The sequence below is a fragment of the Candoia aspera genome, chromosome 17 (genome assembly GCF_035149785.1).
Source record: "Candoia aspera isolate rCanAsp1 chromosome 17, rCanAsp1.hap2, whole genome shotgun sequence".
Lineage (NCBI taxonomy): Eukaryota > Metazoa > Chordata > Lepidosauria > Squamata > Boidae > Candoia > Candoia aspera.
Window position 1 is genome coordinate 3,169,677 of NC_086169.1, and position 69,413 is coordinate 3,239,089.

General features: G+C 52.5%; 2 protein-coding genes across 2 annotated transcripts; both read left to right on the forward strand.

Annotated features, from left to right (window-relative positions):
- Window positions 1–4,158: 4,158 nt before the first annotated feature.
- Window positions 4,159–46,856, forward strand: LOC134506838 (uncharacterized). Its single transcript, XM_063317201.1, has 12 exons — window positions 4,159–4,186; window positions 4,312–4,371; window positions 7,066–7,192; window positions 8,139–8,253; window positions 8,943–9,036; window positions 9,094–9,238; window positions 9,422–9,600; window positions 15,643–16,093; window positions 41,961–42,250; window positions 44,818–44,883; window positions 45,359–45,436; window positions 45,780–46,856. Exons 1-12 carry the CDS (start codon window positions 4,159–4,161, stop codon window positions 45,896–45,898), a joined length of 1,752 nt encoding a protein of 583 aa, XP_063173271.1. The 3' UTR covers window positions 45,899–46,856.
- A 9,901-nt stretch (window positions 46,857–56,757) lies between these two features.
- EFNA1 (ephrin A1) lies at window positions 56,758–67,117 on the forward strand. Its single transcript, XM_063316856.1, has 5 exons — window positions 56,758–56,928; window positions 62,987–63,282; window positions 64,227–64,292; window positions 65,367–65,417; window positions 65,590–67,117. The coding sequence occupies exons 1-5, from the start codon at window positions 56,828–56,830 to the stop codon at window positions 65,703–65,705; spliced, it is 630 nt and encodes a 209-aa protein (XP_063172926.1). The 5' UTR covers window positions 56,758–56,827; the 3' UTR covers window positions 65,706–67,117.
- Window positions 67,118–69,413: the final 2,296 nt, after the last annotated feature.

The following is a 69,413-nucleotide window of genomic DNA, read 5'->3' on the forward strand; positions in this document are numbered from 1 at the left end:
GGGTTTGTTAAGGCCACCCAATCCCCAAAAGACTCTGGGCTGTGTATAATAGTTCCAAAACCCCAATATAGGTAGTGCTCGCTTAATGACCACAACTGGGATCTGAATTTCAGTTGCTAAATGAAGTGGTCATTAAGCGAATCCAACCTGATTTTACGACCTTTTTTGTGGCAGCTGTTAAGCAAACCATAAGGTTGTTAAGCAAATCACGCGGTTCCCCGTTGATTTTGCTTGCCAGAAGCCGGCCGGGAAGGTCGAAAATGGCGATCGCGTGACTGCAGGACGCTGCGATGGTCATAAATGCAAGCTGGTTGCCAAGTGCCCAGATTGTGATCATGTGACCGGGGGGACGCTGCGAGGGTCGTAAGTGTGAGGACCGGTCACAAGTTGTTTTTTCCAGCATTGTCATAAGTCTGAACCATCCCTAAACACATGGTTGTTAAACGAGGACTACCTGTTGACTTTTATGATGTGCCAGGCTTTGCACATCTGTGCCTCTTTCTTTTGTGCAAAGGAAATCTGGCCAACAGGCTGGCGAAGGAGATGTTGAATTTCTACTGGCCAGGCCGTTTGGCCCACAGTTGCACCCCCATTGCACACGCGGAGAGAAAGAAAGGTGCGTGGGTGTGCATATATCTTGTATTGCAAGCACAGAAAAAAGAAGGGTTTGATCACACCCGATGCCCTTCATTCTCTTAGCCGAGCTTCCGAGTCAAATGACGCAGCACAAAAGGAAAAGCAGAAGGGGAAGGGTGGAGGAAAAAAAAAAAAAGAGAAAGATTTCAGCACTATCCTGTAAGAGAATTAGTAAATCTTCGAATAATCGAGCAGAGCGGGCTTTTATTTCTTTGCCACAAAGGGACGACGGGCAGCTGTTTCTTTGTAATGCAACCTATATTGTTCTACGGTATGCTGTTAAATTTTCGGGGAAGCAGGTGGTAGGTCTCATCCGATTCCCAAAGGGTCCCCAGCACACAAAAAAAAAGACCGCTGAGATTTTCGGAATAAGAACAGAAGTGATAGCATCGTAGAATGGAGGCATTGGGAGGGAGCTGGGAGGTCATCTAGTCCTACCCCAACCAAAAACCATCCCTTGTGTTGAAGCACCTCCAGGAAGGTGGGTTCACCCCCGGCCAAACCAGCCTGTTTTCCTACCTAGGACAGGCCTCCGGTACCCACCCGAAATCGACGAGCGTCTTGCCATTTCAACCCCCACGTTTTCCCCCTTGCCCTGTGTTCAGGGGCAGCTCTGGACAATCCGGCCCCCGCCTCCCTGCTGTCTCCCAACCCCCAAGACACAAAACTTTTTTCTTCCGGCCCCCTTCCCCACCGCCTCCCTGTAACACGGCACCCAGAACGGGATGCCGTATTTTAAGGCGGGGTCCGGCCGGTGCAGGATAGAGGGGAATAAAGATTTCTCCTGATCCCAGACCGAGGGAGGAATCCGACCCTGAGCGAAGTGAGCCACTTGCTACCCTGCTGGGGAATCCTTCAAGGTGGGGGACAGTGGGTCTCCAGCTGCCGGGCAGAATTTGAAGATAGACTGCCCCCGTCCCTGGAGGCTCCTTGAGGCTCCTCCCAGCGGACGGAAGGGCTGTAGGCCCTCTCCCTGCCGGACATTCTCCCAACCCTTCTGCATCCTGGATTCGCAGCGTCCCGCCTTGTCCTCCATCCCGTGCCGCCGTCATCGGCAAGGACGGCTTTGTGTGCGGAGCGCAGCCCTGAACCCAGCGGGGCCGTATTTCAGCATTACGGGAGAGCGTGCGCCACTTGGTTCGTCTCCTCCTCTCTCGGCCCCCTCTTTCCCCCCCAGCCCTGTTATTTATTGCCTCATTTTCTCCTTGGCACCACTGGCTGCCAAGGGAGGGAACCGGTCCCCCCCTTCCCCGCCCGGCAGTTGCTAAAATTGCTAGATGGCAGAGGGGTGGCGGGGGGAGCCCAAGGTGTCGGGGGGAGAACGTGGCGCAAGGCAAGAGGTAGCGCAGACGATTATTTTTTAGAAGACGACAGCCGGGCGCGTGCAAAGACGACATATTTTTATGCTCGGATGTGGGGGACGGAGCCTGATGATGGAGCCTCCCCCTGGCTGGGAGAATCGGAGGGGTGTTTTGGGGGGTGGGGGGGGACACAAAAGAAAAAGCTTTTAATCCTGACTGCTGTTGGATGCAAAGGACCCAGGCCTTCTCCATCTTCCTTTTCTTCTCCTTTGTCCGATGTTTTTGCACAACATTCTGAAGCAGAGCCAGGAAGATTCACCCAGCTTCGGTCCGTTTGCACCCGCGCAATGCTGGATTAGTTTTAACTGATTTTATTACCTGGTTGGGTGATGAAATGTCTGCAAGCAAAGCACCAAGCACAGAGAGCACCAAGGACTTCATGGTTTTAACTATACTGTACAGGTAGTCCTCACTTAACAACCATTCATTTAGTGACTGTTCAGACTTAGGACGGTGCTGAAAAACTGGTCCCCATCAGAGCATCATAAGTGCCAAAAAGTATTACTTACACCTCCTTCTCTGTTATGGTGTGTGGGAAAGACCTTGGGAGACGGGGCAAAGAGATGCTGCCAAGGGAACGGTCAGATAAGAGAGGGCTGAGCCCGCAGCTGCAGAATGGGAGGAGAAAGAGGCTCGGAAGGGACCCTCCCTGGTTTCTCGGGCTGTGAAGGAGACGGGGGGAGGATTGGACTTTCAGACTTGCAAGATTGATGTCAGCCTTACCAGGTAGGCCAGATAGGAAACACAACCAGATGAGCTAATTCTACTTTATCATAAAGCTACATTAACAGAATCTGGCAAGTCTGAAAGTACAAACTCCCCCGTCTCCTTTACAGCCCAAGAAACCAGGGAGGGTCCCTTCTGAGCTTCGTCCTCCACCCATTATGCAGCTGTGGGCTAAGCCGCCTCTTATCCGACCATTCCCAAGGCCGCATCTCTTTGCCCCCTCTCTCAAGGCCTTTCCCACATGCCATTACAGTCTCCAACCCGGAATCAAATACTTCCTCTGGATTTTTCCTTCTTTGCTTGCATTCCTTGAAACGATAGATCAGCACCCCTGCTACCCTGGAATTAGGTTGTAATTAATTGTGACAGTCTGAGGATATTGACCCGCACACGCCTGATTCACATCACTGAATGCGCTCAGACTAGATTTACAAACTGGACTGAGAGTTAAATGTGGACTAGGACGCTGGGAGGCATATCTGATCAGTGTTAGGCAGCGGATCGTTTTAGTTGTCCGGGGTTGAGCTAAGCAGGGTTGGACTTGGTTAGGAACTGGAGGGGAGCTCACCTGAAAATTTTAGGCTAGACTAGGAAGTTGGAAAAAGGTCCTGAAATAAGAGAATGGGAACCCACTTCGATTTTGTTCCCAGGAAAACTGTAGGATGGATTCCTAAAGTCACCAAAGTTAAGGGGAGACCGGAGAGGTATGTACAGGCTTAACGACTGCCCTGTTTAGTGTCCATTCGAAGTTACGACAACGCTGAAAAATTAACCTTACGACCAGTCCTCACATTTACGACTGTCGCAGTGTCGCACGGTCATTTGTACATTTCACAACCGCTTCTGATAAGCAGAGTTGATGAAGAAGCTGGAGGTAAAATCGCAAGTCACGGCCGCGTGATGTCTCGCGTAATGACCTGCGGTGATCCGCTTAACGACCGCAGCAGAAATGAGGTTGTAAGCCCGTCATGGTCACCTGATGTTTTGCTTCACGACCATGTCTTTCAGTGAATGGTTACTTAGCTGGTTGCGTGGTTCTGAATCCCAGATCAATAGTGGACAGTTGCCAAGCGTTGAACAAGCTGGCAAGCCTGGGAGAGCAGCTGCACCCAGCGATTCATTCCGGTGCAGGACCAAAGTCTTGACTTTTCAACCCTTCCTTCCTTCTTCCACCCCACCGTTGCAGGCAGTGAGGGTTGGACGGTCCTCAGTGCATTCGTTGTAGCCGTGTGTTCCTGCTGCTACATCTCACCTTGGGCAAGAGGGCAAACAGACTGAGCGAAATAATACGGCTTGGTTGGTTCGCACAGCACGCCTCCCAAGGCTGGGTGAAAGGGCTTTGCACAACACACCCACCTTGGTTAATTTGAGCCTTGAGTTTTTTTTAAGGCTCGGGTGGTCGGGGAACCCCAGTCCTTTCCCGGAAAAATGGATGATGCCGGTGGCTGAGAATTCTCGCTTTGGTACGAGCTGCCTTTCTGTTCTATTAATTAAAGAATTTTCAGAGCTAATAAATAACAATGTCCAGCAAGGAGGGGAGGGGCCCGAGGGAAACATCAGTCAGCCCGTTGGTGCCCGCGGGCTCCAGGTTGCCTGCTCCCCAGCGACGTGGAGCTGTTGAACCGAATTAAATCCTCATTTGTCCAAGGTTAGTTTGCATCCCAGCCGCCTCCTGAGAATTTTCCAACCTCCTCCGAGAACGGATGGAGTGGGGAACCTAGTTTGCAATCCCTCCTGCCTGGATTTGCTATCTCAGCAGCTCACAAGATTGCTCCTGGCTGGGAGGGCGTTCGCCGGTCTTGGCGCGCCGGCTGTCTCGCCAGCTCGCTCCCTGCAGGGCCCGTGGTTTCACTGGCGTGGCTTCTCCATCTCTCTTCACACTTTGCTTGGCATGTCCTTGGATGCCTGTTCCTTGCTGCCTCACTTGGCCCTCGGTGGGTCAGCTGGCTTGCAACGGGTTAAGCTGGCACACTGGGGACAGAACAGGGACTGAGTGTTGCTCATTTCCCCCCAGAATACCAGGTAGGACCAACATCAAGGGGAAGGCCTTCCCTGTCTTGCGGCCTTGCAAAATCGCCGGGATGTTATTCCCACCAGTGACGGCCTGGCCGAGACAGGGGCATGGGCGATCCAACGCTTCTGGGAAAGATTTGAAGGATGCATCGATTCGGGATCCTTAATCCCCAGGGGAACGTTATTCTCTGTGCCCCGCTGATGTTCTTCGACCGAAGGGGCTCCCCGCTAATGGTTTTCCTCTAAGGGGCTCCAGGCTGTGAAAGTGACACTCTGACATATTTTAACACACACACCCCGCACAACAATCCTGCAAATTTACTTCCTTGCAAGGTAACACCGGGCCAGAAAAAAACAGAAAGGAGACTTTTGTGGGGGCTGCGTGGGACCTGATGTATAGATTGTGTTGTGTGGCATTGCATTGCATTGCGCTGCAAGGCCTCCCCCCCCACAGAGGGTTGGGTCTGGCCAGCTGGGGCACTAAGGTGTAAGGAAAGTAGAGGGAAACGCGGGTGGAATTGGAAATAACCGGACAGCATTCAAATGTAGATCCAAAGAATTCCCCTGTATTGAAATCCAGAGCAGAGGGGAGTCCCCAGCAGAAAGGATGCTAATCCTTTGCCCCCATCCAGAGCTGGTTTCCATAATCCTTTTTGAGTTGGGAGTCTGGAAGATGGGGAGGGGGGGAGGGGGAGGGAAGGCCCCCATAAGAATTCCCTGGCCCCTCTCTCTTCCAAAGCCACCCCCCCCCCCCCGCCTTCCTCTTATAGGCTGGACCAGCATGTGAATAATACAGAACAGTGATTCTCAACCTTGGTTATTTTACGATGTGTGGACTTCAACTCCCAGAATTCCCCAGCCAGCAAGGCTGGCTGGGGAATTCTGGGAGTTGAAGTCCACACATCTTCATGATGCCCTTGAGGATACTTCAAGATGCCAGGCGCTCTGAGATGCCCTTTCTTGCCCAATTCCATTCCACCCTTCCAGCCCCACTGAGAGACTGCCGTACCCCTCCCCTTAATTTTTCTTTTTAGGGGGATGCAGGGAGAAGGCCGACAATCTTAAAAGACATTCCACTTTGTTCGTACCTTCCTTGTCCAGCGAATCCTTTTTGGATCTGTGAGCCTGGATGCTTGGAGAGTGAGGCTGGCGGCAGATAATGAAGGCTATTGTCAGATTTGGGTAAGGGCCAGGGAGGAGATCCATGTGGGGGGAAATGGGCTCTTTTGAGGGCTCTTTTTGAGGTTGCTCTGGGACCAAAGCGCAGATCCCATATCGTTAACCTGTGAATATGGCTGGAGATTGACATCCCTCCTTGCTTCCTTGCTTTCTCTCTCTCTCTCTCTTCTTCCCTCCCTCCCTTCCATCCACCATGCCTCTCTCCTTCCTCCTTCCTTCCTCCTTCCTCCCATCCCTCTATCCTTCCTTCCCTGTCTCCTTCCTTTATTCCTTCTTTCCTTCCATCCATCCCTCTCTCCTTCCTTCCATCCATCCATCTCTCCTTCCTTCCTCCTCCCTCCTTCCACCCATCCCTCTCTCCTTCCTTCCCTCCTTCCTTCGTTCCTTCCTTCCATCCATCCCTCCTTCCTTCCTTTCCTCTCTCCTTCCTTCCACCCATCCCTCTCTCCTTCCTTCCCTCCCTCTTTCCTTCTACCCATTCCTCTCTCCTTCCTTCCCTCCTTCCTTCGTTCCTTCCATCCATCCATCCCTCCTTCCTTCCTTTCCTCTCTCCTTCCTTCCACCCATCCCTCTCTCCTTCCTTCCCTCCCTCTTTCCTTCTACCCATCCCTCTCTCTTTCCTTCCTTCCTTCCTTCTCCACCCAGCACCAAGCAATCTGTGAATTATCTTCCTCCCCTCTCTCCTTCCTTCCATTTTGTGGTATTTGCGGGGAGGAGAGGTTTGCCAACCAGAGTTCAGGCTTCAGGGAGAAGGGAATGAGGTCAAAGTTGGTGCTGAGGACACTTGAACACCTCCAATCAGAGGCAGTCAAGGTGACACTTACAAACTTAAGAACAGCTGCCACCATTAGGGGGCAGCAGAGAGAGGGGGAAGTGCTACATCTTTGCTGCCCCCTAATGGCCCAATAGGGTATTGGACTCCAGATCTGCAAACCTTGCTTCAGGTTGGAGTCAGTCTGAAACCAGGCTGGTTTTACAAAGGGAGGGTGTTCAGATCAGAGATGGAAGCTGAGCTGGGAGGATCTAGTTGTGGGGAGAAGCCAAGTCAAAATCTGGGCACTCAGTGGAGCCATAGGATGCGCTCCATCCCGAGCTGGATCAGGACATGAAGATCTCTTGAAGCTTTTGCTCCACCCGTTTTTTGAATCAGGACCAGGGAAAGCCCAGCCGGTTGATAGCTTTGCACCTGAAGCCCAGGGACAGGGCCCAGATCTTAGCCGGCCTGGCGTAGCTTTCCCTGGATCTCTGGGGGAATTCGCGGAGCACGGCGTAGCGGTGTAGCGGCAAGACGTTGAACAGAGCCGACGAACCAGAAGGGCCTCATTCAATTTTAACGAGTTAAAAAGGGAAACCGGAAATAGAACAATGGGGAAAACCTTGGGGAATTAAGGGGTAAATTATTTGATTGGATCTTCCCCTTCTGCTTGATGTCGTTGGAGGGTAGAAGAGAAAGCCTATCTTCTTTGCCAGGAGAAGGAAAATTCCTTTTCAGGGTCTGCTGATCCTGCACTATAGTCATTTGGCGCTGCTTCCTCGGCCGCTAGTCCCGTGCACATTCAGACGGAGTTTGAGGATCCTGACAGGGTGGCCGGAATGTCGGTTTATCCGCCGTTGGTTGAGATTAAAAGAAACCACCTTCGCTTTGATCTGGGGGCCCTGTGGCGCTTGTGACTATCTCGTAGGAGCAGACAGGCCCTTTGCGCATGGACAGCGGGCCTCTGCCCTTCTCTCCCACCCTCGCCCGATTGTGTATTTTCGCCAGCCAGGCTTTGAAAATAACTCCTGCGTGTGCAGGGAACCCCAGCTGCCAACTAATTGGAAATGGAGCAGGAGTTTGGGGACCCCCATAAATGACTTGGGGCTCTAGGTTCTGCCTGCCAGGATTAGTCCCACCTCCTCCTGCCAGGGCAAAGAGATTTGGGCGTTGCCCAGGGCCCGCAAAATGCAGGTTCCCAGCCCTGTCCTGCTCCTGAATCCCCAGTTATAGTACAGCCTATCCTGGGTTGGTCAGCGTGTCCAGAGTCTTTTGGGAAGCGAGTGGCTGATCCGTGGCCTGCAGAAATGTATATATTTTTTGCAAATTATTCTCCAGGGGCCAAATAATCCCTATGGGGCTTTGCATGCCTACAAGCTGCCCCTGGTTCTATTCAGGCCTCTTCTTGTGGTCTGCTGGCCTCCACGCAATTTGTGCTGCCCCCAGCTACCCCTTCCCCCCTCCTTCAGCTGGGATGAGGGTCAGGGTGGCGGGAGCCCTTATGGTGCCCAGCCGCCCTCATGCCGGGGCCTCTGTGCCACCCCGGCGGTGCAGTGCTCCCGCCTGCATCTTCTCACACCCACTGTATGTTTATTTATTTAATGAATAATTTATACCACTCCGCTTGACAATCTCCATTATCACGCCCCACTCCCCTCTTCACCGAGGCTTGCTCCAGCTGCAGAGTTTCGCCCCCCACCCCCCCACTCCCAGGCAATGATTTATTGAACACTGTCTATGCACTGCACGACGAACTGTCACAGGAAGCCATGGTTAAATATTAAGCAGACCGGGAGGAGGCAAATCACACAGTAGGTTCTCCCCGTTCACCGCCCCCCCCTGCAAACATGCACCCTCTAGATCTACCTGCAAAGGAGAGGTTTCATACCAGCAGATTTTTTTTTTCCTTCTCCGCCTGCCCAGCTCGCGAGAAATTTGAGAAGAAGGGGAGGGCAGGTGAATCGGTTGACATTGTAGTTGCTGACTAGTTGCGGTTAGATTGGCTCGGCCAGCGCTCGGTCTCCTGGGCCGCCCTGCGAGGAAGAATATGCCAGTGAAGCATTTAGGCTATTTTCACATTTCTCATCTTTATCTCTGTAGCTCAGCTCCCCTTTTACATCATTACAGCTGGAGGCTCACCCGGCAAAGGAAATTAGAGGGTTAGAGCTCAGGTGCTTCCTTGATATCCCCATTTCGCAGGCCAGGAAAACTGAGGCTGGGGGATCTTTCACAGAGGCGGAATCCGTTAAGGCCGGGCCTTTGACTTTCTTTAGACAACATGTCCTCAAGTGCTTCTGAATGGCATGTGGTCGCCCGGCACCCGTCTCCCAATCCACAACAGGGGCTCTGGGGTGGCTCGCTTCCAACGTGAGTGTGGCATCGGTTGGCAGGCCTTTTTTCTCCCTCTCCCTGGCGTTCTCCCAGTTGCTAGCATGTGGGAACGCAGCCGCCTGCCATCAGCTCAGGAAAATGAGTCAGAGCTGAAAAGCGACAAAGAGCCACCCCCTCACGCTCCACCAAGCCAGATCCGAGCGGCCACGTTTGATCCCGATGGGTCGGGAAAAGGGTGGTGAGCTTGGATGGGTCCGGGTCCTGGCAAAGGGAGACTTTGGGACTAACTGGCATGGGGGGACATTCTTCACCCTGCTGGCTGGTAACCGGGTTGGAAGGGTGCAGATAAAACCTCAGCAACCTTACATACGTGTACTTGTGTCACGAGCATGCAATTTTCCACGTTGTCTTTATTCTGCAGGTGCCACATTGGGCCTTGGGATCCCTGCCTGTGTGGCACCAACCGTAGCGTATGTGGCGGTGTGCGTTGCGGGGAAGTGCGCTTGCGTCTTCTCCATCCGCAAACGCGCACTCTGCAAGGGGAGTTATTTCTGTGCCACCAGGCGTGCAAGAGTGGGGTTTTCCCCCTCCTGCGCACGGGTGACAGCGAATGGCAGAAGGTGGTGACTGGCACACTGTGACAGACAGAAAGACAGCACATTTCTCAGTTTCCTGCCACGAAACAACAGCCGGATAACCCGTTCCTTGCTCCGTCTTTCACCATTCCACACACACAACAGCGTGCGCGCGCGCACGCACACACACACACACACCCTTCTTTGGCTGGCTGCCAAGAACTCATCTCTCACTGGCACTGCCCGTTCTCGCTTTCGGCACTGGCTGTGCTGTCAGCCCGCCATGGTTCCTGACGGCTGCGCTGTGGGCGGGAGACGGGGGGGTTGGTTTAGCAAGCAGCGGGACTCAATCTTGTCACTGGGGGAAAGCCAACGGGAGGATGCCAAGCAGTGCTGCTGGAACGGCCTCCGTCACATGGCTTTGGCAAACTTGGCAGCCCCACAAACAAACGGGACGGCAGGCGATTGGCGCTGCACGTCCGTTCTGTGGACGCCCTTGAGAGGAACGAGCGTAGCGTTCTCCAGCGGACCCTTTTACCTGCGCAGTCATGCTCTCAAGCAACAGACTCTAAGTCCTGCAGGCAGCCATGTGTTTCTTCTGCGACTGATTTATTACATTTCTTTTCCGCCGCAATTGTACAACATCCCTTGTTCCCCCACCATCCAGACCATGCCAATATTGTCCCCCGCCAAACGGGGCAGATCTGAATACGATATTTTTGCCGTGTTCCCCTTTCCTACAACGTTCACTTCATTCCGACGGCAAAAGGAACGACACCCCGTTTTCACCTTCGCTGCGCCACCACACGCATCTTTCGTCACATTTCCCTTCCTCGTTTTTTCCATGTGGGGAAAACTGATCAGGGTCTTCTGTGGATTTTTCAAATCCTGGGTAACACATGTGCTATCGGTAGCTTTTGAAGTGGTAGAATCTCTTAACTCTTTCGGCGCTGCAGAGTTTGTGAAAACCTCCCACCGGGTTTTGGGGAAATAAATCTCTGGCTGGTTTAATCACCAGGGCTTCTTGCAAGTGGTTCCCCAATATTTTCAGTTTTGTAGGGAATTCAGTCTTCCAAGTGATTCAAGTCCTTTGACAGCTCCGATCTTGCGACCGTCTGGTTCAATTCAGGTGTAGCTGGTTTGGCCTATGGTGTATCACAGCAGCAACAGAAACTTTTGAAATGGGCAGATTTTCCTAAAACAGAGGCAGATATTGCATCTTCGACAGTCAATCCGTCCTGAATCATTTGGATAGTCCCTCAATAAGAGATGGTGGAATTTTTGTTTGGGTCACTGTCTGAATAGCTCTTCTGGGTTTCCAACATTCGTCCTTCTTCGTGTTTTCTGAAGACGGAGTCGTGCCAAAGATTGTGGAGCGTCTGGCCTCGCTGCCTTGGCGACCCTCCTTGGTTTGGGGCAGTCTACCTTGAAGAGAAACTAGAACAGAAGACCCCCCCTATGGTGGGGGGAGGCTGTGCTGCCTGTAGGAGGTTGGAGAGAAGGAGGGGTCTTGTGATCCAGTGAAACTCAAATTATCATACTCCAGGGCAAGGGAAGCATCTGACTCAGCCTGTCTCCATCCAGGGTGCTCCAGATGTGCTAGACAGTGGCAATTAGGGGAGAGATGAATTAAGGAAGAGGGGGGCCCACCGCCCCCACCCCCATTTCCTTGCCACTTCCCCCACCCCCCAAGAAGAAGAGCTGGTTTTAACTCCTCACGCAAGGACTCCGGCATGCGGCAGGTTAATGGCGCAGCTGTTTCCCACGTCCTGCACCACCAAATCATCTAGGGCTTCCTCCCCCACATCTCCCTCCCTCCCTCCCTCTCTCATCCTCGCCCCCCACGCCCCCCCCCTCCGCTCCAACCATCAGCCCTTCAGAGCCTGTTTTTTTTCCCCCCGTGTTGCATTTTCTCCACTTCACTTCCCCATGATGAATAATTAATAGACGCTTTTTTTGGCAGTTCGGCGTTCTTTTCCCAGCCACCTCCCTTTTCACAAGTTGTCTCCCTTCTCTTCCTCCTCCTCCCCCCCCACCCCTGTTACGGGCTGGTATTGGAATAACTTCCTTTTCTCCCCCCCCCCCCCCATGGGCAGAGACAGGCTCGCCTTCCATTCCTGTGGATCGCCAGAGATGAACCCCTCTATCCACACTGCTGGTTGCAAAACACCAGAATGGGCCAGGGGGGCTTCTGCAAACCATGTTTGGCTTGCCCCTTCGCGAGCAGAGCCCCCCTTGGCACCCCGGGCATTGCCATCTTGTGTTATTCCAAGCCCCCCCTGCCCCACCCCAAAGTCCTTAGTCCTCAACTCTTAGATCAGCCATCAAGTTGGGCCCTGAAATTTCCTGCTTCCTGCCAACTTGCATGATTACATTTACGGACGAGGTAGCACACCGGGGTTTGTTCAACGCACTTAACTTGGTTAGGGAATTAACCCGTTTCCTGGGTGGGCAGGAAAGATCCACTCGTCAGCTAACCCAAACAGGCCCGATTTGAGCGATGTGCTAAGCCACGGAAAGGTGACTCCGCTTAGCATGTGTGAATGGAGCCACTGGGCCTTAAACCCGCTTTGTTGGGGTTGTGCATCCGGAATTGGAAGCAGCCCGTGTGAGGCCATGTGAAGGTGCTGGGCTGGCATCAGGAAGATTTTGGTTCAATCTGCCCCCCAGGCATGGAAACTCCCTGGGGGACTACAGGCCAATCAGCTTTGCCTACCTGGCAGGGTTGCTGTTGGGGGAAAACATCACAAGAAAACCTTACATATGCCACCTTGAACTTTGGGCTGAAAGGCAGGATCTATACCAGATCAGTAAACAATAAACCCCTTTTTTACGTCCCTCATTAAACCTTCAGAACACAATTCCCGCTGAAAATGGCCAGCCTGTTTTTCTGTCCCCCAAAATGGACACACCACCGGACTCTTGCAGAAAAAAACCATTTTCGCTCCCAAGTTCTGGTCTTGCTCGTCGACCCCGCCTTCCACAAAACTCGGCTTGTGCCTTCCTTTATCCCCTTTTCCTCTCTCCATGCCACCCCTGCGGTTCCCCGTTTCGGACTGTAAGCTCCTTGGGGCGGCACCCTGTCCGTGGGAAAACGAGACTGTGTTCGCGTGTCCAAATTGTTGTGCAAATGGGGAATGTGGTCCGACTAACCAGGATGGTTTTGTTCAAGCTGGGGAAGCCCAGAGGAGCACATGAGGGTAGGGAAAAGGAATACCAGGTGTAGTATATGTAAATGTATATGCGGGCATATATGGGTGTGTGATTTCCTTTTCCTGTTACCTTGAACTTGGCAAGACATACCTGTTGAAAGCACCAGGGACTCGAATTGCGAATTGCGCAAGCAGGGGTTTGGCTCCAGGGAGAAGGGGGGGGCGGGGAAGGGAGGGGGGTAAGCAGCACCCAGGGCCTGGCATTGCTTCTGTTACTCATCCTTTGGCAGGCAGGATCAAGTTGTCAGCAGAGGATCTGCAGAAAAACATGGAGTGGAAAGAGGGATTTGAAGGCAATAACAGAAGCGGGGCAGCTGGAGGATGGGAAGCTGGCTTTGGGGGGAGCAGATACTCTCCTCCTCCTCTTCCTCTTCCTTTCAGGCTAGGGAGGGAGGGAGGGAGGAAAAGAGATGGAGGGAGGGAGGGAGGGAGGGAGGGAAAGATGGATAGATGGATAGTCAGACAGGGAACTTATTTATTTATTGTGTGACAGGGAAGGAAAGAAAAAAAGAAAGAATAGGTAGGGGAGGAAGGAAGGAAGGAAAGAAAAGATAGAGATGAGGAAGGGAGGGAGGGAGGGAGGGAGGGAGGGATAGACGGGAGGGAGGAAGGAAGGAAAAGATAGACAGACAGACAGACGAGGGAGGGAGGGAGGAAAAATAGACAGGGAGGGAGCGAGATAGAAGACCAGAGGAAGGAAGGAAGGAAGGAAGGAAATAAATCCCAAATATAATTGGCCAGAGGTTTGGAGACGGCTAATCAGTGCAATGCAAGTTAGACATAAAAGTAGCCCTATAATAATATTTTAATTGAGATCAGCCAGTTGTCTGTCTTAATAAAGGCCTCGCCTCACCCTGGGTTCCAGGCAGAAAAAAAAGGGGAGGCTGTGGGCGCCCCTTCTCCCCTTTCTGAACGGAAGGGAAACTTTACTCTGGAGGTTGCAGGAAAGGAGCCGCCGTCTTACTTTCTCTCCCGTTTGCGCAACAGCAAGGAAAGACAAAAATCTAATAAGGAAATAGCTGTTAATTTAAGCAAGGAAGGTTTGTGCCAGCAGCCACAGTCCAAGGGCAAAGCTGGCAGTGGGGCGGGGGGGGGGGGGTTGGGCAGGGCGCAGTGCTGGGTCATTGTGGGTGAAAAAGGGGGGGGGTGAATAAAGGAAGGAATGAATGAATGAATGGGCCGGATATTGCCTGCTAAAAGGAGATGGGGAGGTGGAAGCAAACAACTGGTTGTGAGTTGTGTGAATGCAACAGCAGAGAAGTAGGAGGGGAGGACGGTCCTATTAACAGTGTTGGGTTTTGTTTAAATATAAGGAAAAACACCCTTAGGAAGAAGTCTCCCTCGCTAAGATGAGGCTTCACAAAGGTGGAGTGGGTTTTCCTGCACTTGGCAGTGGGTGGGGCTAGATGACCTTTAGGGTTCATTCCCGCTCCACCGTTCTGTGATTCTGTCAGCAGGGAGGCACATCGCAGATCGGGGCCTTGCCCACACACAAGTCTAGCCAGGACATGAGTTGCTGGCTTTGAGCTCGGCTGGCTACGGGACCCCCAGCAATTCCGGTCCAACCTGAGATTGGCCAAATCCGCCTTCAAAGAAGGACAGACAGCCGTTTGGTCCCCTTACGGGATACGCCATGTGGGGAAAACAGGAGCTTCAGAACAGGCCGGTCAAAAACAGGACTTGAAGTCCAACCAGCAACCTCAGATGTGTGTTTGCCGACGCCAGGCCAATGCTCGGCGTGCCCTTGCAACACGTTCCCCAAGGTCTCTCAACCCAGGATCCTGCTTTCAACAGCGGTCAGCCAGTGCCTTCCGAAAAGCCACCTCTCCCATGTTTGCAGAGGTGCAAGTTGGTAAATTTAGACTCTGGACATTTGGGGGGGGAGGGTGAACTGCTGTCCCAGTAGCGAGGGGCATGATTTTATTGGAAAGGCGACCCACTCGCTCTGGCTCGGTCGGAAGGGGAACGGCCCTTCCGCAGGCCAAACCCGGCCCGCGCGGGGGGCTCGCTCTGCATCCCAAGCGATACACACGTGTTTTGGAAAGTGGAGCTTGGTTTGAAGAGAGGGCACAGGCCTCCCCTCCGTCCATTTGTGCAGGCACTGGGCAAACACGTTCAGTTTTGAAGGCCCCGAAAGAATGCACATTGCCGTTTTGTAAAAGGAGGGCAGCTGCCCCACGCACCCCACGGAGGAAGGAAGGGTGCAGCCGGCTGGGGCTGGCTTGTCCGGCCCAGGACATGGTCCTGCCCTGGCCTGCGGCTTTCGGCAGCATTCCTGGCGCGCTGCATCCAACTCGGCCGCAGCCTGGCGTGTTCAGGCAAGGCAGGCCCCTGGCTGCTGCAGAGTCTCCCCACTGGGTGGGCAGGCGTCTGTCGCACGGCCTCCTAGCTCAGCGTTTCTGGGCACACGCCGAGGCTTGGGTGGCCCGGCCCTGACGCTCCCCTGGATCCTTGCCCGAGGCTGACGTGGGACCTGTGCGTGGGGCAGGGCGCCGCGCCCCTCGTCTTGCCGGCCGCGAGACTGATGCGGGAGACGGGTGGCCGGGCTGCCGGCCGCGAGAGGCAGGGCGTTTGCACGGCCTCAGAGGCACTCTTCTCTCCCCTTGCTACAGAAGCCCAACCTTGAGTAGGGCTTCTAAAACTGGCCCTGCCTCTGCTCTACTCCCGAGTTTAACAACCGGGAAGGCGCCTAGCAGAGGCGCTTAATTAGCATCCCAGGAATGGCTTGCACCTCTGTACATGCTCAGAAGCCCCATCCTCTGGGGTATTCACAGACCGAGTCTAATAGAAACGGGAGAAGCAGCAGCATCCGGCAAGATTTTTTTTTTGGGTTCCTCCCTCCCTACCTGGGGCAGGGAAGGGGGGGTCCCCAAAGGGGGCGTGGCGTCGGAGCCTGCCTCCCCGCGCGGGCCCCGCCCCTCCGGTGCCAAAGGAACCTAAGTCCTCGCTGAAAAGCTGGCGAAGGCGCAGCGTGGGGAGCCCGTGGGAAAACGCCGCGGCGCGCGGGCGGCGGGCGCGCGCCGGCGCGAGGGGGCGGTCCCGGGCCGGGGGCGCGCGAGGAGGAGCCGGGGCGGCGCTGGAGGCTTCGGCGGCGGCGGCGGCGGCGGCTGGGCAGCGCTCGGCTCCGGCGCTCCTCTCCGCTCCGCTCCGGGCGCGGGCTCGGCTCGGCGCGGCGGCCGGCCGGCCGGCGGGCGGGATGGCCCGGCTCTCGCTGCCTCCGCTCTGCCCGCCGCTGCTGCTCCTGCTGCTCTGCCGCGGCGGCTTCGGCAACCGGCACGCGGTGCATTGGAACAGCTCCAACCCGCAGTGAGTACCGGGGCGGGCGCGGCGCTCGCGGAGAAGGGCGGGGGGGGGCGCGAGCGCGCGGCCGGGTAGCGGGGGGGGGTCCGGGCGCGGGGGGGGCGCGCGTCGCGGGACCCGGGGCTGTGCGGAGCAGGGAGGGTCCTCCGCCGCCCGCCCGTCCGTCGGTCGGTCGGTCGGTCCCTCCGTGGCCGTCTCCGGAGCTCGAGACGGAGCCCCAGATTGCGCCTTCCTGCCTCGTCTGGCGGCTGTCTGGACGGGGACCCCCGCCCCTTCCCTTCCCCTTCCCCCCGCCCCCTCCCAAGTCAAGGCTTCGTGGCCTCTCCGTAGCTGGGGATCACGGATTTGCAGCTGGCTGGCTGGCTGGCCGGCCGGGGGCTGGGTGGCGGGGGGAGCTCGCTTTGCAAAAGCCACCCGCGCTTGCCCGCCCGCCCCCCTCCTGCCCTCCGGGCGCCGCTTCTCTTCTCCTGCCCAGCGGCTGTTTCGTGGTCCGGCGCGGGGGGACGTGGCTGATGGGTCGCGGGAAGCGTGCCGTGGGAACGCGCGCCCTTTGCTCTGCAGCGGAGGGTGTGGGGGGGGACGAGTGGCCCCTGCTCCGAGGCGCGCTCCCTTGCCCCTGCCCCTGCCCCACCGATTGAATGCCAGCGCCGGCGGGCGACCCCCTTGCCGGGCGCGGACGCGATCGGTGGGGTGCTTTGTGCGTCGGAGTGCGCGTGTCATGACCTATTTTCCCCCTGATTTTTTTCCCCCTCTTCCTTCCTCCGCTTTCCTTGAGCCTAGGTGTGACTGCAGACGGCAGGCCCGGGCCACCGAGTCCGTGGGTGGGTGGCTGGCTGGCTGGCTTGCTCGACCTGACGCGGGCGCACCCAGCTGTCTTGATCGACGCTCCTGCACCCACGGAGGTGGGGGGGGAGGGGAAGAATTCAGCGCTCCTGCTCTGGCTGCCAACCCCAGGGCACCCCGTGGCACGTGCCCAGGCAACGCCAGGCGTCCCTGGGGAATTGGGCGAGGTTGTGTATTTGCAAGCCGGCTCTGGGGAAAAAGGGGGGTGGGATGCTGCAATTCGGCAGTGGTGGGTTCAGGGGCAGGAACCCCCCAACTGGCCTGTCCAGGCTGCCCCCCTCCCTGCCCTTGGCAAATCCAGACTGCCCCTGCAAATCTCTTGCCATCACCCTGCCTTTGCAAAGCTGGTGGAGGGCGCTCTTAACACCACCACCCCCCTTAAGGTGGCAGGTCTACCCATAGGAAAAGTGTGGCTTTCTTGGGGGGGCGTTATTTGCCTCCCACACACACGTGCACCCCCACCCCCGCTTGATGTTTCCTCCTGTGGTTTCTGGTGCCCTGATCAGGATCCTGGGTTGGGCCCCTGGACCACCATGGGGCTGCCTGCCCGAACAGTGTTTTTTTCTTGGCTTTTTCTCTCAGCGCGATACAGGCTGAGTGCTCCAGATGACTTCTGAACCTTCTCTGCGTGGCCGGCTCAAATGCCGGTGCAGGATACTTTCCTTCCTTCCTTCCTTCCTTCCTTCCTTCCTGGGCCTGGCAGGGCGAACCGCCACCATGGGAAGCTGCTCTGATTTTTGCCCACCACAGCTGCAGACTCGGTTCTCGACTGGAGGGCCAGACAGTGCGAGAGAATCATTGCATGCATGCTTGGTACATTCTCCCCCCCCCCCACCCTTCCCCATGGTGGGGCTGCCTTTCCTCTTGCTCTCAGCCAGCCAGAGCAGCCTGGCTGGGAACTCTGGGAGTTGTAGTCTGGCACCACCGATCCCGGAACCGAGCAGCCTAGATTCCCTTTGCTCCAAATTGTAAAAAGTGCCTTTTGCCCTTCGCAGGGAAACGGAAGGGAGCGTGTTGGCATTCCCTCTTCCTTTGCTTCCTTGGGCAATCTTTCTCTTGCCTATATACATATTTATAATAAATCAACGGCTGGTTGAAGCAATAATTTGGGAATTGTCATGGCTGCCGAGGGAAGCCGCAGGGAACCGGATCGGGGAGGGGGCGTGTGAGAACGGCGGTTGCCTGTTATCTCTGAAGCCCCACTCGCAGCCACCGAAAAGCCCCACAAAGAGGGGGGACACTGTTCAGAGGCTGCCCCCTCTTGGTTTTCCACGGGCACAAAGTGGCACGGGTGCCACCAGGCTCCAGGCACCCCCATTTGCTGGGTCCTGCCCAACCCGCCTGTCCTGCAGTGCCCAACTCCATGCGCGGAAGCCGAAGAGGACCAACGGAGTGGGCACTGGGGTCCTGCCGGGCTGGGCTGCCATTGGTACCCCTCTCCGGCCCGCCCCAGCGTGCCTCTTCTGCCCTGTCCGTCTGTCCTTGTGCATCTGGCTCTCACGCCCTCCGTCCACATCCCTCCCATCTCCTTTATGCCTCGAGAGCACCGTTGCCTTTGAGAATGTCTCCTGAGGCGGAAGCCCGGCGCCCATAAATTGTGCCTGTGAATCGGGTTCTGGCGGGCACCGAACAATGGCGGAGAGCGTGACGCGGGGGCCATTTTTTTCTCCCCCCCCCTTCTCCCTCTTTTCATCCGCGCCTCTTGCTTGAACCTTGCTAACTTGGCCTGTGCATCGCTGGCAGGGAGGTGCAGAGGCATTTGAAACCGTGGTTGCTAAGGAGATGCTCAGGTGAAGCTCTTCTGGTGTGCTGCACTGCCTCAGTGGCCTGGGTCCTGCCAGGTCAGAGGTCCCTTTCCTTAACTTGGGGGGAGCCCCCGCAAAACCCCCCGCAAAGCCCCGCAGATGAGCTGCAGCCGCCGCAGCAGGGCCCGCCTCCTCTCAGGCCTGTTCCCCTTCCAAGGGGGTGCTCCGGGGTGGGGACCCCATCCTAGTCGGGGTCCCTTCGGAGCTCCGGCCCTACAACACCCCGATGGGGTCAGGCCTTTCTGGCCAGCTGAAGAGCGTGGGGTGGGGTGGGGGATGTGGTTGCGCCTGCCGCAGAGCTGGGTTGCCGGCGCGTCGGGGATATTTATGGCGAAGCAGTGCGGCAAAGCTGGCTCCACTGCAGCCGCGCGGCCTCCCTGGACGCTGGGACCGGGGGCAGAATGGGTCTTGCTGGGCCAGATCCCGAAGCGGGCTGCGGGCCATAAACTCCTCTTTGCCGGCCGCTGGGCCTCCCCGACCCTCCTCCTGCGGGGAGGCTGATCTGCCGAGAACGTGGCCTGCCAAAGATGCAGACTTTAGGGTGCCAGCACAGTTCTTTTTTCCTGGCCCCGAGGTTGGACCCCCTCCTCTTCCTCTGGCAGGACACTCTTCCTCTTCTTCTTTTGGGCCCAGCCCTTGGCCTTCGGCTGTGGCTGGTGATTTACGACTCATTGTACAATTTGGGAGGCATCGTGGGCGTCGTGTCGCCAGCCCCTTTTCCTTCCGTACCTCTGGCATCATGGTGCTGCTTGGCTCACCCCTTCGGCCGAGCACGCTCAGTTGTGCAAACAGCCACGGGAAGATCTCTGCCTTAGCTCTTTGTTCTCGCCGGTGCCCACTCGCAGTCACCAAAGGGCCCCCGTCGGGCTGCGGACCTTCCCAGGGGTCTGTCGCCGCCCAAGCCTTGATCCCGGGTCCTGTCTGGGTCCCTCCCTTTTTCCCAGGGGCCCGGAGCTTCCCTGAACCAAGCTTTCTGACTGGTGCCGTGGATCCTGCTAGGCTGATGCAGCACCAGTGGCGCGCGGGCGTGCGTCTGCACCAACGTGCCCCAGTAGGCCGGGTCGGCCCCGTTCTCATTTTACGCCTGCGTTTCTTCCGCCGGCCACGTTTCTCCCAAGCCCACGTGGGACAGCGGTGGAATTGCCCGGGGAAAGTCCAGCTTCTCCGCCCGTTCTGTTCGAGGGCTGGTGGATCCAGCCTGGAATCCCTCCCTGGTTAGACGCTCCATCCGAACCCTTTTCCGGACTGGCAGCGTCAGCTGACGTTCTGCGAAATCTGTTCTTAGCAACTTGAGCAAAGCGGGCCTTAGTATCTTCGCCTTTTCTTCCCAAATCCATTTGCAATGAGTCCCGGTCACCTCCCTTGAAATTCCCCGGCTTTAACCTGCTCCCCTAGATTTGCAAAGGGGGGATTTCTCCATTCTGTCCTGCATCCACCGAAACCCTCAGAGATCCCTCCTGTTTTCTAAGCTGGTCCTTGTGCTATAAACCTGCGGGGCTGTGCATGTTCTTCCTGGACAAGGGCAGATGTGATCTGAGTGCTGATGAAATGCAGAACCACCCGGATGCATCTACGAAAGGGTGGGAGAGATCCTAGGATCATCTTCTGCGGCCTGGGGATCTTCCCGAGAGATCAGCCCCTCTTCCTTTTAGTGGGAGTGCCAGGCAGGAACAACAGGTTGGAATTGGGCCCTATGAAACTTCCCACTGGTCGTGCAGAGGAAAAGGTGCTGGCGTTTTATTTGTTTAACGCGACTGCATTTGATTAGCACCAGTCCTGGAGTGCCGTCGAAGCAGCAAATAGCATTAAGAACCGGGAAATTTCCTGAAAAATAGACCAACTTGCCTTTAACGGGGCGGGAGGAATAATACATGCTTAACGCCGTCCTGCTAAAGATTCCATGATGGATGGGGAATCTCTCCCCCCACTCCCATCCAAGCTCTTCTTTGAAGAGAGAGGTTTTCAGGCCAGAACAACGCAATGCTTGTTAAGGGATCCAGGTTGTCAAACTCAGACGCCGTCTGGGCAGGACTTGAACCCACGGTCCATGGGTGGTTGGTCACGTTGGACGTTCTTGGGCGAAGTGCAGTGGCACCTAGTCGCGCCGGATTTTTAAACCTTGGCTGACCCTAACCCTAACCCGAACCCTGCTGAACAGCCATCAAAGGGCGTGCGGGGTTGAGCTTGAAAGCAGAGCACCCGAGCATGGGCAGAGTTGGCTTGGCACCTGGTCCGCCTGCATTGCAAGAATGCTTGTGGTGCCAAATGCCTTCTTCTTTCTCTTTCTTTTTTTTACATACCCTTCCTCTTGTTTCCAGAATGATTCAACAGATGAGCCGATTCTGACATTCAAAAGAGGCATGTGACATGCTTGTCTGTGTCTGTTTTCTTTTTCCTGATGTGACAAGCTGCAGTATTATCAACTGGAAGGGTTTTTCTCCCCCTCCCCTCTTATACGGGGGCTATTTTCAAAGAATCTGCCTTCTCTGTGAGTTTAGAAAACACATTATGGATCCACTTCCACGTCTGAGCCTGTGCGTTTAGATTTGGGACAAAAGCCGTTAAGAAATATTAAGGAACAATGAATAATTTTTTCCCCCCTCTCTCTCCTCCTGTCCCTCTCCGAAAACCAATTCTGAGGGAACTGGCAAGACAGAAAAACTAAAATATCAAAATCAAATGCCGGAATCCTTCAAAATGGGCGCTAAGAAATCAAAAGGTGATTGAAGAGCGATTTAATTCTTTATTTCTCAATTGTTAGATGCGTATTATTGCTACTCTGCGTTTTCTTTCCACGCAGTTCTGTTTGCGCAAGGCGGCTGGCGATTAAGACAACACGTGTGGATGCCAAATTATAGCTCAGGCTGCACACCTGCAAACACATTGGGTGTGTGTGTGTGTTTGTGTATATACGTATAAATATCTGCGTACATCAAGAGAGAATTTGAGACATAAATAGCATCACTGCACTCTCAAAACCTGTCTAAAAAGAATATTTTGGCTGCGGTTCGGAGGACAAAGGTAGTCCTCGCTTAAAGACCACAACTGGGACTGGAATTTTGGTTGCTAAGCAAAGCAGTCATTAAGCGAATCCAATCCGATTTTACGACCTTTTTTGTGGTGGTGGTTAAGTGAATCACACGGTTCCCCATTGATTTTGCATGCCAGAAGCTGGCTGGGAAGGTCGAAAATGGCGATCCCATAACTGCAGGATGCTGCAACAGTCATAAATGCGAATCAGTTGCCAAGCACCCAAATTGTGATCACGTGACTGCAGGGACGCTGCAACGGTCATAAGTGTGAGGACCAGTTGTAAGTTGGGTTTTTTTTCCCCAGCACCGTCATAAGTCTGAGCCATCACTAAACGAATGGTTGTTAAATGAGGACTGCCAGTATTATCTTTCTCTTCTTTAAAATTAAGCAAAATCCCATTAACCCTGCCCCCACTAAAACCCTTTTGGTTTAGACCTTATTTTCTCCCTTCCTCTCTCTCAGGAGTGACGTGACTAAGCAGGACCTCGGTTTAGGATCGCGCAGTTGCTTGCTTCGCCTTCCAGCCAGGAAACGGCGTCTGTTCAATATCCTGAAATGGTTTCTAAATCAGATTTGCTTGATTCTGCGGAGTTTCTGGAAGCAGACAGTCCTTCCACGCCCTGGCATTAAATATATTCCTGGGATAGATGGAGGTTTTTGGTGGCTGAGACACTGAGCCTGCCTTGGATGTATCTTCATCCACCTGTCCAAAGCCCCTTTTTTCTATTTCTCAGCAATTTTCAGCTTCCAAAGATGTTCCTAAAGGGGGGGCAGCCCCTCCCACAGTCTAGCCCGGCCCCCTTGCTTCATGCAGCCCCCCCCACTCATTGCCCCCCACTCCCCAGCGAAGGGACCCACAGCTCAGTTGCACCAAATCTCTGCTTTTGCAAGCAAGCGTTGCACCCCCAGCTCTATCACATTCCCCGTTGGCCAAAACAAGAAATTTTGCAGACCTTGCGGCCACCGGATCAACCAGGCTGGCCCCGTGCTTGGTGCCAAAGGAAACTAAGCCCTTGCTGAAAAGCTGCCCGGGGGGAACCCCATTTGGGGGACGAGAATTGGCTTCCCCAGATGGACTCTGGAAACTTGAAGTCGGTTTCCTGGGACCGTTGGAGTGAGGATTGGGCGTTCCTGCATGTGGGGCGAGTCTGCCATTTAGGCCCGATGAACAGCCTGGCTTCGCATCGGAGAGGGATCCCCCTTAGGGATCCTTGCTTGCAAATGTCGTTTTCTCTCCTCCCCATCCTGGCCCTTGGCACGCTGCCACCACCGTCTTTTTCCGACGACCTCCTCTGCCCCCTTCTCGGCCAGCTCAGAAACTTCCCACCAGTGCCGTGGGGAGAGGAAGGGGGCCAAGGGGGCCGCCACTCGGCAGCTTGCAAAAAATACATGACTTTTCCCTCCTCTTCCTCCTTTTGCTGAGCCCCGTGGGATCCCCAGGGTGGTTCCACACCTCCTCTGCCTGCTCGGTCTTGGCCGAACGCCATGAGGCTTTCTGACAGTGATGTGCCGGGGAGGCCCATGGTTTCGAAGGGAACCAAGTTGCCCTTGTGCCTGGCTGCCCTGGGGCCGCCGGGCAGTTGGAAAACCCACTTGACCGTCCCATTATCCTCAGCCAGCCTGGGTTGCCTCTGCTTTGGGGAAATTAAAAAAAAAAACCCAAACTAGCGGCTGAGTTACTGCTTTGATCTGGAACAGCTCTTCCAAGAAAATCTCTGTTTCCCATTCCTGTCGGTTGTTTTAAGCTTTACCATTTGCCTTCCAAAACAGTTGACCCCGGGCGTTTGGAATCTTTCCTTTCCTCTTCCCTCCCTTCCCTTTTTTCCTCTCATGTCATGCCATTCCAACAGCCCCGTCTCCAGGGCGAGGGCTGACTTGTTGTTAATTGATTGCATGCATGTGCCTCTGATAGCCCTTCGGGGCTAGGAAGAGCTGGGGAGAAAAATGTCTTAAATAAAACAAATGTAAATTAATTCCTAACATCACCGGGGAGGCTCAGCCGGAAAAGCAAAAGTTCTGGATTTTATCCCCTGGGTTTGGCAAATGGGGGGGTGGGTTTGTTATCTGAAAAATCCCTTCTCTGAGATACTGCCCACCTACCCAGGTGATTGCCCCAGGCAGAATTTTTAAGAGATCAGGAATCTGTAAAGGGCAAATTCTTTTTGTCTTGTTACTCCATGCAGTTCCATCCCTAATCTTTCCCCTTATCTTTCCCATTCCCAAGTTTATTCTACAGAAATCGAATAAATAAAATAAAATAAATATTCTGCCTTTTCCCCCTACCCACCCCAAGCTCTCGCATTTATGAAGCATTTCATTCTTCCTTTGCCCTCCAAGGGGCAAAGCGACCCACCCAGATCTGGCCTCTTACAGAGATACAATGGGCAGGCTCTTCTCAGACCAAGGAGTTCCACTCTGCCTCCTTAAGGCTGCATTGTTAGAAGCGGTATCTTCTTCGGAGGTGCCTGTTGTACACCTGCACAAGTCTCTGCCCAGATCCAAACTCTTACAGGAACACAACAAGCAGCCTCTTCTCAGAGTAAGCAGTTCTGCTTTGCAACCTTGACAGAAAAACAGGGCCGGCCTTGGAGGTGCCTGTTGTGTCTCTGAACGAGTCCCTGCCTTCGGTTGGCTTTCTTCCCCGGCTGCAAGAGGCAGCTGAGATCGGAAGATGCTTGGCCCCTGCACGGAATCCCTATGAAATGTCCAGATTTGGGATACTATATCGCTCTTTTAAAATGCACTTCATTGGCGGGACCGAACGTTGTTTTGCAACTGGAAGCATGTTTTAAAAAATCAAAACCAACAGAGACAAAAAGATCTTCTGGTCAATTGTCCCTGATTATTTGGAGAAGCGACAGGCCCGAGACGGTGGTGTTCCTATACTGTCTTGACAGCGAGCTGTGCTTCGAAACGCCCCTGCAAATCCCCCCGCCATGCCCTTCCAACATTAAAAATTTGTTCGTCTGCAAAAGGCTCCTGTCTTAAGTGCAGATGGCGTTGGGTGTCTTTCTGGCTCAGCACGTGTGCGAACCCGGCCACTCGGGTTTCTGCGGGAGAGGCCGGCCGATGGCGGCTTGCTCCAGACGCTGACACTCCCGAAACCATGGCTTAGCAGGAGCGAACATGGGGGCCGCCACACTGAACCCAGAGGTCCGGGATTTGATTTGGAGAAAGATTGCTGCTGGTGAAGCTGTGTGAACAGCACCTACCCTTCTCCTCTACCTGTTTAAAGAGGGATTACAGATCAGAGCAAGCAAATCCCAGATTTACAGGAACAGTTCAAGGACTTGTCCTTTTACCAGCAGGGAACATTCATCACCAATTTTTGTGGGGGGTTGGGGGGGGAGAAGTGCCTGTTGGTCAATGAGATCCCCAAGCCGTCTCCAGACAGGAAATGAGCAACCCTCAATCGGAATCAGCAAGGGGGGGGGGGAGACTTAATCCAGATTAACCCTAGGTTAGAGATTAAAGGGGCTTTCCCTGCTGTCCTCTTAATCCTGTTAAGGCTACTCTCCTCTCCCCCCCCTCCCCTCTCTGTTTGCAAAGCTGGCCGAGCATCTGGAACTGGGTCGTGGGAATTACAAAATCATTTGCAATGTGCCTTTTCATTGCATTAGTCAGAAAAGGTGCTACCCAACTCCTGGTTATTTTTTTTTCCTGCCACGATCAAAGACAATCCCCTATTGTGGGTTGCAGTTTCTCACAAGACAGGGTGCTGTGTTGTTAAGCTGTTCTTGGGATGCTCTCTCTGGCTGGGACCAAATTCAATGTTATAGTACAGCAGCAGGCATTTTTTAATTCCTTCCTTCCTTCCTTCCTTCCTTCCTTCCTTCCTTCCTTCCTTCCTTCCTTCCTTCCTTCCCTATCTCTCTCTATTCCTTCCTTCCCTATCTCTATTCCTTCCTTCCTTCCTTCCTTCCTTCCTCTCTCTCCCTTTCCCCTTCCTTTATCTTGCCTTCCCCCTCCCTCCCTTCCTCAACCACAATTCTCAAAGGTTTAGAATTCCACTTTTATTTCGCAAAACCAGGCAGGTTCAAACGGGGTCTTTTTACCTATAGCAGCCGAAAGAGCAGAATATATTCTGTCCAGCCCGGGAGGCAAACTGCTTCCTGCTTTACCCATTATGCTCAGCCTTTCTTTGCTTAACTTAACGATGGTTTGCTGAATGAATCACCCATTGCAATAAGCCAGAAACCTTGGTTCACCAGCCACAGTGTTGGGGCATGTTAGCAAGCTGGCTCAAAGGGAGAGCAGTCGTGTTAGGGTTGTATGAATGTGTCACAATGCCGGTTCCTGGGAAACACGGATAAGGACCGATGCGTCTGTTTGCGGGTTTCTTCTTCGCATCTCCTTGGAAATGATGCATGGCCCAGCTGACATTTTCCCTTGTTCCTGAATATCATGGTGAGGAATTGGGCAGAAGGCAAAAATTTTGCTCGGTGAGGTTCACCGGTTGCGCAAAGCCGTGGCTGTGGTGTTGGGTGGTGCCCTCATAGGCCATGAACCAGGGACCTTGCTCTTTGCAAATGCTCTTTGCTGAGCATTATCAGGCTGTCTGTCTATTTGCTTCATTTTTCTGCTCCCTTCCTTGCTTCCATAGATTGGCTCAGCTGCTTAGGTTTGATCTAGACCAGCGTTCCTCAACCTTTTGACCCCGGAGGAATGCTTGAAATATTTTCCAGGCCTCGGGGACCCCCTGCCCATTCAGGCTCAAATAGAGGCCAGAAGTTACCAAATTACTCTATGCGTTTCATGTGTCGGCCTGTCTAGAAGCCTTAACCGTGTTCTTAAACTGAAAATAAAGGAGGAAACTTGCCTCTTTAATGTGAAGTTGCCCAAATTTGAAATATTTTTTTAAATAAATCATGATCTTGCAGGGGACCCCTAGGGACCTCTCACAGAACCCTGGTTGAGAAACCCTGATCTAGACAAATAAACAGGGAGTCTCTCCGGAGAGGAATGATGGGATTGATAAAACAGGGCAAGACATTGGGGCACCGAATGGTTTCAGCTTCATCCATCATCCCCCATTCTGGCTTGTTGTCCTGACCTCTTGGCACCACAAACCCTGGTTTCCCACCCAAGTCTGAATCTAAAGCACCGGGCAATGTAAGAACCGGCCGGCCTCGAGAATCAAAGGCTGTTTGCGGCTACAGTGTTTGGGTTTACAGTGTTAGCTGCAATAAACCGGGATAATCAGGGCTTGCAAGGAACAAGAATAAGAGGCTGTTTGCACTTACAGTGTTTTCGTTGACGATGTTAGCAGCAATAAACTGGGATTATCAGGGCTTGTGGCAAGGAACGGGCCACTGCAGCCAGGAACTGGAGGGGAGGGGTCCTGAGTAAATTGGGGCTTGTCCCATATTTGCTTAGATTTCCAAACAGAAAGAAAGACCGTTTCTGGCTTTTGAATGAAAAGCCTTGGACGAAACGCAGGTGAGAACTTGGTCACTTTCTTGAACAGGGAGGAGGGTGGCATTAAAAAGGGGTGGGGAGGTTTGGTAAATGGAATAGTTGGTAAATGTCCATAGATCTTTCTCTTCCTTTGCTTTAGATTGTCCATTTGTTGATAAGCTTATCTTCCGTTTCCTGAGGACTAGTGACTTGATTTAAAAACAAGCACACCAACCAAAAGGGGGTCATTCTTACCCTATTCAGTACACCTTTCATTGGTTGGCTTATTAGCCATTTGTTGGGAAGCTTCTCTTCCCCTTCCTGAGGACTGGTGGCTTGATTTGCAAACCTGAGCAAGCAAGCAAGCAAGCAAGCAAACAAACGGAACAGCAGTTTTTCATCTCATTCAGTCTTCCTTTTGGTATGCTTGCTTTTAGATGTCGGCGGGTAATGGCCATTTGCTTGCCAGCCTCTCTTCCCCTTTCTGAGGACTAGTGACTTGGTTTAAAAACTGAGCAAGCACACAGACTGAAAAGGGGGATTTCTCCGGAGAATTCCGTCCAAAGTTTATTAGTGACAATAGCCAAGTGGAACCTTTGTGAGCAGAGGCAGTCTATCTTTGAATTCTAGCTCTTGGGGGAGAAGAAGGAAGGAAGGAAGGAAGGAAGGAAGGAAGGAAGGAAGGAAGGAAGGAAGGAAGGAAGGAAGGAAGGAAGAGGGAGAGATAAGGAAGGAAGGAATAGAGAAGGAAGGAAGGAAGGAAGGAAGGAAGGAAGGAAGGAAGGAAGGAAGGAAGGAAGGAAGGAAGGAAGGAAGGAACTGTGTCCCTGTCTGCCCTGAAAAATGTATTTTTTTTTAAGTTGGAGATTGGCCCTTAAGTCTCTGCAAGAACAGCCATGCTTCTGAGTACGTGCAGAGAGCCATCATTGCTTCTCCGCTGCTGGCCTGCATGCAGAGGGCCATCTCCAAAGCTCGTCCTGCATCTGGTGGCAGGGAGTTCCACAAGCTTGTTTTCACCTGGCCAGAACCTTCTCGCACCCATTCATTTCTCTGGGGTACCAATGACTCTTCGGCACTTCGGCCTGCCACACAGGGTTGGTGGGAGAAATTTTACTACATACCCCTGAATTCCTGCAGGAAAGGGGGGATACATATCTGATACAAGGAGTAAATAAATATAAACACAACAAATAAATAAATAAAATACAAATACATGTCAAGGTGCATCATTGGGGGTAGAAGCATAACGAACCCAAGTTTTTTTTTTTTAAAGTAGGGAAAACTATTTTTTTTCTTAATTAATCCGTTCTTTCTGTTTACCCCAGGAATTTATACTGAGAGGCAAAGTCGGTCGTGGGGAAAACCCATGTCTGCATAGGGTTAAGTCTCCCAGAACATACAAACGTAAAGGAACTTCGTTTCTTGGGCTGTGGAATAGAGAAATCCCTGTGCTTTGAACCGGGAAACAGACCTTGTTCTTCTGCCCTGACTTTTAAGAATTAAAATCCTGTCCTAAACAGAGCTAAACAGCACTGCTGCTATTTTCAGGGCCCTGTTCAATCTGTTAAGAAGTTCCTGCTGTTTTTTTTAAGCTAAAGAGCACACCGTCTAAAACAATAATATAACATAATATAATATAAAATAAAATAACAAAATAATATAAAATAACATAAAATAATCTAAAATAGGAACAGGGAGAAATGATTGATCCACACAGAAAGGGGTGGGGTTCCGTTTCGGCCAAGTCAAGCTGCTCACATGCCCGAAACCCGCGTCTTTTGGCCCCTGCCCAAAGCCTCAAGTTTCTACACCCTATGAAGCTTTAACAGCCGTCCCTGGAGCATGTGCAAAGTGTTTTCCTTCTCTGCCTTAACTCTGGCACGCCGGGCGCTCCCGGCTGAGAAACCGGGAGGTGACACTTGAGCAATTTGCTCTCCCGGCCTTTTTCCGTTCGTGAAAACAAAGCAGGGCTTGTTGTTAGCAGAGATTGTGGGAAGCGGGGGTGGATCTGGGCACCCCGTTTTGGACAGGAAGAGGCCAAGCTGGGCCCTGTGGGCAAGGCAGCTCCATGTAGCTCGTTCGTGACTCATGGCATCTCCTGGCTGGGTGTCCTTACCATATAGCCGGCTTTTTCGGCAACGTGATGTGGTTTTCACAACCGTAGGCGTGAAAAGAGGTGTGGGCACACGCCGGTACGAAAGAGACAGCTGGAAACCCTACCTTGACGTGTCAGGAATGCCAGGCATGTGGACCCGAACGGGGTTGACAAAGGAGGAGGCTCTTCGGAGCATGCACAGAAAGCTCTTAGGGCATCTGCGTTCTCGTGCATTCGAAGTCAGCCTCCCGCTTGGAAACAGGCTCCTTTTGAGAAGGAGCCCGCCCGCATGGAGCCTCCATGGGCAGAGGAAGTCTACCAGGGAACATCCGCCCTGGAGAAATGCAACCGAGGGCCGGACGTTCCCTGGTAGACTTCCTCTGCCGATGGGGGTTCCATGCTCTTTAATTTTATATCCAGTGATAATATCAGCGATTTGGGGGACCCCAAGGCACCTGCCATGGGATGTCTGGGGAAAGAGACCCCCTCCCAAAGCAGCTAAGCTTATGAGTCTCAGTGTGGGGGGGGGCAAGGGAGAATAGGGTCTTAGAGGGTGAATAGCCATACTTCCAAAGTGGAGGGGAAGATATGGGGGAGCTCTTAAGCCGTCGAGGGGGGTCATGGTGCTGTGGTCTGTTTTGGGGGGGGGCAGTTCATATAGGGCCTCCTCCAAGCCACCGACCTACCACCAGAGTTGGGCCACGCACCCCCCCCCTCTACAGGCCCATCTCCAAGTTGTCAGGCCTAGATTGATTGTTCAATTAAAGCCCAATTAAAAATCCCATTGATCTTGTTATCCAAAGCTGGTATATGTTTCAACTTTGCTGGGTGTGTCGGGGGGGTGGCTGGTTGGGAAGGAGAGAACGCCAAAAAGCGAGTCTGGGTTGGTTTTGAATTTTTAATTTTTTTCCCCCTTCTCTGGCCAGAATTCAGTGCCTGTTTGGGGCAGGGCAGTATTGGAGCTGGCGTGCAAATGGCCCTGGGGGGGCAAATCTGCTTCTTAAAATTCCAGGCCCAGCTGGAACGGAATACATTTGAAAACAGGCTCGCGGTACCTTCTGCAACGACGGCCCTGCAGAGTTGGCCTGGCGGACTTATGCGCCGGCTGTCACCCGCTAGATGCCAGGGCCGTGAGGGCACCCAATCCTGGGTTCCCCCCACTTCTCCATTCCCCAGCCTTGCTGCTAAACTTCCCAATTCGCAGCCTCCCTTGCCAGGGCCCTGCTGGCAGGGCAGAAATTCCCAGGAAACCAGGTTGGGAATCGGTTTCCAAACGGCTCGTTTGCCCAACCCTCTCCAGGATTTTCCTTGGCACCTTCTCCCCGGTGGCAGAGTTGGAGGGGGGGACCTCTCTTCTTGCAGATGGATTGCTGGAGGTCACAACTGGCATTCACCCCCCGTTGGGATTTTCTTCCCCTTCTTTCCGGCACACAGCAAAGACCCCCAACATCCTAACCAGTCTCTGCTTTCACGCTTGTCAAGCTGAAATTAATCAGTCTGCAAATGACACAAAATCGGACACGGGTCCTTCTGTGCCCCGTGTGAGTTCTGAATTGTGCCGGGGGGGGTTGTCTGGCTGGGGGGCTCACCTAGCAAGCAGTGCAGGCTGGGTTTGGCCTACCTTCCCCTGGCATTCACACACCCCCAAATCAGGTCCCCCATTTCCTTTTCCTTTCCTTTCCTCTGTAATCTGACCAGCATCTTTGTCCTCCTCTGAGGATTAACCCAGTTGGCAAAAGGGGAATTCAAATTGCAAATCGAACGGCAGCCTTATAAAGTGGGGAGGGGTATTCCTTTCCTGAATAATTCTGTCTCCCATGTTTTTTTTTTAACCCCAAGGCACTCGGGCCAGCTAGCAAAAGCGGGGAGGCTAAATTCCAACTTAATCCTTTATGTGATGCAGGCTTAGCCTGTGGAACTCACTGCCACTGGGTTTCTTTGGGGAGGGGAAAAACACCTTCAGCAGCTCAGCCTCTAGAGATGCCGGAGGGGTGACAAAATGCCATGGTACATGACTTGCAAATGCAGTTGTATTGCAGTTATAATCCTGCCTGGGCCTTGTTAATTGTTTGATCTGGCCAGGACCGCGTTCAGCAAGAGCGATAAGTGAGAGCCCCCTTCAGAAAAAAGGGGGTCAGACAAAAAAAACCGGGAGGCCTGGCCATCCTGCAAACGGGTCAGCGGGCCCGTCTTGAAATTCGGAGCAGCCCAGACCTTGTTTCCATATTTTAACTAGTCTGGGGGTGACGCAGAGGCCTGTGTTTTTTTTTCCCCCATGGAGACCAGCCCCTAGAATCCACACCCAGTCATCTCTAAGCAGGAAGGGATATTCCCATCATGCCTTGCTGTTGACCCCCTGGGATGCCTTTGCTTGCTTGTCATCAGCAGCTGAGTGGGTTCCTCTCTCCATCCGGGCAGACACAGTGCAATGTTTCTGAGCATTTCCGACTTCCTGCGTCTGTTGACCCCTCCCCTGGCACCATCCGAATGAGAAGCCGCCCGCTGCAGTGCCCACTCCGTGCCCGCTTCGCGCTGGCTTGCGCTGCATCCTGTGTTTTCCTCCTGCGTTCCTGTGCTCCTTGCCAAACCACACTGGGGGGGGCGCTCCTCGGCCCAGGGCACCGTGCCCGGCCATCTCTCCCCTGCAGTAGCCCTGCCAGGATCTTCTTTGCCCGCCCAGCCCCGACAGGATGATGAAAAGCGTCATTGCCGTAAAAGCTGTTCTAAAAACCCAGTCGTGCAGAAGCTATGCCGCTCCGCTCTGCCTCGGGGCTTAACTCTTCCTCTGCCAACTGCCACGGGGGGCGGGGGGGCTGGCTCCAGTGAGCTTCCCAAAGGGGGGAAGCTATGCCCCAGCTTTTTTTTTTTTCGGCTGTCCTTCCTCTGCTTCTCAGATAGACTGCCCCTGAAGGTGGAAGCGCGGCGCCTAACACCCGCATGTAGGAATCTGCTTGTGGATTGGCATTTCCTTGCGAGGAACATCTAGGCCTTCCCTCCACCCAGTGCTGGGGAGAAGCAGCGCCTTTATTCCTTGCCAACTTGCTTGGCACTCCATGGTGTGAAATAATCATGCCTTTTCCTAACAGTTGCACAGAATGCTCGTCCTGCTGAGGTTTGCAGGCTGGGCCAAGCCTTCTTGCCTTACATGGTGACAATACTCACCCTGAAGATGTCTTAGATCAGGGGAGCAACTCTTGAAAGGCCACCCAGCAGCCCTGTGAGGTAGGCCAGCTTGGTCTGAACCCCGGGCCAAACGCTTTGCCTCTTTCCAAGTTTTCATCCGCTCCCTTCCCCCAGCACTACTGCAGCGCCAAAGGTGGGAACCGGAGCCAAGCAACGCCACAGCTGAAGTGAGTTATGGTGTCCTTTCGTGCAACGTTCTGGCCGGCGAGCGCGCCGCACATCATACGTTCTGGGCAGAGCTGAGCATAAGGGAGGGAAGTTGGGGCACCCACCGTGCGCTCTCGAGCGATGGCTGGTGCGTGCTTTCCGAAGCGCAAAGCAGTCTCCAAATTCTTCCAAACTCGCCACGGCTCCTCCACCGCAGTTCTTAACGTGCTTTGCCTTTGCAAACGTTTGCAAAGCCAGCGTGGCAGATCAGTTGCGACGTCCCAGCGAGGAAGGCTTCAAAGCCAGGAGCCCTGGACCGAGACCGAACGTGGCATGCTGCTCTGTGGCATCCCAAACAGAATTGTGGTTCCGCCACAGCAAAACGTCAACGCAAAACGTCACGCCGGGTTTGGGAAGCTCCGAGCTGTGGCTTTTGAGGGAGGGAAGGGCAAGCATCTAGTCCTCATTGATCTAAAGTAGGGGCAAGAAAGAATCTCAGGATTAGGCCGACGTTTCTTGCCTTTCGGTGCCAAGTTAGCAAAAGTTCTCTTCTTTTGCCGAAATTGCCTAGGCTGGATTTGGGTGTCTCTTTGCTTCCTAATGGAGCCTAATTTAAAAAAGAAAGAAAGAAAGAAAAACATTGGGTTCTTTCTGGAAATGCAAATCAGCATGAAAGGCTTATGCAATCCTGCTTGTGCAAATTGGTTTAAGATTCCTCACTGGCAGAGCCCAGGTTTTGCTTAATATTCTGGATAAACAGTTCCTCTGCTGGAAAGACAGCTCTTTCCACTTACAAAAATCTTTAGGCGTGCACAGAGGCATTTATCTCCATACAAATGGCTGTAATCCGTGCTTGATCGATCTTTCTCTCTTTCCCCCCCCCTTCTAATTACTTTTTTTTTTAATAGGAATTTTCAAAACGTTGGCTCCTAAGACGGCTTCGGAGGAGGCAGGCGGCCCTTTGCAGCCTGCCTTCCTCGTTCCCCCTGGCCTACCTGTCAGGGCTGTTGGGAAACTGAGCTATTGTGGTCTCACCAATCCCTAACTCCACCTTCCTTTGCTTGAAATAGAGCTGGGGGATAAACATAGGAGAGTTTTTCGAAGTGTAGTCGGCACCTCACCCTCTCAGAGCTTTCATGTCAACCCCTAAGTTCCTCCAAACATGTGCAGAGTTTTTCTTTTCCCCCTTCCTCTCCCAAGTCCCCGGGACACCAGCTCCCCATTTCGGATCCCCTCCTTTGCCTGCAGCTGTGAATCTCTCTCTCCCTCCCCTCATCTGCCAGAGGATTTAAATTGCTGCTTCTGCCTCTGGGCATGTGCAGAGTTTTTTTCGGGGTTTTTTTGTTGTTGTTCCTTTTTCTAATCCTTGCAGACCAAGAGTGAGGGAACGTCGTTCTCAGAGTGGCAAGCAGGCTTAAGTTTGTTTTTTTTAAGTAGCTCCGGCTTCTGACTCGGTTTCAGATCAGCACGCGCCCAGCTTCCCTTGGGAAAAGGGTTTCTCTAACCTGGCAGTTTATTATCGGGCCTGTTTACCAGCCTGTTGTGGTTTAATAGGCCCCATGGCAGGTGACGGTCTCCCGAGGTTTGCACCAAACCCCGGCAGCCCCAGAGAGAGAACCGACTGGGTGTTCTCCGCACACCTTTGCGCGAAACGACAGGCCGTTGCCACTGGCACATTGCAAAAGCTCGCCAGGACGTCAAATACCTGCAGAGCAGGCAGATGTTCCACCAGAGACGTTTTCAGCTGCAGCCTTTTTTTTTTTGGCCAGGCAGAGCCTCCTGTAGGCGCTGTGGAAGGGGGAGGAATAGAGCCTCCCTGGCGGAGGCAGTCTACCTGCATTTTCCCCTCAGCAGCAGAAAGGCAAAGATAAAACAATCATGGCTTATTTTCACTAAAGGCGAACATTTATCTCGATCTGGGGAGAATTTTTCTGTCCTGAATTACGGGAGGGGGGTTGGGATGACCCCTCCTCTCCACCCCACCTGTCCAAAATTAGCCACACGGTTTGAGCAAGAGGGGAGTCAAGAAGAAGGAAAAGTGGGGCTCAGCTTAATTTGTCTATTTGACTTTAAAAGCAGAATAAAACCTAATAAAATAAATGAATTGATGGCTCGGCTGCCGGTTGCCTCAACAGCTGATTGGTGAATTCCTTTGGGTTTAATTTTTTTTCCCTGGGTGAAAGAAAGCCTCCCGGTTTACTGATTTTTTTTCTGATATTTTTCCCTCTTGGGGAGCACCAGCCCGGCTGGGTGGAAGCATCCCAGCAAACTGTGGTTTGCCAAATAAGCCACGGTTGGCACCCAGCTGATCTTAGGAGGTTAAAAAAAATTCTAAAAAAATGCAAATTCGGCGGGTACGTCCATCAATCCAACCAGGAGTTCAAAGGGGGTTATGATTTCAGCTGAGGGTACGTAGCGGGCCAAGCTGCAAAACTCAGTTTGCAAACCAGGATGCCCGTCCTGCATGCCAGGCAGCCCAACCACGGCTTGGAGAGACCAGCCGAAGCAGAATCTGACTCACTGGGTTGCATTTTTCACATGCCTCGTGCCAACCAGGGCCCGTCGAGGCTTGTCAGAGATCTAAATCTCTGGGAACATTCCCAGGTGTGAATCTTTGGCTGGTGGGAGGGCGGGCATGTTCCAGAAACTGGGATTGCGCATGCATTGGGAGAAGGTGGCATCAGGCCTGGACAGGAATGGCTGCAGGCGGATCCGGAGCAGGAAATTCACCCGAGTCGAGGGCATCTTTTCTTCTTCCAGCCCACGGGAAAAATGACGCCCCCACACTCTGACCTTTCTCCTGTTTTTCAGGCCGATTTAGAGGCGGCAGATGGCAAAAGATGCAGTGTTTTCCTTGGGGTTTTTAATCGATTGTCTGGATCGGTTGCCCACACAGTCCAGTCAGTCCCTGCCAAGAAGCCTAACCAGGCAACGAGGCTCGGGCCAAAACAGCCATGGCCGGGCTTCTGAGCATGCACAGAGGGCCCCTGAGCTTTTCCCTCAAAGGCTTCCGGAGCAACAGCGGGACAGTCTCTGCTCGTGCTCCAGAAGTCCCAACATGCGAGGAAAAGCGACGGGGCGGGACGAGGGGAAAAAAAAACAAATTTAGGGGCGAGTTTTAAGCTGCTTCCACTTCGGCCTGGCAGTTCAGAATTCACGACAGTCGCCAGTTTGTGCTTTTTTTCATTGCTTCCAAGGGGCTCTTGGTTTTTAAATTTCTCCTGAGCACGGCACTGCTTGGATTGGCATCTTGTGGGTGCGTTTTTGGGGGCACAAATGAGGATTTCGTTCTGCAGTTTAGAAAGCTGGTTTAGGTATCTTGCGGCTCCCGATGGAGACTGAGCGCAGGGTTGTGGGGTGGGGGGGGAAGAGACGCACCACTGCAGATGCCACCCTTGTCCCCTTATTTCTGCCGCGTCTTTCCCTGCGTCGCACAGAAGCGACCGCTGCTAATTAATTGGCGAGCCTCGGGGCCGGCGTGTGCACGTGTCAGCCGGCCGCGTCTCGGGCTGTCACAATTATCAAAGCCGGTCCCCGATTAGACTTGGCGGGGGCCTCCCCTGAGCAGATCAGAGGCGGCTCGTGGCACCGGATCAGCATAATGGAGGCTCCCGAGAGGCGCCCCCTTTGCAGGAACTGAGTAACAGGATTAGCGGTGGCGGAGGGAGAAAGGGGGGGGCGGCGCTGGCTTTCTGGATGCTGGCCGGCGAGCGTGCAAAACCCTGCAGCCCCTCTTCCCAGCCCAGCGTCCTCCAGAATTGCGGGTCCCATCATCCCCGGCCCAGGGGGGTACCCGTGAAATTGCCTTGCAGTGTTGAAACTGGAGCAGCCTGCAAATGGCACTGTGGTGGGCTGGTGTGAAAACAAAAGGGAATTAGGGTAAGGATGGATGGATGGATGGATGGATGGATGGATGGATGGATGGATGGATGGATGGATCAAATAGAGAGATATAGATGGAGAAGAGGGAGGGAGGGATGGAAAAAAGGAAGGAAGGAAGGAAGGGCTGTGGGTGTCTCAAGAGCCCCCTAAGCTGGACTTTCCTTTCCAACAACATCTGGGAAGCCCGATATTTCTTCCTCCCCGCCTCTGTTGCTCAAAGGAATACTGCTGTTGAACATGGAAGTTCTGCTTTACAGCAACAAGTAACTATCCTTGAAGGTTTAGGAAGTTGTTGTTGTTGTTGTTGTTATTTTGTGTCCAGATCAAACTTTGCTCTGCCAGGTTGTTGTTGTTGTTATTTGCATTCATTCCCCCCTCTGCTCCAAGGTACCTTATACTGTATGGTACATTCCCTTGGTACAACCCCAATCTTGTTTGTCCTATCCATGGAAGCCCAAGCTCTCTCTGTTCTCCTGTGGCCGTTGGTGTGCGCAATCCAGTTCGGCAGACCTCTTTGCGCCACCTCAGCAGAGGAAGAAGGAACAGGAGGGTAGAGGAAAACTGCTTTTCGGTTCCCCTTTCTCCCCCAGCATGCCCATGAGGCTCTGCTCCAGATTGGCCCCCCCACTTCCATTTCCTGCTTTTTCTCATGAACACCCTTGCCCTAATTGCCTTGCTAGATTGCAATTAGTACCTCTTGCAGTTCTGAGCGTGTCTGGGGCTCCTGCTGAGGAGCAGCAGGCCCCACGGGGAAGGATCCTCACATTCTCCAGAGCCCCAAATCCCGCGTGTCCTCTTCAAACCGAACTCTGGAGGCCAGGGAAGCTGTTCCCTTGGTGGTGGCGATGCAGAGAGAGTCCACGTGTGCAAACCGTGAGTTTGGGAGAAAAACTGGGCTTCTCGACCTGAAGCCTCTAAGGCAGGAAATCAGATCACCGGTGCCTGGTCCTTGCTTGACCTTCTTCTGCTAGAGCAGCATTCCTCAACCTAGGCAACTTTAAGATGGGCGGACTTCAATTCCCAGAATTCCCCAGCCAGCATTTGAAGCCCACTGGGTTTCATGCTGGCTGGGGAATCCTGGGAGTTGAAGTCCACCCCTCTTAAAGTTGCCAAGGTTGAGAAACGCTGCTCTAGAATAAAGGTTTAAAAAGTTTGGAATTAGGAGGAGAGCCAACACCTCCTCGCCAGGATAATTCAGGTAGGAGTGATGGCGATCCAGCCAGGAAGCGACAAGCACTCTGCACATGCTCAGAAACCCCCAGCCGTCGTTCCTTCCATGCCCTAGAGGCCAGATCCGGCTTTCCGAGAAATCCCGGCGCTCCCACCCTTAAGCCAGCCTTTCGATCAGGCTACGGATCCCTGTCTCAGCCGTTGCAGCCCAGAATTGGGGTGTCTGTGTGCCCCCCCAGTGTAGAGCTGGGGAGATTCATTTGCCATATTGGGAAGGCAGAATTAGATAATTTAGATGTCCTGTGTTTTTCTGCTCCAATCTGTCAGCCTGTCTCCCTCCCTCTCAAAACCCACATTATTTTTTTTCTTCTTCTCTTCCCTTCCCTTCCTACCTTCCTTACTGCATCCCCTGTTTTAGAAAATCAGACCTGTTGACTGCTTTGAAATGTTCGCGATGGCATCCATTGGCAAAACGATCAGGCGGGGGGACATTTATTTAAAAGGTTCCCTTCTCCACCCGGTACTTATACGCAAACACGTGTGAGTTTGTGTTTTTTCTCTGGTCTCTTTTTTTCCCCTCTACCTTGCTGGGCATCGGAACAGCTTTAGAGCAGAGCAGAAGCGTTTCCAGTAAAAACGGGCACAGATTTCTTTCTTTTTTTTTAATTCAATCTAAAAACATGGAATGCAGTAAACAGAAGGAACAGTCACATTTAAACAGCAACAGGGGGTCGCCTGCCAAAAATTGCGGAGAAAAATACAAACTGTTCTGAACTGACAATGGGAAGGAAGAGGAAGGAGAAGATGATTGAATAATATTTTACCAAGTGGGCTTGTAAAAGACCTTGCGGCTTTTCACGGTGGGGCTAACCCCGGTTGGAGTGGGGCATGATCCCTTTGGAGAAAAAATGTTTCCAGGGATGGGGGCATCCGACTCCCTGGGACTAATATGATTCATTTAAATTCTGAATACTTCTATTAGTTTGTGGGCTACCTATTTAGGTGTGTGTGTGTGTGTGTGTGTGAAAATATATATGTACAGGTAGTCCTCCCTTAACAATCATTCGTTTAGTGATGGTTTGGACTTACGACAGTGCTGAAAAAACTGACTTATGACTGGTCCTCACACTTATGACCATTGCAGCATCCCATGGTCACATGATCGCCATTTTCAACCTTCCTGGGCGGCTTCTGGCAAGCAAAATCAATGGGGAGCTGCATGATTTGCTTAACAACCACCGCAAAAAAGGTCGTAAAGTCGGGTCGGATTCACTTAATGATCACTTCACTTAGAAACCAAAATTCGGGTCCCAGTTGGTACATCGCTAAGCGAGGACTGACTATCTATCTATCTATCTATCTATCTATCTATCTATCTATCTATCTATCTATCTATCTATCTCACATTCCTACCCCTTGACCCTGATCAAGGAACCCAGTTCAGCACTGAATATCCCCATGGCCCGTCTGAAGCATCATGCCTTTTAGAACCTGGAGTTGCCCTTAAGTTTCTGGTCCTCAAGACATGCAAACACTAGGCCCCATTGTGGAGAGGAACAAACTGGATTTCTTGCGCGCAGAACACGATTTTGCTCCGTGCCCAAGTTTTGGACCGGGGAAATCTTGGCTGGAATACGGATCTAGGAGGAATGTTGTCTGGTTTGTAAAGGCTTTGCCAACCTTGTGGCTACTCCAGGCAAGACGATTGGAGTCTGCTGTCCAGTCCAATTTAATGAGCTGTCCATCAACCGGGGGGGGAGGGACCCCCAGCAGTATTAAAATCACTGATGTCATTTAAACAAGGACATCTCAGAGCAAAGGTTCTGTGTGCGTGTGCTTTGATAAATAGATTATAAAGCCTTTTCCCCCAAACAAATATGCCAAGCTTGAACAAAGAGGCCATCTGGGTCAGCCTGGCCGAGACCAGCTCCTCCCGGCCTGGGGAATATGGGCGTTGTAGTCTTGGCTGGGGAAAGGAGGAACGGCCGTGCAGGTGGTCGGAAAGGACAGACGGGCTGAAATCTGCCTCCTCTGATCGAAAGGGGTGGCACTGATGGCCTTTAGCCTTTTTTTCCACACGGGGCTGCCGTTGGGGGTCCGGTTAAGTGGGTGAAGGTCTATTAAGGCGAATAATTTTAATAAAAAGTTGTCCTGTGCTGCGTGATGCCTACAATCTGTGGAGCCGGGCAGTGTCTGCATTTGGAAATGTGGTCGCCAGGAGTTGAAAACGATTTGATGGCCCATAATCAAAATCCATTTTTATCCGGTTTGGATTTTAAACCAACTTGGGCCGTCCCAGGGTTTGGTCAACGTGGCCTTTACTCAAGGAGGATGGGAGTTGTAGTGAGAAGCCTTGGGCAGATCCAATATTGTGGAGAGAGATACTTCAGCCCACCATCCGTTCCATTTCACTCCTCTGTCAGAGAAAAAGATCCTGGCTAGGCAGAAATTTGAACCCGTCTCCTGCCCGCCATGTACCCCTGAACCGAAATCCGCATCCTCCCCTCCGCCTGTAGTGGTTAAAAAAATAATAAAGGGGGTTGATACGTTTAATAAATACAAGTAGTCCTCGCTTAATGACCACAATTGGGACTGGAATTTCAGTTGCTCAGTGAAGTGGTCATTAAGCAAATCTGGCCCAATTGTACAACCTTTTTTGTGGTGGTCGTTAAGTGAGTCACCACAGGCATTAAGGGAACCACATGGTCATTAAGCGAATCATGCAGTTCCCCATTGATTTTGCTTGTCAGAAGCCAGCTGGGAAGGTCAAAAATGGTGATTACATGACCACGGGATGCTGCGATGGTCATAAATGCAAACCGATTGCCAAACACCCAAATCATGATCACGTGACTATGGGGATGCTGTGACGGTCATAACTGTGAGGACCAGTTGTAAGTTGAGTTTTTCCAGCACCGTCATAAGTTTGAACTGTCACCGTTGTTAAGCAAGGACTAACTGTAAAGGGCTGCATTTTCAAGCGGGTAGACCATATGGGAATAGAGTATGTTTGCAGAAACATTCCTCCCCTTGCTTTTAATCCTGGTTTCACCAAGTTTGATGAGGGGGGGGACTGAAGCCATACACTCAGCTACCTCTCTGGCTCTCGATGCGCGATTGCACCACGTGAAGGCCTAGAAACTTGAAATCTAATCTTCTTAACTGGCAACCGAAACCTTGCAGAATCGTGACGTAAAAACCAGGGCGAAATAAACCGATTTGGCTTATGGGGTACGCTGGGTGGGGTGCTGGTGGGTGCCAGCTGCACGCAATCCATCCAAGGGTGTCTCTCTCTCTCTCTCTCTGCTTTTATCGAGGGGGCTTCGAAATTAATGGCTGGGTGGAAAAATATCATTCAGCTCCACTGTGGCCTCTAGTGAGGGCCGCAAACATTGCAGATTCACGTGGCTCCAGAGTGGCGATTTATCACACCGGGCTCGAGTCCCCAAATTAATTTCGTGCTGTGAATTGGAGGGGGGGAGCCAGAAACAAGGGGGAGAAAGCTGCGATTTGTAATCTCGCTCCACACACACGGCTAGCCTGGTTCAGATGGGCTCTCGAGGCCATTTCCAGCCCGGGCTGCATGTTGTTGTATCGATGCTCAGATTCGAGCCCAGAGGGCTTCTCGTTTCGGAAATGGCAAAGTTGCTGAGGCCTGCTAAACGTTCTCCTCTCCCCCTGCCCCAGAGGTAGGCACTGGGCCTGGTCGCCTGCTGGAAATGAAGCCGTGTCAGAAAAATGCAGCTGAGGCTCCTCTCCCTCCCTCCCTTCCTCTCCTTCTCCTCTTCTCTTTCTTTCCTTCCTTCCATCTCCTTCTCTTTGTCTCCTGCCTCCCTCCCTCCCTCCCTCCCTCCCCATCTACCCATCAGTCCTTCTATTCTCTTTCCTTCCTTCCATCTCCTTCTCACCCTTCTCCCTCTCCTTCTCCCTCTCCCCCTTCCTTCCTTCCTTCCTTCCTTCCTTCCTTCCTTCCTTCCTTCCTTCCTTCCTCCCATCCCCATCCCCATCCCCATCCCCATCCCCATCCCCATCCCCATCCCCATCCCCATCCCCATCCTCACCTCCACCACTCCTCCTCTTTCTTTTCCTCCTCCCTCCCTCCCTCCCTCCGAGTTCTGCTTGCAGTGTATCTTTCCAGAGGGGGAGAGGACGCTTTATGTATTTATTTATTTTTATTCATCAAATTTTGCCACCGCCCGTCTCCCCCCAAACGCACAGATACCGGTGTTGAAAAAGTCACGTGGGAAGGACCTTCCTTAATGTACCTGCTCCTGGGCCCTCCGCAGCTAACGTTCTCCTTCTCCTCTTCCCTCCCCAGCTTACGGCGGGAGGGTTACACGGTCCAGGTGAACGTCAACGATTACCTGGACATCTACTGCCCGCATTACAACACCTCGGTGCCCGAGGGGCGCATGGAACAGTACGTCCTCTACATGGTGAGCCTGGAGGGGTACCAGACGTGTGACGTCAGCCAAGGCTTCAAACGCTGGGAGTGCAACCGCCCTCGTGCCCCGCACAGCCCCATCAAGTTCTCGGAGAAGTTTCAGCGTTACAGTGCCTTCTCCCTGGGTTATGAGTTCCACGCCGGCCATGAATATTACTACATCTGTGAGTTGTGTGTTTTGTCTCCTCGTCGGCCCCTCTGCCCTACTCTTTCATTGGCGGGACGCGCTGCCCTCCAAAAAACGATGCGCGCCTGGTTGTGGCTGGCCAAACGCTAGGCTCGGAAGGAAGTCGGCTTGGTTCAGCGGGGCCACCTCCCCCTATCGAAAGGACTTTGGGTAAATTCGCGCAAGATGGGTTGATCTGGGGCTACCAGTTGTGAAGACTTCATGTCACCTCCCAGTTGCAGGCTGTGTCGTTCCAGGTGCCAGTTACGGGGGAATGATTCTGGGACGTGCGTCCATCTCGGGCATCGACCAGGGGGAGAAATCAAGCACCAAGCTAGGAAGGCCACAGGGCGGTGCTTCAGATCTAATAGCCCATTGGCCATAGAACTGCAGCCTGACGCAGGATGAGGAGCTTCAGATGGGCTGAGTCCAGACAACCCCACCAACTAGCTAACTGCTTTTAGGCTTGATGTGCAAGCTGTGGCTTGTCCATGGATCAGTGTGTGGGGCAAACCTTCAGAACACAGTTAATTGCATAAACTAGTTCAGTTACCTGGGTAACACGTTTGGGCTGTATGAGTGGGGAAAACGTGTCCCGCTGCTTAGCATCTCCTGGGGGAAATTTTACATGGGACCCAAAGCCATCCCATGTAGATCCAAGCTCAACGTATTTGCGTTTTTACTCCTCCTAAGGCTGACGCCGCTGTCTTTTTATTTAAATAAGAACCATGAGGACTAGAAACTTGCTTTCTTTTTAGATAAGCCGTGGCTCAGGAACACAGGCCCTGCTCTGGAGGCAGAAGGCCCTGGAACATTTTCAGTAGAAAAGAGTTTGATAGGTTCAAGGGCCTTTCTTTTTTTCTTTCTTTTCCCCATTTTTCCTGCATCGAAGACCTGGGAAAGCCGGGACCATTTTTGATGGAAACCTTCCTTAACTTTGCAGGAAGTTCTAGAAATGCAATTGTCTCATTTCCATCTTCTTTTAAGAAGGAAAGACTTCCTTCTTTTGCAGAAGTTTGGCGGCTGAGCTAAGCAGGAGAATATGATTTTGGACCACCAGGGGGTGCCCTTGACCAAGTCATGGTTAGGTTTCTGGGGCCCAGCCTGTATCCAGCCCTCAACCGTTGGCGATACGGATTTTTTATACTTATAGGATGAATAATTTTCCTTTCCACCCCCAAAAAAACATTTGCAATGGGGAGGAGCGGCAACTTTTCAAAAGGCTCAAGAGACTTGCAGCCAACCTTTCAGGGTCCCTAAAGCCTCAGGTGATTCATGACTTAAGGTTTAAACTCAAGATAACCAAATGAATAGCAGGTCGTGTATTTCTTCCAGATTAAAATTAGCATTCTGCATGAAAGTTGCTTGGATCCTGAACCCACCCTCCTCTTCCTCTCAAAGGCTTGCTTTTTTTATTTCACACACACAAACACACCCTGGGCATGCAAACGTGTGTTGCAGGTGCAAATCGGTGCCCTGATCTGGGCCTTTTGGGGTTGATTTCCAAGAAAGCAAATAGCACAGTGCTGAAAGAAATGTCTGCTTTTTGAGCAGCAAAAACGTTCCGCACCAGTGCAAACCCTGGGAGGATTTCCATGGCGCAGTGGTGCTGTGCGGTCCCCGTTTTCCTCCCCCACAGCCCTGCGAGGTGGGTCAGGCTGCCCACATCATGCCACGCCGTGCACCGTTGAATGACATTTTGTTGGATAAGCCATCCATCAGGGATCATGCCGCCCACAGGCACAACACTCAAGGGACCACACAGGGCTTAGGGCCTTATTTGAATGCAAAAACAGAAATCCAGCCCCCCCATGCCCCACTGCTTCTCTGGGGTTTTTTTTGCACCCCCCAGATTTTGCTTACCGCAGGTGCTGATTTAAAAACCAGAAGCTCAAATAATTGGCACATCGTTCCCTTCCCAAATGGCAAACAAGCCCCACTCCGTTTTCAGCCCAGCGAGGTTGCCAACAGCGGCCGAAAGTCTCCCCGTATTTACACCCGGGTCAAGCTGTGAAATTAAATGTTTTACTCAAGATCGGAGCCTGCCTCCCCTCCTTTCCCTCTCTCGCTCAGCGTCTTTTGAAAGCAAAGAAAACCCACCCGATCAATTTGCAAAGGGGAAGGAAGGAAGGAAGGAAGGAAGGAAGGAAGGAAGGAAGGAAGGAAGGAAGGAAGGAAGGAAGGAAGGAAGGAAGGAAGGAAGGAAGGAAGGAAGGAAGGAAGGAAGGAAGGAAGGAAGGAAGGAAGGAAGGAAGGAAGGAAGGAAGGAAGGAAGGAAGGAAGGAAGGAAGGAAGGAAGGAAGGAAGGAAGGAAGGGTGGGTTCTAGTCCTCATTGTTCTAAGCAAAAGACCAATGCTTAAAGAAGACATAGGAGGTTGTCCCAGGCTGGGCCAGGCCACAGATCCATCCCACCTAATTTTGCCCGGCTCGTTCTGCCCTGGGTTCAATTTGGGAGCTCCCCTCAACCCTCCTGGGGGTGACACCTTCTTCCTGCCAAGCAAAGGCCAGAAGCGATGAAACGGGCCGGGGCGACCTGCTCAGATCCCTTCCTTGCTTTTTTTCAGCCACCCCGACACACAACCACCGCCGATCCTGCTTGCGAATGAAGGTTTTCGTCTGCTGCCGTTCCCGTGAGTGATCTCCCCATTTCCCACCTTCACCTTTCTGCTCTCTCGTGCAAACAGTTGTGCGTCAGGCCCGGCCCGGGATTCTCACAGGGGGCTGCTACTCTGTCTGTTTCCTTATACTCTGTGCCCTTGAGGAATTCTGAACTGCTCTCGCCCTCTTCGAAATCAAGCCGCTAGTCCTCATGAGGGCTGAGATTTTTTTCCCCCACCCCCTCTGTTATCCCAATGCGGCCTCTGAGCCTCAATATATGCACGTGGAGGTGGTTTGTCTTTGCAAGAAACTTTCCTGCCAAGTGAAATCGAGGTGCAAAATTTACATTGTATGTTGTTGAACGACCGGGTCCACCCATGTGCCTGTAGTTGGGGCCTGGGGGTGGGGGGCAGCGAAAACCTTGCTGGGGGAGTGGGATGGAGCCTAGGCCTCCCCAGTGCCCCACCACCACTGGAGGTAATTCCTTCCCCCCTCTCCTGCCCACAGCGTCGTTTCCTGGGGACAAGGCTGTCCCGACCCTTCCGCAGTTCACTATAGGGCCCGAAGTGAAGATCGAAGATCTGGGTGAGTGTCCACATATCTTCGGCAGGGGAGGGGGGTCGAGGGGCCAGGATCCCCCTCCAAAACGTAGCCTCCCGCCTCCCTGTGGGTGGTGGGCGAGGCTGAGGATTCCCCCAAATCCCAGGTGCTCTTGTGCACCAGCATAGCGGCGGCCCTGAACATCGTCCATCCCGCGCGGCGCACCGTATTTCCAGGGTGCCGAGGAAAAGCGTGGCGTTTTGAGCAGGATTGATTGGGGGAAGAGGGCACGCCCTGCACTTCCAGCTCTGGTCGCTCTGCCGCCCCCGTCCACACACATCTTTTTCTTCTCTCTCCTTCTCTTTTTCTATCCCCCCTCCCCCCGCAGATAATTTCAACCCCGAGATGCCCAAACTGGAGAAGAGTATAAGTGGGACCAGTCCAAAACGGGAACACTTGCCTTTGGCTGTGTCTGCATTCTTCCTTATGATTCTCCTGGCCTCCTAGCTGTGCGGATTGGAGGGGAGGGGGCCCTGCGGCGGCCCCCTCCTCACACGGGCCCAGTCTCCTCCCCAAGGTTTCCTTGGCGTTGGTTGGCAAACAGAAAAAACAAATATTACAGTGAGATTCCAGAGGGAGACACTTTAAGGCACGCGGTTGGGTGGGGAGGGTGGAGACGGGCAGAACAGCGGGCTTTCCTGGGCATACCCTAACGCTCCTCCGTCCTGCCACGCCAGCGAAGGCAAATCGTGGTCCCCACTGCGGCGTCCGTCTTCGCTTTCCGGCTCACCGCCACCTGCCGAGGGAGAAGCCTGCTTTCGGGGGATGGGTCGTACCCAACCCCAGGCTCCAGAAATTAAGACACCCCCCGGAAAAATAAAAGGGGGGGCCGCTTTTTTTTCTTTTGAATCATTCCGCTCTTGTGGAACGCGGCACCTTTGGATCGCAGGCCCGCGTCACCGCCGTCCCTTCGCCTCGTCCGGAAGAGCGAGCGGCCGGACCGGCGGAGTTGCCCGCAAGCGAGATGCCCGGAAGGATGGAGTCAGGACATGGACAGTTTGTAAGCCTGGCCCTTTTCAGGAAGGGGGGGCCGGGGAAGGCCCCACCTGGCTGGGAGAGGGGCATTGCGCCCCACGGCTTTTGACGTCCAAGATTGGGGCGGCGCACCACCTCCCTGTGCCTCTCGAGCCGGAAGGATGCCTGATACCCAGGTTCTGGAGGGGGGGGGGAATCCTGTACATATCTCATACGTATTCTGTACAAAAAAGGCACTCTCTTATCGGTGTCTATAGATTATATAAATTGTTCTTGTGGGGGGGCACGGGGCAGGCACTGGCCTGCCTGTTGAAGCCAGAGTCTTTTCTTTGGGGGGGGGCAGTTCTTCCCTTCTGTCTTCTGTGAAGACCAGACCTATGCAAGCAGCACCGTCACTTTTTTTTTCCTTCGGGGCGGGGCGGGGGGGCAGGAAGGGGCCGGCCAGATCCACCGGCCAGAAGAAGAAAAAGGAAAGATCTCTCTGGGGGTGGGGTGGGGCAGGGGGGTTGCGGGTTTTGTTTCCGTTCGTTTATTTCCTTAACTTTTGGGGTCGGGTTTGATTTGGGTTCTTCCCCCGGGAACTTTGGCTTGTGGTTTTCATATACTTCCTCTTAGTCTATTAAAAAAAAAAATTTAAATAAAAGGTGAAGAAAAAAAAGCTGAGGGCAACATGGCTCCTTCCTTTCCCTCTGCCGCCCCCCACTGGGGCTTTACGGGACTGAGCATCCGAGGATGGGGATGGTGGGGAGACGGGCTGATTTGGAGGCGTTGATGATTTGGGAGGGGAGGAAAACGGGGAGGGGGTTTATTGATGAATGTTTTCACCTCTCTTCCTCCCCCTCTTCCTTCTTCTTCCTCCTCTTCTTCCTCTTCCCCTTCCCCTTCTTCTTCCTCTTCATCCTCCCCTTTCTCTTCTCCTCCTTCCTCCTTCTCCCTCTCTTTTTTCTCTTTTTCCTCCTCCTCATTCTTCCTCTTCTTCCTCCTCCTCCTCTTCCTCTTTATTTGCATCAAAAAGGTCTTCGGGGATGAGCCCCTTCAGATTCCAAATCCCATCATCCCCAGGCACGGCTGGCTGCTTCTGAGGCAACTCAGAGGCCTGCAAAGCCAGCACAAGTTTATTTGCCCTGCCTTGTGGGTAAACGCTAGCTTGGTCGCCAGAGGCGAGCTGGGATGGCGGCCAGGCGAGCAAGCAAAAGCGTGGTATCACCCTTTCTCTCTCCTCTGGAGCCAGAGAACGGATGAGCTCCCCAAAAGTGCATTTCTCCAGCCCAAATGCCACACTGGAGAAGTTGGCAATTGCAGGCTTGCAAAGTGGGTTGGAAACGGTGCATCTGCCAGCCTGGATTATTCAGTTCAAACCGGTGCACCATATCTAGATCAGTTTGGGCCCAAAGTTCAGGATCAAAGCTGAGCTGGACTTCATTTCATTATAACTGGATGGGAGATGAGTGGCATTTAGCTAAAGTAATCAGATTACGTCCTGTGCCTTACATACATTTCCCCTTTTGGAACATAGCAAAGTACAAGTTGGGAACAAGCATCTCAAAGCTTTCAGAAGCCGGAAAACCCTGGTATTTATTTATTTATTTATTTATTACTCAAATTTAGCCACCGCCTAAATTGGTATGTCTGATTATTCACTGCTCTGTTGGAAGGAAAAGGTCAAAAACCCTACCACAAAAGCCGTTAAACTGTTAAACCCAATTCCGCTCGTAGCCCTCTTGCCACCAAGGGTCACAAGCCAGCCCGTGTGGTTCCCCTTCGCGTCGTCCTCCACGACATCCCTGCGAGGTAGGCTCAACTAACATTAGGCATCCTGGAAGCTCTAGGGCCAATGAGGAATTCGAACTAGGGTCTCCAGCATGTCAAGGGAGGCTCATGATGGAGAACTTTCACTCGACGTTGCCTTATTTAAGAAACAGAAGGCGTGCAGTCGTGAGGCATTCCTAAAAAACACGATGCAAAAGAATTTGGGGAAATGGGGGGGACATTTCCATGCGTTCTTGGTTTTGCCCCTGAAAAATGGGCTCTTGCAAGTAGTCCGTCTTGCCCACAACCACAATTTTTATGCCGCGCCCGAGACGGACTCTTCTGACCCAGAAAGATTCTTGGTCATTTGACTTCCAAAGAAATGGATTTTTCCCAGCCCACGTGATTCATACAGGGCCCCAAACAGAATATAGCTGCTTTCTTCAGATCCCGTGTGATGCCCAAATGCAGTTTTTTGCTCAAAATGCGATGAGTTTTCTGCAGCCCAGGTGAACCCAGATCAGCACCCTGCTGCTGAGCACCTTCACACCAACTTGGATTTAATTGGATTTAATCTTCACCTGGGCCTTAGGCAAGGGAGAGGAAGAGCCCTCGCTTCATCACACTTGCCATCTTTAATAAATAATTATTATTACACGCCCAATGTGAAATCACAGCTGCTGCCAGTTCTTTAGCTGGTTTCGGCCTTCGTTGGCATCGAGTTCTTCCCAAGAACCTCGGAGGTCATAATGGATTGGGGTAATACATGTGCGGATCCAAGCCGTGTGGCCTTTTGTAATGGACAGGTGGAAATTGTATCCATGCGCAGGTTTTCTAACCACTGTCCAAGGCTTTTTGGAATGGCACCTGGTGTGCCAGTAATCACCGGGACCACCACGGCCCTTTCGTGCCGTAATTTTTCAACTTCGATTTTCAGATCTTGATGGCTTATCGCCTTCCTCAGTTCTTTGTCTTCTATTCTGCTACTCCCTGGTATTGCCACATCAATTATCCACTCTTTCTTTTTGACCACGGTTAAATCTGGTGTGTTCTGCACCAAGGCTTTACCCGTTTGGGATCAGTAGCTGCTACAGCTGCAAAAATATGCAAGGGCTATTAAGTGGGTTGTGTGAATGCAAGCCACATGCTGCCTTTCCCCAGCTAGGCATCCCCCAGAGGGGCTGGATAGAGTTTCCAGTCCTGGGTGAGCTGGGGAGCATGGTTGCGGTGGTCCACCCCTCTGGATGACAGATGGCTGGGGGGAAGATGTCACGGGGGTGACATCTATGCGCAGGATGTGACCGGCTCCTGGCAGACTTCTCCAGTGCAAAACAACACACCATCTCCTTTCCCCTGTGGCTGGTGAATCACAGTCTAGATCTCATTCTGGATCAGTCTGGGAATTGTTCATCCGCAGGTAACCTTTTGCACCACTGCTTGGAGACAGATGCGGGGGGGGCGGCTGTCTTCCAGCCACCCAGCTGCTGTTTGCAAAGCAGACGCATCTCCCGGGCGATTCCTGGCTGATGCAATCTATATCCTGAACCTCTGCCTCTTTCCGCACTCCACTTGGAAGTGGTTTGGCGTACAACAACCTTGGATGGTAGGACACTGCCCCCTGCCAGAGGACACTGCTGTGCGGGCTACACACTAGGGACATACAGCTTCCTCCAGGCTCAAACGTTTGAGCAGCATGCTGGAATGGCAAATAAACCAGCCAGGCAGAATGCAAATGACGTCGGATTGCACTGAAATTTGCCTTTCGATTTTGGGCAGATGAATCGGCCTTCCTCACCCCACCAGCAGGCTTGCTCAAATCGCTTCGGTTTCTAGACTGTAAGCGCCTTGCCTCGGAGACCTGATCCTTCGCCCCCGCTTCTGGGGGGGGCGGGTAGCAAATCCACCCATGGACCTACCCAAAATTATTATCATGCCACCGTTGGTGCCCTTAGTTTCTCCCTAAAGTAGCAGAAGAAAGCTCTCTGCCCCAAAGGGCTTGCCATCTAAAATTCAATGCAGGGCAGAGGTGATGGGGAAACTGAGGCCCGGATCAGAAAATGTCCTGTTCAACCCCCCAGGATGGGGAGGGGGCTTCTAGTTACCAGCACAAAGCCACCATTTGAACTGGAGGCTTGTGGTCCCTCACTTAACCTGGGGTGCTGTTGGAACTCAAGACCAACAGCTGCCCAGAGACACAAGCTACAGCTTGCCCAGGTCTGTAGAAGCCGGCAAACCGGTTGGGCTGGTCTTGGGAATATCACCAAGCAGGACCAAAATGTGGCTGGGTGGGCAGGTGGGTCTCTGCCCCCACCCCAACAACCGGGAGCCAAGCTGGGAGCGATCTTGCAACCTGGTTACAAACACCAAAATGTCCAGTTTGACCCTGGATGGAAATTTTATTCTGGTGGCCTGAATAAACACTTAATTCTGAAGAGCTGCTAATAAGGTGGGCTTCCTTGGGGTGGGGGTCCGAACCCCAATTTCTGCCCCAAAGAATCTTCAACTTGAGTGGGTTCTTGCCATACCCCCAGCTTAGCCTAAAACGGAGTTGGCGGCTGTGATTCGGCCGGTTGCGGTGCGAACTGGCCTGGCGTACAATTGTTTGCTTGGAAGTGCACCTTGGGGTCATCTAGTCCACCCCTCTCCCTTCAGCCATTCCTCCGGCCAGTTTGGGCTCAGCTTCTCTCATGGCCGTGAGACGTGGCGACCCGGATTTTTGAGCTCGGGGTGTGAACTCGGGCACTTGGCAGCTTTGGCAAGGCGGGATAAAAACCAAAGAAATAAATAAAAGAAAAAGAAGGACTAGATCGATTAATTTGGAAACTGTTGGGTCCGCCCTTCCTAGACATCAGCCTGCCTGGATCCCAGCTCTGTCCCTGAAGCAGAAAAGCCACTCTGTCCATGCTCAGAAGCTTTCCTCCTTTCACATATCAAGAGGAAGACGTCTTGAAACTGGCCAGAGTTCGTGCTGGGCTGTTGTACCCTTTGATCAGACGCCCGCACTTAACCTGTTGAATCTGCCAGTCAAAGCATTACATGGTCCTTTTCTGCTCTCGAGCTCACCCGTTACAATAGGTGCCAGCGGAGTGTGCTTGCTCAAGAAGACTCTGCGCGTGACTGTTTACAGTGCCCAGGTGCCAACCTCACCTTTGTTTTCCATTGCCATGGGTCAGGGCTGATGTAATGCATATTGAAGGTCCGTCCCACTCTGCTACGTGTTGGCACCTTTGCAAGCCTGTTTGTTTGTTCATTCATTCAATCATTCAATTATTTGTTCCTTCCCGGCATCGAGCAGGGCCTTCTCTGGGATCCTATTCTGCCCACTACTCACCCCACATCCTGAATGGGACGAGTAAAACGTGGCCTGTGCACAATAGCTTCAACGTGGTTTCTTCCCCTATGGCTAGACAAGAAAAATCGCATCTACACCCCGTTTTAATTTGTTGACAGGTAAACAAATTATCTGCCAACCTTTCCCAACAGCCCAGAAAGTATTCTGACAATAGCCCTGCAAGGCAGGCTAGGCTAAGACATAGCTGCTGTTTGAGTGGGATTTGAACTCGGCTCTTTGCAGCCCACGGGGGACTTTCTTGCCAGAAAAGGTTGGTGAACTTTGAAGAGGGCACCCCAACGGGGCTCCGAAAAGCACCTTCCTTTTTTCAAAAAAGGAAGTTGTGTGGCTTTATGGCCCAACCAAGCCGTTGCTTTCTAACAAATACACCCTGCTCTTTCTCTTTTAATTCCTGGTTAATTATCTCACGTATTCCCCTTCCCGCCCACGTGGTTTCCCCCCCCCTGCACCCGCCCTTTCTCTTGCCCTGCAGGACGTGTCAAAATCCTTGACACTCACAATCGGAGTCATTAAACTGTTATCACCTGCTTTTTACACAAGGTCACAGCAAGGAGGACAATATGGGAAAGTTTGCACGATAACGTCACCCTTTCTGCACCGGGGCAGCGTGGCCTAGTGGGTGCTGAGAGCTTGGGACGGATCACGACCCACAGGTTGAGTTTCATCCCTGAGAAGGCCTCTGGTTTTAAAAATGCACACTTTGGTTCTCAATGGCCCTGCGTTTTTTTTTTCCTTCCCGATGCAGTCGGCCTTGGTGCAGAATTGGGGGGGGGGTGTCGAGGCCCACAGTGGGCAAGATAAGGCGGGGGGTCCCTGTGAGATCACGTGCTGAGGTTTTAAAATAAAAATCGATGCATCGATGCCAGTTAGCAGGAAAACGCTAATTTGCAGACGGACCACGTCTGAGGTTTGGGGAGCTCTGGATGCAAAGCATCCTGGCTTGTTCTACCCATGAACCTGGCTGCCAGGAGGCCCCCAAATCCAGATTCCCCCCCCCCCGCTTCTTTCTCATCCTCTTTCTCAGTGTCTTTGCACAGCAAGCCAGAAGGGCTCGTTTGCTGCATCACCAAGGGGGAATTTGCTCACCGCAGCCTGCATTCTGGCACATGCGCGTGCCCTATTCCATGTTGGGCATGCAACATTACCCGTAATCAATGTCCCATTAAGTGATAAACAAGAGGAAAGTTGTTTTGCACAGCCGTCAAAAAGTTATCACTTTCTCCTTTGCTCCGGCAGCCGTGGGAAGGAAACTGATTGCCGGCCAAGCCTGCGGAGAAATAAGGCTGGGGAGGGTGGGAGAGAACTCGGCTGAGGCTGCCGTTTTAATTTTTTTAATACCCACCCCAGCTGGAGAAGCAAGGGATGGTGTCATCCTGGGGGGAGGAAGGATGAGGCCATCGGAGCCCGTCAGCGCATCCCTGGAGGTCTGTGGGACAAAACAAGAACACCAACCGACTCCCTGCAAGAAGAAAGCTAGGAGTCAGAGCCCAAACCCTGACCAGCTACATTTCTACTTGCAGGGAGCTACAATTTTGTTTTTGCTTTTTTCTATACCAGCAATCCCTTCCCTCCAGTTGCAGTGATGCAACCGCTTTTGCCAACCCAGCTTAAACTTCTCTCTCTTCCCCCGAAAAAAAAAAAAACAAGCACACTTTTTGGATTGGAAAAAAATCCCAAATCACACATACTCCTAGGAAAGACAGTACTGGGGTATCTGTGTTAATTATCCCTTTGTGTATTTTAGCGCTATCTCAGCATTTGGCCCAGGTGATCTATAGATAAGTTCAGATTTTGGAGCCCGTTCCTGATTATTTGATATTCAGGATTCTCTTAGCTTTAAAGTCATTGTGGCAAATGATTACCCTGAAGTTGGGTGTCCTACGTAGTGGGGTGCAAGATGCTTTCTTCAAATAACACAGGAGAACAGATCTGCTCTGAGCATGTGCAAAGTGCTTTTCATCCGTCCCTCAATTCTTGCCACAAACAGACCCCCCCCCCGCCGAAGCGAGTCATGGGATTGGCCGATGAAGCGCAATACTGTACTTGTATCATAAAAATGAAGATTTAAAACGATATTGCACCCTCAAAATGCAGCTTAATGGAGCCAGTGACAGTGGGGGTAAAACCCAATGTTTGATCACTAGAGATCCAGGCTGGAGAAAAAATATCCCCTTGCAAAAATTAATACAAATAGTCCTCAACTTACAACCACAACTGGGACTGGAACTTATGATGCTAAGCAAGGCGGTTGTTCAGCCTGATTTTATGCCCTTTTTGCCATGGTCGTTAAGTGAGTCACCACATTGTTAAGCGAATCCAGCTTCCCCCATTGACTTTGCTTGTTGGAAGCCGGTTGGGAAGGTTGCAAATGGCGACCACGTGACCCTGGAACGCCGCAACTATCGTAAGTGTGAGCCGTCTGCCAGGCACCTGGATTTTGATCATGTGACCGCAGGGGCGCTACGACGGCCGTAAATGCGAGGACCAACCACAAGTCGGTTTTTCCAGCATCGTCATAACTTCGGTCACTAAGCAAATGGTCGTAAGTCGAGGACTACCTGTTACGCAGTGCATTTTCCCAGCCTTGTCAGGCGCTTCTTGTGAAAACTTGCAAATAAACAACCTTGAAAACTTAGGCTGACTCTCTTCTCGCCTTCTGACAACACCGAGGGTGTTGGCTTATCTTGATAACAAGCTGTAAACATGGTTCACAGCAGAGCCCTTAAACTGTTATGATTATAGCACAGACTTGTTATTTGTTTTCGCATTGCAAATCTTTGGCAAGAAGCGGGGGGGGAGAACCCGTAAGGGGGCCTAAGTCTATTTCGTGTTATTTCTGAAGGAGGCGGCCAAGCCCCGTCGAGAGGGGGGACGGCTAGCAGTTCCTTCTTTCTTGTTGAACAGCCACGATAAGGGTCCGTTTGCCGCAGACCAAGGCCTCAGCTTGCAACAGTCTGTTTGTTGCAGGATTAAAGGAAAGGAGATGAAAAGGAAGGAGAGAAATAGAGGGGGGGGGCAGGGAACATTGTCTGGACCCCGAAACCGACTTCTGAAGCCGTTTCGAAAAGGCAGGATTTGGGACCGAGCTTGTGGGAAGGGCGGAAGGGTAAATTCCCTGATGAAAAATGCACTCCGCAAGGAGTTGAACAGCAACAGAGGAAATGCCAACCTTGTTAGAAGCACTTAAATATAAATCTACCTGCCCTGGTTTGCTTGACAACATTTAAGGCCTGAAAGACTGAGAACCAACCAGTCTTCCTTCCTTCCTTCCTTCCTTCCTTCCTTCCTTCCTTCCTTCCTTCCTTCCTTCCTTCCCTTTTCTTTCACTTTTTCCCTTCCTTCCTCCTTTCATTTTTTCCTTCCTTTATTTCCTTCCTTCCTTCCTTCCCTCCCTCCCTTTTCTTTCACTATCTTCCTTCCTTCCTTCCCCTCCAACTTTTTTCCTTCCTTCCTTCCCTTTTCTTTCACTTTTTCCCTTCTTTCCTTCTTTCATTTTTTCCTTCCTTTATTTCCTTCCTTCCCTCCCTCCTTTTCTTTCACTTTTCCCCTCCTTTTCTTTCACTATCTTCCTTCCTTCCTTCCCCTCCAACTCTTCCTTCCTTCCTTCCTTCCTTCCTTCCTTCCTTCCTTCCTCTTTTCCCTCCCTCTCTCCACCTATTTCAAATTGCAAAATCCACTCTACGCCTGCTACTACCCTTTGCAAACTCTCTCTTTTTAAAAGAAATACAGACATCAGCTCTAAAAACCCGCAGAGGGGTGCATGTGTGTGCGCGGAGGTCCGCAGAGATATTTTTTTGGCATCCTGGAGCAAACAGCTCCCGGTCACGGAGCAACACCTGGCTTGCCGTGTTGATGTTTTGCTGTAGAGGTGGATTGAAATCTCTTCTCCTCGCAAACGATTGGGGCAGAAATGAGGCTGGGGAAAGAAAGGCGCAGGCTGATGCATGCCTGCCTATGTTCTCCCACACACATGCAGGTACCTGTCCCAGCATGTGAGTTTCTGCAAGGGAGAAACCCAAGATTGGTGGCATTTGTATGCAAACAGCCAGCCTGTTTCAGGCCTGGCCCCCCCGTGTTAAATCAGTGTTAAATCCTACAGCTGTTGTGATTGTCCCTTTTAATCCCTAAATTAATTTCCTTACATCCAAAATGGTCCTTTTCATTGAATTTGGTCACTTTACTCACCGTTTCCTCGAGACAAATCTTTGCCTGTCTTCCCAGTTGGCTGCAACATGCCAGAACATCGTCTGAGTATAATTCCACGTAGAGATTTATATGGTGTCATTCGTGGTCTGTCTGACTCGCTTTTCGCTGAAGTTCAACAGCAAGTCTTACTCTCTCAACGTGACATATATACCTAATTATTCACAGCTAATTAATGATAATTTACCAAGCTCTAACCTCCATGAATTTTTAAAGCCCCTGCTTTATTTTTCCTGCATTTACGTTCTTTATTTTTTTCTCTTGTGTTCCCTCTTGCGCCGGCTTATCTCTTTCCTTCCAAGTGTTCAATTAAAAAGAATATATTAAAAAGAGAGAGAACGTCGAGGATGCCTGATGGGGGCAATTGAGAAAACCATCTCCGCGTTGCACTTTTGGCAAAACGTCGGCGTTAATTCCAGAATCTCCTGCTCCGAACTCTAGCACTGATTTTTATTTTTTAGCCCACTTCCAGGCTCTGGTTGGAAAACCCTCTTGCCTGGTGCGCTCTCCAGAGCTGCCAGGCGGGGGCACCCTGCTCAACCCCCAACCTGGGGAGATGGGAGGTGTAGTCCAGCACCTCCCCCAAGCTGGGGAACGCTGAGGGTGGGGGGCGCCCCTGCCGCTTGGCGTTTCCCCGCGTGGTCACATCCTCGACTTCGGAAGGGGCACCCAGAGGTCAGCTAGGCCGACCCGCTGGTCCGGGAAAGATGCCATTGAGGTGGGGGGGCGGACTTGTTTGGCAACTGCTGTGCAGGTCCGCGGAGGGGGGGACTGAGACTCCGGCGCTCGCCCGGGGCAAGGCGTCTCAAGCTCCGGGAGCCGCTTGGGGTCATCCAGCGGCTGTCCACTCTCTCCCTCGACGCCCGGCAGCCTCCGCCCTCTCTTCCAGGCCCAGCCAGGGGCGTGCACCTCCGCCCAGTACTTAAACGTCCGCTGGGGCTGCCTGCCCAACTCAGGAGAGAGAGTGAAGGCGGAGCGAGCAAGCCAGCCAGCGAGCAAGCAAACGAGCGAGCGAAATCGTGCGCGCCGTCGGAAAGGCGTCGTCGCCGAGGAGGAAAGAAGAAAGCGGGGGCCGGACGGGCCGGGGTTGCGGGCTGATGGATCTCCCGTTGTGGCCCCCCCTGCTCGGCCTCTGGTGCGCGCTGTGCCTGGCGTCCGGACAAAGGCACGCGGTCTTCTGGAACAGCACCAACCCCAAGTGAGTTCGCCTGCGAGGCGCTGGGAGAGGAGGGTGGGGGGCGGGCCAGCCTTCCAGCCCTCCAGCCCTCTGCCCAGCCGAGGGGTCCAGGGGATCCCCCAAGCCGCGGGTTTGGGGTCTGCTGAGCCGGGCTGGCGCGTTCTCCGCCGGGCGCCCTCCAGGCTGGCTCCGCGGATGGAGAGGCGCGCGCTGGCGGGGGAAGACCCTCCGGAGCCCTGCCCAGGAGCGGGAGCCGGGGGTCTCCGGTTTCAGCGGAGGCCCCTCTCTCGCTTGCCCCTGCTGGCTCTCAGAGCTCCCACCCCCAAAAGCAAGCTGGAGAGGGAGAAAGCGGCGGCCCCCGGCGAGAGAGGGGTTGGCATGAGTCGCAAACGCGTTGAGATCCCGGAGCGGAGTTTCAGAAGCGGCCAGCTGGGGACGGGGCGGGGGGGGGGCTTGCTCCAAAGCGAGAGCATTCCCCCTCCCCAATTGGACCCCCTTGTTTTCTGCAAGGGGAGGAGGAGGGAAGCCCCGCCCCCGGGGCCCTACTTTACCAGTTTCCCCCTCTGAACACCCAGCTTGGGTCCCCCAAGCCCGTCCGAGGCAGCCCTTTAAATCTAGCGTCAGCTCCGATGCCTGCTGCCCAGCCCTGGGGCGTGCCCTCTTCTTGCACCCTTGCGCGCCCCTTCCCCTCCCCAGCGATATCTCCCCACCACCCCTGCCTCTGGGTTCCCCCTCTGCGCGTTCTGGCCTAGTTCTTGGGTGCCGAGTTAGGCCCCCAAACCTTGATCGGCAGCTCAGCCACCTCCCTGGGCTGGAAAAGCAAACTTTTCCAGAGAAAAGGCCCAGAGAGCAGGTGGGGGGCGCCACAGCCTCCCTCCCCACCTTGGCAGGCGGGAAACCCGGCAGAGATGGTTGGAATTTGTAAACATCCACTGTGTAGGCCTTTCCTTGGCCCACAGCCTGCACCTGGGCAGAACGAGAAGGGTGTGAATCAGGAGGAGAAGGCGGCCCTGCTAGGAAGGCAGGGGCGGGCAGTGCCAGCTGCAGACAACCCTCCCTCCCCTCTGCCTTTGACCAACCTGAAAAATACCATTAGCTTTTGCTTTTTAAGCCTGGATGCACAGCCAAAACCCCTTTGTCACCAGTTTCACCCAGGGTGGCGTGTTTTGAACATGGACGCCAGTCCGGGGCGACTCTCTAGTGGCAAGGAGTTCCAACGGCTCTCCTCCTCTTGCAGAGGGTGCTCTACCTTTCTCTTACTGAGGGGAGGGAGGGAGAGTCCTGCCGCGTTGCTGACGTCTGCATTTCAGCAAGGAGGGGAAAAGGCTGGGGTTTCGGCTCCCGGATGACACATTTTGGGGCTTGGACGGGGTGTGGGGAAGAGATTCGGGTTTCGAATCCTTCAGCACAGACTTGAAGGCCGAAAGGGCACCAGGACCCCTCTTTCAGCTTCTCATTCCAAGATTTAATTCTTCGGATCGTTTAGGGGATGCGACTGGTTTGCAGGGGGGCGGGTAGAAGTGTGCCTCTGAGCATAGGGTGAGTTACAGTGGTTTCCAACTGGATTCTGGCCTCATGGGTCGCTCGTGAGTCCCGGCCGGAATCGGCAGGGTTAATCTCATCTGGACATTGTTTTGAAGAGCGTGCTTGCCTCTGCAGAGAAACCACCGGGCAGCTGTGTCCTGTTGTGGAAACCTCAAGGCTGAGTCCTCTCCAGGTGGTCTTCTCTCCCTCCCCCCTCCCCAGCGTGAGCCCCGTCCATCCTCCCGTTCTTTGCCAATCCTCCTATTCTCGTTTTTTTGCAACCAGTCAGAACGGACCTGATGCCTACCACATTTTGATTTGTTTTGGGTTTTTTCCCCATTTCTGGGGACGCTGCCTGCTGTTCTTCAGGCTGAGATTCTTAGCAGGCTGACATCTTCCAGACGTTGGGACTACCCATCCCCTGCTCCTTTGCCACAGGCCGTACGAGCAGAGGTTGAGGAGAGACAGGGGGGCGCATGGGTCGGACTAAGCAGGGAGACCCGGGCTCTAATCCCTCCTCAGCTACAGAAGCTGACTTGGGTGACTTGGAGCCAGCCTGCCTCTGTTGTGGGGCAAAAGTGACCGAGTGGACGCCCCACCCACTGCCTTGATCTCCTGAATCAGCTGGATCTTTGCTTTGAGGCTGGGTAACCCACAGAGAGGGAGGGTTGATCTCCTGGGCGCACGGGGCGGCTTCCCCGGAGGCCTTCTCTGCTCTGAGAAACAAGTGTTGGAGACGACGTGACTGCAGAGATGGAGCCTCCACCCTCAGGGGCACTCTCTCTCTCTGTCGGAGGTAGGAAAGGCAGAGGAGCCACCCAGGGCTGCTCAGAGACATGCTAGAAGCATGGCGCCTGGGGAGCGACATCGGATCTTCCTCCCAACCTTGTGGGGCCGAAAAGGAGCTGCACTCTGTACGTGTTCAGAGGTTCCCATGCACAGACGGAGGGAAAGAAAGAAAGGCGGAGATGTAGAGCAAAGAGGGTCTCCTGTGTTTTCAGAGGGAGGGCACCATCTGAGCATCCCCCACTTTAAAAAAAAAAAAAAAAAAAAGCTGGACCTTGGATCCGCATTGCAAAAAGCCAACCAGGTGGAAAATCTTGGCCAGGCCAGCTGCGCGGGGAAAGTTGGTGGGGAGGGAAGCCAAGGCTGGCCGGCCAAGTTCTCCTTTCCCAAGGCCAGCGCCCTGCTGGCCCTGGGCCTCTTCCTTCCCACCAGGGTTGGCCCGCGGCCAAGAGACGGCGCCAGGGTTATCCAGGCCAGGAAACCTCTCTGTTTTTGGAGACAAACATTTTGCTAAGTGTTTCCTTCTTTCTGAAAGGCAAGGGTTGTTTTGCCAAGGGCCCTGCCGATGACAACTTCTTGTCGAGGGAAAAGCAGAGGGGGGGAGCTGTATTTCTGGGTAGCCTCTGCCCAGCAGGAAAAGACCGAGGTGGTCGCCGTGGGCGACCTGAACTCGGCCCCAGGCGATGCCAAGCCAGATGTGGAGGCGCCTGGCGAGCAGTTCTCCGAGAGACTGTGTTTCTTTCCAGTGGTTTAATCGTAAGCCACCGCCACTGTGTCTCAGGGCAGCTCCCACGGCTTAGAGCCAGCCGGGGCAGTTGGCAAGGGAGGTGTTGCCCTCCCCACCCCCTTGCCCGCTCACCTCCTGTGGCTCCCCCTTTTCCTGAGCCTTTTCTCCCCTGCCCAAATTCGACCCAGGGGGTTGCATGCCGAGCCTCTTCATTCCCCAAACATGTTTCCAGATGTTTGGGGCAAAAGAGGCGGGGCGCATCTGGAGGGCACTGCGTGGTCTGTCTGGCACCGGTGATGACTTTTTCATCTTTGGTTCGGGCAGACCCTCCCTTCGATCCCAGCCCAAGCTCTAAAACTCGCTGGCCTCTTAAAAATGATCTCCCTCATCCCCAGCCAACCTAGCCAGATGTGTTGAAGGCGTTGCCCACCCTCCTGGATGCTCTTTGCAAATTGGGGTCAGATCCTGGGTGGTGTGGCCCCCCAGGGCGAGGAGGCAGGCTGGGTAGGGGGCCTCTGGCCACCTGTACTGCATCTTCCCCTCTGGAGGCAATGCTAAATAGTTTCATGCTCTGCCAAGAATCTACCCCCCTGGCGGGGCAGTCAAACCGGTTTGAGAGAGTGGTTCTCGCTTTCATGCGGGCTGCAGAGAGCAAGCTGAGCTGTCTGGGGAAGTGGATAAGCCGTTAATAACTGACTTCACCCTTGGAATGCCACTTTGCGCTGGTCCTCGGGAGGTGGGGACCCGCTCCCTTAAAAGAGGAAGATAATTTTCAGACAGTCATCCATCTTACGCGCCTGCCAGGTTGGAAAAACAACCCAGGAGTCCCCCCATCACAAGATTTATGTCCTGCCTGTTCTCTGGGAACGGCCAGGCACCAAAGGTATTCTGCGTTTGGTCCTTGCAGCTAACGATCCTGCGGAGTTTTCGTCTATTGCTCATGATGACCAATGTCCCGTCCGCCTGGCTGAGGAACAGCACATGCTGAACCGTGGCAAAAGAAAGTATATGAGGAATAATCAGTGGAAAAGGTGGGGGGACCATGAAAGTGCCCAGAATATGGAATCTGGCTGTGACCGAGAATCGAAAAAAAGAAATCTTGCAGAGTAAGACAGAATGTTGCTTACTGTTAACGAGTGCACTGGGATGTGTTTGTGGGTTTTTTAAAAACCGTGCAAGGTAGGGCATGTGGAGGGATAGCAGATGGTCCGTTCCTTCCTTGAAGGGGGGCCTTGAATGCAAATTATGTCACTTCTTGTGCCCCCCCCCCCCGTGTCACTGGTAAAAACCAGACCTTCAGTTCATCTGCAAGTTTACTCAGCAGGGAATCTCCTGTGTGCAATGGGAATTGCTCCCTAGGATGTTCCCCATTTATTTCTGAATTTTTTTCACTTGCTTGTCAGCTAAAAAAAAAATCTTGCAGAGTAGTTTACAAACATTTGGGGCAGGGAGGAGGGAATCTGAAACGCGAGCACTAAAGGAAAAGAGACGGGGAGGGAAGAGGAAAAATTAATCATGCGCAGCATGTATAATCAACTTCATGGGGTCGAGCGGGACGTACTCCTGGATAAAAATTGGGGCCTAAAGGTGCTTTTATATATCTGAGAAATTCCCCGGCCTTTGCCAAAATGCAAGACTGTGCATTGAAATAGATTTTAAGTAACCTCAGTGCCACAGCTAGTATTTGGAGCCCATCTTGGCTGGGGCTGATAGGAATTGTGGTTCGATAATATTTAGAGGGCCCCTCTCCCACCTTCCCTCGGGCTCTTTTGATATTGTGTAGTTACATCAGTAATTCTGGGACACGCTTGTGAAAAAACCCCAACAGCCCTAATTTAATTTTCATTTATTGGATTTGTAAAGCCATCCAATTCCAAACGACACAATTAAAAACAGATTAAAAAACAGCAATGAATAAAATACGGTAATACTACCAAATGTAGTTAAACCGCCAGCCAAGTTTCTATGGGATTGGCGATGCGCCTTGCAAATTTGCAAAATCTGGTGCATCGCCACTGGATGGGGAATCAAACTAAGATTTGAGAACAATCCAGACTAAGGAATTCCATACAATCCAACTCTTATATTGACTGATAGGCCTCCTCCATGTTATATAGCAGTGTTTCTCAACCTTGGCAATTTTAAGCTGTATGGACTTCAATTCCCAGAATTCCCCAGCCAGCCATGAGCTATTGATGGCCCTTAAGTCATTAAGATGCCCTTGGTCAACTGTGTAATAGAGGAGTTACAAATTCTTGGCAATTTCATGGGTGTTGAAATGCAAAGGGGGGGAGCACCAGAAAGGTCCTTAATTCCACTTACTCATTCATAAATTCATCTCGTAATATCATTAAAACACAACAAAATACGACTCAGCCAACAGTATTTGCTGATCTTAGCCAGAATACTAATAGAAACAGATTTTACATTTTGCTGGATTCACACACTGTCTTTAAGAACCCTTGTTTAATCTGGAGTTACTTTAGGTTGTCTTAGCTTGGCCTTAAAAGCTTTACTACTAGTGACTGACCGGTGCAAGGGAGACTGAAATCTACAACCAGGCTAACTTTACATTAAAAATGGTATGGATTTGCCAGCTTAGCAAGTCCAGCCAGAAAACCATTTTAAGGCAGTTACTAAAAGATGCCCATTCTCTTTCCTTACCTCCAATTTTAGATATTTGTATGTCATGTTTGTGCAATAACCAATCCAGAAACAGAATTCAAAAGCCATTTGGTTGAGCTGACCGTTCAGCGCAGGTTTCCAGGCTGACTCGGCATTTCAAGAGATCTTTGCCTTTCTGAATCAAGTGATCTTTTTTCCCCTGGATGGAATCGATTGCTGTGAATCAGACCCAGCGACCCAGCCTTGAGGTTCCAGGAAGCAGAGGGCCCAACGGGTCCCCAAAATGAGCCGTTCCTCCCTCGGGGTCTACCTTGCAGGGTTCTTAGTGAGGATTGTTGAGAAGATGCCGAACGAAGTTTTAAAAAGGGTTCTGGCGCTCTGCCTGTATTTTAAACGTTCTTCTTGTATCGCGCCCAGGTTTCAGCAGGAGGATTTCACCGTGGAGGTGCGTCTCAACGAGTACTTGGACATTATCTGTCCACATTACGAGGATCACAGCGTCCCCGCTCATTCTATGGAACGGTACACTTTGTATCTGGTGGAGCAAGAGGAATATGAAATATGCAAACCAGGTTCTAAGGAACAGATCCGCTGGCAGTGCAATCGGCCGGACGCTCTACACGGTCCCGAACGCCTCTCCGAGAAATTCCAGCGTTTCACGCCATTCACCCTCGGCAAGGAATTTCAGGAGGGCCACGAGTATTATTATATCTGTAAGTGTCCTTCCGGATGAACTCTCGTTCTGCGTTTGCGATTTCTCACGAGCAATCCCACCTCTTTTCGAGGTGCGGTCCGTGGAGAGCCGCGTTCATCTCTGGCAGCGGAAAATATCACCCTTTCCAATATTCCTTTTTTAAAAAATCTGTTTATTTCCCTGGTGGTGGTGGTGGGGGGCAGACTCCAAGAGGGATCCAGGAAATGTAGTCTAATCCTATAAACTGCCCAGAGTCACTTGTGTGAGATGGGGAAGCCGTTTATATCGTATAAATAAAAACACAAATAAAACCATTTTAATCCACGTCGTCCCTGTGTGTTCGGGACAATAGCTTTGTGACTCTGCAGTTTGGGTCCAAAGCTACGGCCGTTTAAAAATATCAGGGGAAATGGCTGCAAAGTCTGGGAGGGGGAGTCCATACAGCTTAAAGTTGCCAAGGTTGAAAAACACTGATATTGGTGGCCCTTAAGATGGCCTTGGTCAACCTGCATAATGGAGGAGTCACAAATTCTTCTCAGTTTCGTGGGTGTTAAAATGCAAAGTGGGGGAGCACCAGAAAGGTCATTAATTCCCCTTATGTATTCATAATTTCATCTCGTAATATCATTAAAGTAGAACGAAATACGACTCAGCCAACCGTGTTTGCTGATCTTAGCCAGAATACTAATAGAAACAGGTTTTACATTTTGCTGGATTCACACGGCTGTCTTTAAGATCCCTTGCCTAATCTGGAGTTACTTTAGATTGTCTTAGCTTGGCCTCAAAAGCTTTTCTACTAGTGGCTGACCGGTGCAAGGGAGACTTAAAACATCAAGGAAAACATCTGGAAATTTGTCCTGAATGCCCAAGGCCTGTTTATCCTTATTCCTCCCAAGCTGCTTCTCTGGTTCTAACCAGCTCTTTCTGTGTGTTTTTTTTTTTTTGCACCTCTCTCTTTGTTAGCAAAACCAATCCACCGGCATGGAGCTTTCTGCCTCAAACTGAAGGTGAAGGTGGTTGGGAAAAAAAGTAAGTATTCTGCTATTTAAGTCTCCCATCTTCTTTGTCTCCAAGTTTGTAGGAAGTGTGGAGCAGAGTAGCCAAGTTATGCCTGCACCGTTTCATTATTCGGATTTACCTCCCACCTTCTCTTCTGGAGCTCAGGGTGGTGCAAACTGGTAGCCCTCGTTTAGCTACCAGTTCGCCATTACGATGGTGATGAAAAAGTAACTTTACGGCCAGTCCTCACATTTATGGCCTCCACAGCTCTGTAAAGCAAAGGAAAGCAGAAGGATGGTTGTAAAATTGGGGTGTTTCACTTGGTGACTGCTTCACTTAATGACCAAGTTGCCAGTCCCAGTTGTGGTTGCTAAATGAGGACTATCTGTATATTCCTGGGCTGAAAGAGGGACTGGCCCATCGTCACCCTGTGATCTTCTGTGGCTTAAAGGGGGGGGGTCTCCCCAGGCCAGCCCAACACCCTCACTGCCACTCAAAGCTGATTCAGTTCTTATAACTTGGAAGACTGATCCGTATAATACAATATGGATGTTTTGCTGACCCAACCCACAGGGAACCAAGATTGCCATTGTGCGGCATAATCTGACTGTGCTAAGCTTGCATTTAAAATTGCAAACTAATTTGTGCATTGCATGCTCCCCCCCAAGTCGCCGTTTGACACGCTCTCAGGCCCTGTCGGGTCCATATCTCGGTCCAAACGGTCCCGATGTTCGCCTGAGCTGCTAAGATGCCCCTTTCCAACCCCAAGATTTTGGAAATGTATGGCTGGGTTGGATAAGGGGTGCCCCCCGATCTCTGGGGATGACAGCGTTCAAAATCTCAAGCCAGTGGGACCTTAGCCCAGGAGCCTGGGAAATGTAGTTCCTGCCTCTTGAAAGTCCCCAGGTTGGGGGAGGGGGTAACATTGGATGTGTTTGGAGGTACAGCTGCCCTGCACTGGAGGATGGGGACTGTAGTACGATGCATCTCCGGACAGGGAGAAGAAGGCTGTCAGATTGAAGCTGGGAGGGGGGTCTCAGCTTTCAGCGCATCCTGAGTTTTGGGGTGTCTGAACTTAACGGTGCCTCTTTCTTTGCCTTGTAGCTCAGACACCCCCTGGCCATGGCCCCACGCAGAATGGGCCCATTCAATCAGGTAGGTCCAGGCACAGGAGTCTGGGAAATCGGGTGGCTGGGGGTGCCCTCGTCCAGTGGAGAGAGGAAATGGAAATCCGTTGGGTGCCTACGAGAAACGGGTCCGCGGCCCCCTCCTGAGCATGATGAGATAAAAGTTCCCCCCTTATCTCTCCCCTTGCTTGCTTCCGCAGACGATCCGGGCGCCCCGATGCTGCGGAGCGTGGGGCAGAACTCGGCCCCCCGGCTTTGCAGCCCGTTTCCCTTCATCAGCCTCTTGCTGCTGGTCTTCATGCCCCGGGGGCCCTGAAAGGAATCCCGGGCCCGGACTGAACCCCCGGGATTGGGCCAGGCAGGGCGGCCGTAGGCGAGGTGCACGAGGCGAGTCTCCCGGGCACCGTGGATCTTCAGTATTATCGGGCTCAACCCCGGGCACCGCTGGCGTGCGAGGAAGCCAGTGTACGTTGGTGCCATGAGAAGAACGCTCCCGGCGGGCCAATCGACTCTTTTGTTCTAGAGAGAGATCTTGTTGGACTCCCCAACGTGGAGAAGCAAAAGCGGTGGGCAGAAGCCTCACCAGTTTGGGCACCATGTGTCCTGCAGGTCGGAGACACCGAGCGTTCCTGCCCCGGGCGGGCCGCGTTGGATGGACTTTTTCCAAGGAAGGTCGACGCAGACTAATTCCAGGGCCACCCACTCCCCCTGGACTGAAGGGGGCATGTGAATAATTTATCGGACCTAAATCAGGCAGGACCTGGATTTGGGGAGGACCCCCCGCCCTGTGACTTTCCGTCTTCCCTTCGTCGGACTTTCGTCCTTGCCATCTGGAGGGGAAGGGCTTGTCCCAAGAACGTGGATCCGAAAGCTCTGATCGATCGTATTTATTGGGAGGACAGGTGAAGGTTACACATCACCAGCGTTCCAGGAAGGACCCCAATGTCCAACGAGGCATTTATACATACCGCAAATTTAGGGCAGCAAAACGCTGGTTCGTTGGCTTCTGGGTTTTTGATCCCAAGGGGGTGGAAACTTGCCTTTTGTTATTTTTTTATAGAGGAGGTTCGGTCAGGATCTCTTCGTTATCTGGGTAACGGCGGGGGTTGTCACGGCAGGAGAAATCTCACACCCTTCACCTCTCCGCTGAAGTATGAGGGACAATCTGTGAAAAACGGGGCTGTCCTCAAAAGGGCCATGTAGCAGCATCTGGTTTCCAGCAGTGCTCAGCTGTTAAAGCCGTAAATCAGGAATGTTGTTGACTCTTGTGCCACCCTGGCACTGTCTGTTCACGTGGGATCCCTTGAGCTGTGGGTAAACACAGGTTGTCCTCATTTAGCGACCACCGTAGGAGCTGGTGACCTGGTTAAGCGAAGCAATCGGCGAAACTCGCTTCAACTTTCCTTTGCTTTATGGACCTGCGGAGGTCGTCAACGCGAGGACCGGCCACAGAGTTACTTTTTCATCACTGCCGTAACTGCGAATGGTCACAGAACGAGGCGGTCGCTAAATGAGGACAACTTGTATTGGCAACTCTGTATTCCGCTTCTGATTCCAGTCCTAGCCTTTCCCGAGCGATCAGTCCATCGCTGTGATTTGTGGATCGGTTCTTCCAAATCCCTGGCTGCTTAAATTGATCAGGGAGGCGGCTTCAGTTGTAGAGGGCGATGAGAAAGGGATGGGCCACTCAGAAAGGGGTGAAATACTGGAGGGGAATGGGGAAATTTATTTTCTGTCGTGCTTTTTACTGTGGGATTTTTTTTAATTAAAAAAAGAATAAATAACACCAAAGAAACTGGCTGTGGCGTGCAGTTAAACTGGGCATCAAGGGAATCAAGGGGGCGGAGCCTGGGATGTCAGAGGGAGGAGCCTAGGGCATGGGGCGGAGCATCGCGGCAGAAGCAAAAAATCACTTTTCTTCTAGAAAGGTTCTGTAGATGGAATCGGAGGAGTGCTAAGACAAAAATCAGTGCAAGCTGCTCCGCTTCGATTCTGTCCCCAGTTCTTTTTTATTTCTCGCCCGAGAGGGCCCAGGTGGAACCTCAAGGCAAAACCTTGAAGCCTGATACTACTATGGTCGGGTAAAATGTGTGATGCGGTTCCTTTGCAGATATTTTGGGAGCCAGCTGGTCTGACGCAGGATCCAAATCCGCAGTCCGCCAAGCCTGTTCGGTGCTCCTTTGATGCGTTTTTAACAACTCTTTAAAGTGCCTTTTCACCTGGTTTCCTCTCTTATCAGCCAAAGCGCAGTTCCTATTTTTACAAAGGGGAACATAAAGTGACAGGCCGTGTCGGAAAATAAAAGCAGGCGTAAACCGGTTTGCAAGTGGTGAAGCCTAAATCCACCACTGGGGAATTGTAGAGCTCTAGAGGCCCCGCGCACAGCCATAATTGTCAGCAATCCCCAACAAGCTTCTAGTCCTCAAGAACTGTGCAGATAACTTGCCAGGGCATCTCTCCACTTCTCAGGCCAAAGTTCCGGGAGAAGGCTGCTTCATGGGGTGGCATCCAGCTTTATTTTATTTTTAAACATTGCCTTTTTTGTTCCAGTCCTCGGCCCTCGAACAAGAGAAATGCCTGCTCTTTGGCCTCCTGAGGCAAAATCTGGATTTGTTCAGTTACAGAACAGTTTTAATCTTGTGTCTGCTGAACCCCAGGCAAATAATCTTTGGCTTGCTTAAGAGCAAGTGACATTGTTTGGGGGGGGGGATACAGGTAGTCCCTGCTTAACAACCATTCATTTAGTGATGGTTCGGACTTACGGCAGTGCTGGAAAATATGACTTACGACCGGTCCTCACACTTACAACCGTTACAGCATCTCCATGGTCACATGATCCTGATTTGGGCTCTTGGCAACCAGTTCGCATTTATGACCATCGCAGCATCCCATGGTCACATGATCGCCATTTTTTACCTTCCCGGCCGGCTTCTGGCGAGCAAAATCAATGGGGAACCGTGTGATTCGCTTAACGACCACGTAGTTCGCTTAATGCCTGCAGCGATTTGCTTAATGGCAGCTGCAAAAAAGGTGGTAAAATCGGGTCGGATTCACTGAATGACCGCTTCACTTAGCAACTGAAATTCCCATCCCAATTGTGGTTGTTAAGCAAGGACCACCTGTATTCTTTTTAAAGTTGCTTCTTTTTCAATGGCGTGTTGTTAGCTTGCTGTTATGGCAGGAATAACTAGGGAGGCAGTTCTCTGCCCCACAGAGGTTGCAGATAATCCATCCTCAGATGCCATGGGAAGCCAGAAAGGGTGAGGCCGGTAAATTACGCATGCAGTTAATCATATTTAAGCTTCGTTTTGGGAACTGGCAACCGCTGGCTGCACCAGCCGGCTGAGCTGAAGGAGAAAGGTGGCTTTGACGGGGAAATCTATTGAAAGAGAAGTGACCTCACGGGAGAAAGGGTGCCCCGGTCATCTGCCATGTTGTACCCGGACAAATCTTGCAACCTGGGGATTTTTTTCCATTGGTCTGTGGCTGGATCGACACAGAGCTTATTGGATGGGCCGCATGTCAGAGTCGCCAATAGGCTTGTTCTGACTTGCCCGTGCGCGTCCGTGCTTTTTTTTTTTGGAAAAAAAAAGAGGATTATCGCTGCCACAGCACGTTTAAAAACCGGGAGAGCGACCCAGCCAGACAAGCTGTGTTACTCAGCCCAGCCACGGCGGCCGCTTCTGTGGTCCGGCTCGAGAGAAACAAAGACAGGGAGGGATGAGTCGGGCGGACAGTCACGGTTTATCTTCTTGTTTTCCATGTTCTGTGGCTGGGATGGGGTTTTGATGCTCTGCGGGGGGGTGGGGGCAGGTTTCGGGGGCCAAGCCGAGCAGCAAAATAGCAGCAGTGCAGCGAGCGATTTGGGAGTTTGCTTTAGAAACTACCCCCTTAAAAGCAAATAAGGAGCAGAAGCAGAAAGGCCGTAGCTTGGTGGAATCAATGACTAATATTAACCTAGGTTAGGACAGGGGAGGGCTTTCCAGGCACAAAAGCCTTAATTGAGTTAGGATGAATAACTATG

Coding starts and splice junctions, on each gene's coding strand:
- LOC134506838 (XM_063317201.1), top strand. CDS start 4,159: ATGCCGGTGGCTGAGAATTCTCGCTTTG. Junction 8,254..8,942: donor TGCATCTTCTCACACCCACT/GTATGTTTATTT, acceptor GACTTTCTTTAG/ACAACATGTCCTCAAGTGCT. Junction 44,884..45,358: donor TTTCGTCTGCTGCCGTTCCC/GTGAGTGATCTC, acceptor TCCTGCCCACAG/CGTCGTTTCCTGGGGACAAG.
- EFNA1 (XM_063316856.1), top strand. CDS start 56,828: ATGGATCTCCCGTTGTGGCCCCCCCTGCTCGGCCTCTGGTGCGCGCTG. Junction 63,283..64,226: donor CCACGAGTATTATTATATCT/GTAAGTGTCCTT, acceptor TCTCTTTGTTAG/CAAAACCAATCCACCGGCAT. Junction 64,293..65,366: donor GAAGGTGGTTGGGAAAAAAA/GTAAGTATTCTG, acceptor TTTGCCTTGTAG/CTCAGACACCCCCTGGCCAT.